This window comes from Olea europaea, chromosome 10 (genome assembly GCF_002742605.1).
Source record: "Olea europaea var. sylvestris chromosome 10, O_europaea_v1, whole genome shotgun sequence".
NCBI lineage: Eukaryota > Viridiplantae > Streptophyta > Magnoliopsida > Lamiales > Oleaceae > Olea > Olea europaea.
The window spans coordinates 16,572,850-16,644,938 of record NC_036246.1 but is presented as its reverse complement, the minus strand read 5'-3'; the positions used below and the strand labels follow the sequence as shown (position 1 = coordinate 16,644,938).

The window sequence follows — 72,089 nt, the reverse complement described above, 5'->3', positions numbered from 1 at the left end:
CTAAAAATGTTGATGGGAATAAAAAGTAATGGTACAAATGATGAATCAAATTCTCCAATCAAGTGAGATAAGTGGGGAACAATGGGAAGTCAATTCATTCAATGATTCTAATCGAGTGGGGTTTGAGGCTAAAATTATAAAGGTAACAACAACACAAAGAATTAAATGATACACTTTAAAATGAACGTAGTATAAACCAACAATAAATAGAGAACAAGGACTCCCTGTTGTCTAGTTGTCTGAGTTGCTAACGTGTGGATCCCAGGTCGGCTTGTGTCCTATCCTTCGTGTTTGATGTCTTTAGTCCATAAATAATAGTCCAACTAAAAAAAAAACTTAACTAATAGTCCAAATAAAATAACTGGATGTCGGCATCACATTACCTCCTAGGAAAAAGCTAATAGGTTGCAAATGGGTATACAATATCAAACTCCACTCCAACAGCTCAACGTAACGTTATAAAGCCATATTAGTTGCAAAATGATATAACCAAGTTGAAAGCCTAGACTATCAAAAGAGCTTTGTCCCTGTTGCAAAACTTGTGACAGTTCGTCTTCTTCTTGTAGTGGCTTCCACTCGAAAGTGGCATCTTTACCAACTTGATGTCAATAATGCCTTCTTACATGGTGATCTTGATGAAGATGTTTACATTTCATTACCTCCTGGTTTCGGGAGACACGAGTTTGCAAACTCTATAAATTGTCGTGTGGCCTCAAGCAAGCTTCGTGTCAATAGTTTAATTAACTTTGTACTACTCTTAAGCAAGCTAATATAAGCCATCCAAAGCTATCCAAAGCTGATTATTCATTATTCGTCTAATCCTAGAATGGTAAGTTCATTACTATTCTCATTTATGTAGATGATGTCATAATAGTAGGAAACAATCTACAAGATGTTGAAGATACTAAGTCATTCTTGAAGAATCTATTCAAAATGAAGGATCTAGGACATTTGAAGTATTTTCTAGGTATAGAGTTTGCACGATTCAACAAAGGCATTGTCGTTTCACAATGACAATATGCTCTCGAAATTCTTGAAGGGGGTGGATATCTTGGTGCAAAATCGACTTTTTTTCCCATGCAAGAAAATATATACAACTTATCTCTCAGTAAGTTTGAAGGAGACTACATTTGAGATCCATCTTCCTACTAAAGACTTGTTGGTCAATTAATTAATTCGAATATCAAACAGCTCGACTTGGCATATTCAGTACGTGTTTTAAGTCAATTTAAGGACAAGCCACGAGTATCGCATTTAGAAGTAGCTCATCGTGTCTTACAATATGTGAAGCGTATACCAGGACAAGGAATTTTCTTCTCACAAAAAGTTCAACCCAACTGAATGCATTTTGTGATGTATATTGGGCTGGGTGTCTTGACACTCGATGGTCAGCTGCTGGGTATTGCATACTTCTTGCCGTTCATAAATTTCTCGAAAAAATAAGAAGCAGACAATAATATTACAAGCTAAGTATCGATCTATGGCTGCAACATGATGTGTACTTAACTAGTTGAGAACAATTTTACCAGACTTGGGTATCGAATATTCACATCCTATCAATCTACATTGTGACAACCAGGAAGGGCTCCATTATTGCCTCAAACCCAGTCTACCATGAACAAACAAAGCATATAGAAATTGATTGTCACCTCGTATGAGAAAAAGTCCAAGAATGAATGATCAAGATAACTCATTTACGCACATTAGATTAACTAGCAGACATTTTTACAAGTTCTTCACAATTCTCAACTCTTTTAAGCAAGTTAGGAATTATCAACACACATTCCAAACTTAAGGAAGAGTGCTAAGGAATATCGAATTTCATCAGTTTCATAGCTTCTGGGATATCTTTCTTTGGACGATCATCAATTGCCACTGATTTTGTTGACCTCCAAAATGTGCCAACAAATGTCACTCCTAAATAACGTGCACGTGGACAGGTTCCACAAGATTGTGATCGGAAGCTCAGTTGAAAACTCAGTTACTAGCTAAATATACTCGAGAATATAAACGAAATGTGTATGATTGAAGGTGCATTTAGAAAAGAGAATATAGAAAGAGCAAATATTCATAGAGAGGAAAACACAATACCCCATTTTTATGTATGAAAATCCATCCCATCCAAATGTTGCAAAGACAGCTTATTGTGATCAGGCCGATGTTGGATCAAATCCACGTGGCCTCATCCGCTAGACCTGGGTGTCACATCATCCTGGTTTACATTAATTACATTGACAAACACATTTGGTAAGTGGTTAGCCGCCCTACACTCCTAGACTGACATTCCCGATATCTACTTAATGAGAACATCACATCAATCATTCCTAAAGATACACTTATCAAACCTACTCTAAAGAGCCGCGAACCTCGGGTGTGAAGGTTTTCGACAGAAGGGAGAAAAACACTTTAGCTAAATGACGAAAGCACTTAAGTAGTAAGACCTTGGTCAATATTTCTTTCTTTATTCTTGAACAAATGCCACGTATGTCTACACGACGCTTCCACTTGGCCTATTGAAAGCTTCAGATGTGGTCAGTACTCCCGATGTCCCAATTATATAAGCTTGTTTCGTTTTTCACACGGATTAAGAAATCTTCTTTAATGTTATTGAAAAATTAATTTTTGCCAAATTTTTTTCTAATTTACCCCTATTTAATTTTCAGCATATAGTAGTAAATTATTGTTGGAATTAGTAAATAATTTGAATGATTTAATTTGAAGAAGAAGAAATAGAGTTGTTTTATGTTTCCAAGAAGTGAGAAATGTGTGTATTTGGATGATATCAAGAAATTAGCATATTAAATGGGGAAAATTGAATAAGGGTATATTGGTAAAGGAACAAAACAAAATATTCTAAATTAGAAATAGGCCTGTATATTTGGGATGAGAAAAATGAAACTCAACCTATATATTTGAGACGGAGGGAGTAACATATTTGTTTCTTGATTTGTCTACATTTACATTGGAATGTAAATAGGTATTTATAGTATATATACTCAGGATCTAAATGATTCATTGTGCTATAACATACTTCCTTGATGTCAATGGACAGAATACACACAGAAATTCATTTTCACTTTCACTGTACGTTGAAATCAGGGGCGGAGCCATTGGCCATAAAAATTGGAAAACTTGCACTTTGGGGAGGAAAATTGGAAAAAATGTTTGTCTTAATAAAAATTTTTTTTCAAAAATGAACCATCCACGCCACCACCTGTATCTCACCTGTACCAACAAGTGTGGTGTTCATGGGGTTTTCAGAAAATAAATCATCCATGTAAAATTGAGAAACATGTTGCCACAAATTAAAGGAACATGTAGATAAAACAAGAAACTCTGATTCCAAATAATAAAATGAATCGTACATCCATTATGATAAGACTTGTATATATGTATCTTAACAGTTAGTACATAATAAGTGCGTCAAAAGAGTAGATGCAAAAGCTCAATGATGTGAAATATTTACAGGACTATGAATTTGATGTTTTAAGAAAAACAAATAAACCACGTCACACAAGTTTTAGACATGCCAAGACCAGTTCTGCAGCAAGGACGACCACAGGTTCAACGTTCAAGCATTCATCCATCTTAAGTTGCATCAGAAAAGCTTTGATATAACTTGACAGGAAGTCCAGAATGCCGCAGAGGCAGCCCTTAAAATGGCTGGGTTTTGGTAAATCCTGCCCCATGCACAACAATAATCAGTGAGAATGGAACCTTGTAGTAGATGGTAATATACTCTACACTATATTGCAAAGAACAATCGACAAGATTTGGATATCTTTTCCTTTCCTAACATGTTCAGTAGTGTACACACTAGCATATCAAAAATGTCATAAATCATGCAAAGAAACCATGGTTTGAATGGATAGTAACTAGAAGTTTCAGGAGAAATACCAAATTGAGATGGTTTATACTAGAATATTTCATAAACTCCATCAAAAATCAGCATTTCATTCAATTTGATTTTACATTCTCATTATATATTAGCATCTGCAAGAAATATATCAGAGAATGTTCAAATGCAATTTATTGTCCATCATAATTTATCACCTAGAAGAAATTATAATAAATAATGTGCTTCAAAAGGAGGCACGGAGCCAGGAATTGGATCCTGTGGGGGCGGGAAGTCTTAACTAAAGAATTGTCCCTTTTTTCCCCAAAATGTAATAACATAATAATAGTAAAAATGTTAAGTTCTCTAGGATTTTCATACTTTGCTGTTCTTCGTCCACTAACTCTAGAAAATTTATTTATTTTAAAATTTAAGCACAAAAATGAAATTTTATATATGTTCACATTATGTAATCATGTATATGTAAACCTATTGGTATATTGGTATTAAAAAGAAAATATATTGGTGGATCTAAAAGTGACCACCTATCTCCTCACTAATCAACTCTTGCGCAGTTAATTTAAATTTTGGGAGACTCATACCTCAAAAATTAGCTATTGAAATTGGAGAGCCCAAATTTATATAAACCACACACTGAAAGCCCATAGTTTCAATGTAGGATTCAAGTCCCATACATAGCAATAGGAGTTATGGATCTTCCAAAATATATATCTATGGTATCAGAGCAAGCACCACGTCTCCCGGTTACAATGCTGTAGATGATAATGCCGGCATAGCAACATTCGTCCAAGACTAGTCACGTGCTAGTGCAAAGCCACTTCGTGGGCACCAAAATCATGGAACGTGGTAGATTATCATGGTTCCTATTGCAAGGTATGAGATTTGAATCCCACATCGTAAGTATGAGCATTTGATGTGTAATTTATACAAACTTGAACTCTCGAACTTTAATAGCTAACTATTGAGATATGACTCTTTCAGAATCTATGTCAGTTGCCCTCTCTGCCCTACCATAGACATACAACCTATGTATATATCACCGCAACCTCACTCTTCCTATACTCTTTGCAGAGAGAGAGAAGAGAGAGAGACTTTGTGCTGAATTTTTCTATTGGTTATTTTGTACTGTCTTTTATTTAATTTGTTTTAACGACAAAAAGTTTCCAAAATCCAGTTGGGGACACAGTCTACACTGGACCTCCCTCTACCATGACTAGATATGCTACTGATAAAGACGAAATTATTGTAAAGCACTCCATGTTTCTTAATTCCAAGGCAAAAACATCAAATTTAATGAATAATTCCCCCAGATATTGCTTTATGCATTTCTGAGTATCAAAGAGGCAATATTTCAGGCTTATATCGAGTAATTAAGCTCAAGAATTAAAACTAGTGGCACCAGTAGTTTAGTGATGAATGTTCAAGTGCTTCATAAAACAAGCTTCTATTTAGCTTTCTTTCTTTCTTTTTCTTATGATTTTATCATTTCAGCTGCATTTTGAAAATGAAAATACAACCTTTCAACTACTACAGATCAATTCGACCTACAGTGTAATCACTAGTAGTAGGAGAAAATTTGGCTTCGTAAAACCTCAACACACCCCATCAAATCAGTACCAAAAAATTCTGCATGATAGAACTCAAATAAGAACCAACTGGAGAAACACATGCTACTTATTTAAGATAGCCCACTTGATGAAGGTTCAACAATAGAATCAGTAAGAACTCCACCTTAATAATTGATGGTAGTAGACTCTTGGGACAAATTCGTTACACAGTCATAGACGATGCTACATCGTACTCTGACATACTACAATTTGGACTCCATAGAAGCTTCAAGAAACCCTCATTGAATGTATTGACAAAAGTTTCTTTACAAATGGTTGTTTGACTCATTTCAGCATTTCATTTAATTTGATATTACATTCTCATTATATTTTAGCATCTGTGTGAAACACATCTGAGAAAGTTCAGATGCAACATGATGTCCATCATATATTATGACCTAGCAGAAACCATGATTCTGAAGTCCAGAAGGAAGCACTAGGAATGCTACAGATATAGAACAAATTACTGTAATGTGCTTCCATGATTTTTCACATGTCCAGAAGCTAAACAACAAAGCCATTAAATAATTACTCCAAGAGATAGCTTGAAGAATTTATCGGCCAAAAAGGCAAAATTATGTAGAAAATATAAGCCAAAATCAAAACTAAGCTAAAGCCATGTGCATTCACATGCTTCGTTAACCAACTTCTATCTACTGTCATTTCTTTCTTTATTTCTTCATAGGATCATAGTAACTACCATTTCTGATGCTTTTAGACGACACAGCTTTTCAACTACTTGGCTAAACAAGTTCTACCCAATAGCGTGATATGGTATGATCACTCTAATAATAGGAGAAAATTTGGTTCCCTAAAACGTCAACACGCACCACCAATCATTATGGTAGAATTCAACATGATATTATAACCACCCACCAAAAGGAATAAACAAGAGAAGCACATGCTATTTAAGAAAGCTCACCCAATAGCAGTAGCTCCCCAGGATGCTACATTATAAACAACTTTGCTTCCTTCCCATGCCTTCCGAAGCTTTCCCTTCTTTTTTACGGAGAATGTCTTGCTCAGAGCTGAAAAAAATATACATAATGTTATACACCCATCTGTTGAAAAGAACAAACGACGATACAGCTAGTTCAGAGAGAAATCATATTAATTTTTTATTTGATCTCCAAATTTTGTGTACAAGTTGTTCGAATGTAACGGAAAAAGAGGAAAAACAATTTAACTCACCTTCCTGAAGCTGATTTGGAGTGATATCCTGCAAAATATAAGAAAAATTACATTTCAGGGCCAAATGAAAAAAGAAATGTAAAGAATTTTACTTAAATATTTAAACAAGTAATTACCTTTTTTCCATTATTTGTATATCATTAGTTTGCTTATCACATAAGATATGAAAAAAATTAGATGACAGTAAGTAAACATAGTCCCATCTCATTCTTAACCATATCTGAAAAAATGTATAATCTGAGTCACACATCCAAGAAATAAGGCCACTCTACACTCTGAAAGTATAGATTAGCCGATAGCTGAGAAAATTGTATTCGATTCACAAACTGCTTTTATTGAATTTGCAAGCACAAGTACAAATAAGATCCGGAATTATTAATGCGTGAGCAAACCAATATCTTTGCAGCAGAGGTAATAGCTGAGCAGAAACGAAAGCTACATTTATGAATCTCAGATTATATAACAAAAAAGAATTCAAAGAAAATAGTTATAGAAAAAAGAATTGAACCAAAATTTTCTTGCAAAGATTCTATCGAGCACACTTACTGAGAAAATTAGGTGATGCAACAGATACTATTTTTTGGAAGCTCAATTTACTCATTCAGTTATAAATGTTACCAAATCATCCTTTCAAGCACTCGTCTCAAATTCAAGCAACTATCTTATTGACAACAAAAATGTCCCCATTCTAATTCATGAAAAAAATGAACTATTCAAACACTCCATTTCGGTGTTTGCATCACACTTCAATTCAAAATACAACTAAGCATTGTTCGCAAATTTTCAATTACTAATTTTCTCCCCATCCCTAAAATACTCTTCAATTTCAGTTCTTAAATGTCATACCAATTAACTGTGGAATAGAAAGAGTAGTACTTTATTTTACAGGTATAGCCCGTATCTCAATCATTAGTATTTTCAGTATTTTTACATTCCATTTGGGATTGATGAATTTGATTGAATAAAAGTTGGCTTCTATAGCCCCCCCCCCCCCCCCCCCCCCCCCTTTTCTCTTTTTTTCAATTTATTTTGTATATTCTCTAAATAGTATAAAAACGAAATCCAAGTTCACTGATTTCAACAGTCTCACACTAGCATTTATTTGAATACTGGACATGAAACCTACTAAAACTCAAAACAAGATTTCGATGTAATTGTCGCAATTGAATTATGAAAATATCATGAAGAATTGATTCTTGCACAATTGAATCATGGAAATATCATGACGAATTGATTCTAAGACAAGCAACAAGGAGAAACAGTCTCACCTTAGCTTGTTTAAGGGACAGCAGATATCCAGCCATGAAGGATGCTATACCCTCCAATATATCTTCTTGCCTAACTAAAACATATTCTTCTCTGTCCACCTCAACATTTCCACCTTCCCAAAGATCATTTTCACTTATCACGTCCCAGGAACTAATTTCCTCTGCATTATGGAGCATTGCAGAAATAATTACTACTTCTAACCTCGTAGCTTTTCCAAAGGAAGAATACTTTTAAATTAAAGCCAAAATCATATTTGATATTATATCTTCATCATATAAGATATTCAAATTTATAACTCAACTTGAAAAAAGAAAAAGAAAAAAACAATATTGATAACTGAGAAAGTTCCCAGATATATCTCAATTCTATAAGTTTTGAGAGAATTATCGACTTATAAAAAGTAGCACATTAGTGTTTGATCCCACTAGCAGTCCGTGAATCCGTACCTGCCATGGTGTGTGGAAGCAATGTCTGGGCATTCTCTAGTTTCTCAAGGAAATCATCACATTCAATTCTTGATTTCAGGAGATCGGAAAACTGAATACACAAAAGAAATGCAATCATTTAGTAAGTTGGGAGATTATCCATTTTCTAAAAATGAAAAGAAAACAAAAAGTATGTGCTCTTTATTTTCCATTTTTTTTCATTATGGACTTAGCATACCAGGAATTGGATGCTAAATCTCATCAATCTCTATAATACTCGATTCGTAAACCCTATACTCTACACTTGCTACCCAACTATTCACAACTATTAGTACTGTGTTCTCTTCCAATCCATCCGTATTCCATCTACCTTGGAACAGAATTAATAAATTATAAGGTTGAGGACCAAGTTTCCATTCACCAACAAACGAACCCACTAGCAAAAACACAGCATGTTTGTTTCCCCTCATACCAAAGAACATTTATTTGATACCATTAATTTCCAGTTAAAAGTATGGACTTCCGGAAATCTGTTTCATGTAGCTTGGCAAGGAAATTTTTAATCATGGCTACAGGACTATTAAGCCATTCTTGAAATTGGGGCAAACTAATTTTCCTGGTCACCTGCTTCAAAAAAATCAACGCATACTCTTTCAGACAAGCAAATAGCTAAAAAGCAACAAAGAAAAATTACTCTCAAGTCCAATATAATTGAATACTCACGGTATTCGACTACAGCAAATGACCGAAATTCAAACAAGTTCATTAGTTCCCAAAAAACTAGACAAAAAATAAATAAAACAAAGGCTGACCTCAGCGGCCTCGGTATCACAGCACGTCGCCGATGAGCTATCGCCGGAGACCTCGGTACCAGCAAGGTCATCATCGCAGTCTGAGGTGAGCTGCTGGAGGGCCATCTGGCATTGCTCGAGCACCGCCTCCAGGGTTTTCCTCTGGACCCGTACTCGATCCTTTCCCAAATTCTTTCGGGTCGGATTCTCAGCCTTCACCACCACCGCGTCCATGGTCCTAGCAAAGTTGAAAATACGCAGACGTCTCCATACAGTAAATTTAAGGTTGGTATATAAGAAAATTTGATGACTTTTGGGGTCGTTGAAATTACAGCGGGCGTCGTTTCTTTACAAGTTGGGTTACGTGACGGAATTTGCCGAATGCCGCCGTGTGTTCAATTATTGTACGGGTTTTTCAATTATTTCACGGTTTTTCGGGAGAATATATACTTTTTAAAATTCGTATGAACAAAGACTTCTTAAAGAAATTCATTAGTCATTGATTATTCAAAAAACGTCAAATATTTTTCTGTTTTCAACATTATTATTATTCTCATTTCCTATTCCACTCTATTCTTTTGGGTCGTTATCCTATTTTATAATGAAAAATGATCAATTTGTAATTTAAAAAAAAATTGTAAAAATATTACTCTCCACTTTTTCATCTGTATCTCATATTTTCCAACGAAAAAAGATGACTTTAGAGAATTATTGCTTAATTTCGTGTAAATTGATTTTACATCTATTTTCTGCAATTATATTTCGAGCGACAAATTTTTGTTGCTTTTGTTATAATATCATTATTCAGATGCTAGGTTAAATATATTTGTGCTGGGATGCCAAATATTTTATTTCACCGTTTAAATTCGAAGACTACTTATTTAGTTGATTTGTGTTATTGATTGGTACTCCATCCTTATGGATTATATGAATGCTTGATCACTATATAGACAATAAGTTACTTATTTTATTTTCGCGAGGTTTGAAATAGGTTTAGAATATACATAAGCCTCAACAAATGTTAAGAATTGTAAAACCCCAAATTGCATTGATTTGAAATCGGAGGTGTTACTGATATCATTTTATATATTATATTTGATGCAAAAAGATTTAGTTGGAAATTTAAACCTTAATTTATTCGAAATTTCATAATTGAATTAAATCCATTCAAAAACATAAAATCGTGAAATTTAGAACATTAAATAGAAAATTAATTACAATGTAACATGCCTTGGATTCAACGGAGTTGGACAGATACTCTTTCATTTAACCCTCCAACATTCCAGCATCCAAAAAACATTATTAAAGTCAAGAAAGGAATCACAACCTCAGTATGGCTAACGCCATCTACCTCCCCTAGGGGAGCGATGCTTCTTACCTTTCTTATGCTTACTCCCTGATCCATTCTTTTTCTTTTAAAGTGAATCTTTAACTTTTGTCGCCAACATGTTAGACTGAGGGATAGAAGTATCACTATCATCTTCACCTAGAATGGCAAGTGAAATTGGAGTAACTTCCCTTTCTCTAGTTTCAAAAGTCTCATTAGGCACATTCGACTCCACCAGCTGCAAATCAAGATCAGATGACTTATCAATTTCACCATGAGCTACCTTGACAACAACCAGATGCTGATCAAGTTCGCTATGCAATGGTTGCAAATCAACCTTTCCTTGGACCTCCTTACTGATCAAGTTCGCTATGCAATGGTTGCAAATCAACCTTTCCTTGGACCTCCTTAGAATTATCATCCAAAGTATGGATGCCATCTTCTTGGATAAGCATAGCAACACTAAGATCAACGCTACCTGTAGACTTTCTCTAATGTGAGACATGGGTCCATTCGTCTTCGATAGGTGGTTTCTCATAAGCTACACCACTCTGACCAGCCTTATCCTTAGCAATCCTAACCTTGGTAAGCTTATCCTTACTCTCACTAGGCTTAGTATGAGAAAAGCAATTGTGGCCAAATACCCTACATTCCGAACATTTAATGGGGACCCATTCAAACTTAGCACGAATAGTTATCCAATCCCCATTAGCACAATGGAAATCAAAATCCTCCACTAACTCCTCCAAAGCATTAATCTCAACACAAACACGTGCAAAGCCGAGACGTTTACGTGTAAGAGTGATTGTATCTGCCTGTAGACGATGTCCCACTGCATTAGCTACATGACTCAATCCCTCCGTTGTCCAGTACTCAAAAGGAATATTATAAAGCTTCACACAAACAAGAATGCAATGTAGATTCTCCTTGGCCAAAGTCATATTAGGTTTCCAACGCTTCAGAATAAGTGGCCTATTAGCCATATGCCAAGGTGTTCCTTCAAGAACCAAAAGAGCTTGACCGAGAAAATCAAATTTGAAAACGTAGAACCCAACATCTGACAATGGAACCTCCTTAAGGCTAAACCTATCCCACAATTTATGAGCAATGAAATTCACAATAGGAAAAGCTAATTTCTTGCCAACAAAGGGGAGAGAAAAAAAATCAACGCATACTCTTTCAGACAAGCAAATAGCTAAAAAGCAACAAAGAAAAATTACTCTCAAGTCCAATATAATTGAATACTCACGGTATTCGACTACAGCAAATGACCGAAATTCAAACAAGTTCATTAGTTCCCAAAAAACTAGACAAAAAATAAATAAAACAAAGGCTGACCTCAGCGGCCTCGGTATCACAGCACGTCGCCGATGAGCTATCGCCGGAGACCTCGGTACCAGCAAGGTCATCATCGCAGTCTGAGGTGAGCTGCTGGAGGGCCATCTGGCATTGCTCGAGCACCGCCTCCAGGGTTTTCCTCTGGACCCGTACTCGATCCTTTCCCAAATTCTTTCGGGTCGGATTCTCAGCCTTCACCACCACCGCGTCCATGGTCCTAGCAAAGTTGAAAATACGCAGACGTCTCCATACAGTAAATTTAAGGTTGGTATATAAGAAAATTTGATGACTTTTGGGGTCGTTGAAATTACAGCGGGCGTCGTTTCTTTACAAGTTGGGTTACGTGACGGAATTTGCCGAATGCCGCCGTGTGTTCAATTATTGTACGGGTTTTTCAATTATTTCACGGTTTTTCGGGAGAATATATACTTTTTAAAATTCGTATGAACAAAGACTTCTTAAAGAAATTCATTAGTCATTGATTATTCAAAAAACGTCAAATATTTTTCTGTTTTCAACATTATTATTATTCTCATTTCCTATTCCACTCTATTCTTTTGGGTCGTTATCCTATTTTATAATGAAAAATGATCAATTTGTAATTTAAAAAAAAATTGTAAAAATATTACTCTCCACTTTTTCATCTGTATCTCATATTTTCCAACGAAAAAAGATGACTTTAGAGAATTATTGCTTAATTTCGTGTAAATTGATTTTACATCTATTTTCTGCAATTATATTTCGAGCGACAAATTTTTGTTGCTTTTGTTATAATATCATTATTCAGATGCTAGGTTAAATATATTTGTGCTGGGATGCCAAATATTTTATTTCACCGTTTAAATTCGAAGACTACTTATTTAGTTGATTTGTGTTATTGATTGGTACTCCATCCTTATGGATTATATGAATGCTTGATCACTATATAGACAATAAGTTACTTATTTTATTTTCGCGAGGTTTGAAATAGGTTTAGAATATACATAAGCCTCAATAAATGTTAAGAATTGTAAAACCCCAAATTGCATTGATTTGAAATCGGAGGTGTTACTGATATCATTTTATATATTATATTTGATGCAAAAAGATTTAGTTGGAAATTTAAACCTTAATTTATTCGAAATTTCATAATTGAATTAAATCCATTCAAAAACATAAAATCGTGAAATTTAGAACATTAAATAGAAAATTAATTACAATGTAACATGCCTTGGATTCAACGGAGTTGGACAGATACTCTTTCATTTAACCCTCCAACATTCCAGCATCCAAAAAACATTATTAAAGTCAAGAAAGGAATCACAACCTCAGTATGGCTAACGCCATCTACCTCCCCTAGGGGAGCGATGCTTCTTACCTTTCTTATGCTTACTCCCTGATCCATTCTTTTTCTTTTAAAGTGAATCTTTAACTTTTGTCGCCAACATGTTAGACTGAGGGATAGAAGTATCACTATCATCTTCACCTAGAATGGCAAGTGAAATTGGAGTAACTTCCCTTTCTCTAGTTTCAAAAGTCTCATTAGGCACATTCGACTCCACCAGCTGCAAATCAAGATCAGATGACTTATCAATTTCACCATGAGCTACCTTGACAACAACCAGATGCTGATCAAGTTCGCTATGCAATGGTTGCAAATCAACCTTTCCTTGGACCTCCTTAGAATTATCATCCAAAGTATGGATGCCATCTTCTTGGATAAGCATAGCAACACTAAGATCAACGCTACCTGTAGACTTTCTCTAATGTGAGACATGGGTCCATTCGTCTTCGATAGGTGGTTTCTCATAAGCTACACCACTCTGACCAGCCTTATCCTTAGCAATCCTAACCTTGGCAAGCTTATCCTTACTCTCATTAGGCTTAGTATGAGAAGAGCAATTGTGGCCAAATACCCTACATTCCGAACATTTAATGGGGACCCATTCAAACTTAGCACAAATAGTTATCCAATCCCCATTAGCACAACAGAAATCAAAATCCTCCACTAACTCCTCCAAAGCATTAATCTCAACACAAACACGTGCAAAGCCGAGACGTTTACGTGTAAGAGTGATTGTATCTGCCTGTAGACGATGTCCCACTGCATTAGCTACATGACTCAATCCCTCCGTTGTCCAGTACTCAAAAGGAATATTATAAAGCTTCACACAAACAAGAATGCAATGTAGATTCTCCTTGGCCAAAGTCATATTAGGTTTCCAACGCTTCAGAATAAGTGGCCTATTAGCCATATGCCAAGGTGTTCCTTCAAGAACCAAAAGAGCTTGACCGAGAAAATCAAATTTGAAAACGTAGAACCCAACATCTGACAATGGAACCTCCTTAAGGCTAAACCTATCCCACAATTTATGAGCAATGAAATTCACAATAGGAAAAGCTAATTTCTTGCCAACAAAGGGGAGAGAATTTCAAAACATTATCTCAATCCTTTAAAATTTCATTGTAATAAAAATATTAAAACGTCATCTCAATCATTTTAAAATTTCAATGTAATTTAAAAGAGATAAAGTCAAAACATTACCTCAACATCTTTAAAATTTCAAATAAGTAGAAAATATGAATTTTGAAAAGAAAGATAATCAAAATATTATCTAAACCATCTTTAAGATAATAGAAGGATATTACATTTATTTAAATTTCAACAACTTGGACTTAACATGTACGAAAATTAATTAATAAATGGACTGGACTATCATTCTACCTTATGGACTTTAATGTATTGACAAAATCAAGATATTAATCGATTCTATTCTTTTAAATAGGCCAAAGATAGATTAATAAAAATAGGCCCTCTATTTTTTTTTTAAATGGGAAAAATTTTGGGTCTTACAATCTCATTCCCTTAAAATAATTTCGTTCTCGAAATTATCTTATCTAGGTTAAGAGTCTTGGCTACATGTAGGACTGTCAATGGATTGAAATTCTATCCGAATTCAATGTAATGAATAGGAGATGAATTTGAAGTCTCAATCCAATAATTCGATCAAGATTCGAATCTAATGATCCATTAACTAAATGAAGTAAATATAGATATAGTGACCCGGTCCAATTTATTATAATCATATAATATATTTTATATATTTACCGTATAAATTGTTTCACATAATTTTTTTCATTTTGAAATTTGTATTGTATGTCAAACCTATGGTTATTATGGTTATTTCCTTATATTGCAATAAAAACAAAATATGTGTAAAATATTTTGATCAAATTATCGGATCGAATATTTGACAACATAGCAAATCAGATATAGATTTAAGAATCACATATTTATTGGATTATCGGATCAGATCCATGAATTATTGTTGTTGGATCGGATATATCGGATCTGATACATCCATATCCGATCAATTTATAGCCTTAGGTACATGGTCCTGATCTCCTCTACCTTTTTCCAAGTCAACTCTTCAACACCATGATTTTTCCATTGAATTTAACCAAGGCAACTTCTTTATTCCTCAAAGCATGCATTTTTCTTTCAAGTATTTTTGTAGGAGCCTTTTCATAAGACAGTCCCTTTGAACATCCAGCAACTAATTGTTTACTACATGCTCAAGATCATGCACATACTTTTTCAGCACCGAAACATGGAATATGTTGTACACTACTCCCAAATCAGGTGGGAATTCTAAAGGATATGCCATATTTCCATCTTTTTCTAAGTTTGAAAAGGACGTAAAATGGAGGTTTCAACTTTGATATTCTTTTATGATCTGCATAGCCTTTCTATCTATCATGAGCTGGCTTTGTTCTACATCTAATTTTATTAACTACTTGTATGGTTCGTGCAATAAATTCTTGTCCCATAACCTTATTTTCTCTAACTTCATCCCAGTGAACTGGGAATCTACACGTTAAAAAGAGCTTCATAAAGAGCCATGCTAATAATACTTGAAGCTATTATTGTATGTAAGCTCTACCAAAGGTAGGTGTAATTCCCAACTACGGCCTAAATCTAAGGCACATGTCCATAGCAGATTGTCCGCCTAATTGAGGATGATAAGCAATACTAAAATTTAGATTCGTTCCCATAGCCTCTCGTAGGCTTTTCTAAAATCTAGAAGTAAATCTTAAGTAATGCTATTTAGCCCCATTGGAGTTACAATCCCAGTTTAGGTAGCGCTGATATGATATTAATTGATAAGTAGAATTAAATAATCCATTTAATATCACCTTTCATTTAACTTATCATCTAGTATCACCTAGATTGGAGTTGCAACCTCATTAGGGCTACGTAGCATTACTCGTAAATCTTAGTTCTCGATCTAAGATGATGGAGACTAAAACTCCATGCAACCTAACAATTTCTCTAACTTACAAAAGTGCAAATTGTTCCATACTAAAGTTCATTCTTACTGGAAGAAAATATGCTGACTTTGTTAACCTGACCACAAATACCCATATAGAATTGTGACCGTTTGCTGATTTCAGGAACCCAATTACAAAATCATAGCTACTAGTTACCATTCCACTTAGGAATTTTCAATGTATTTAATAGTCTAGATGGGCTCTAATATTTCGCTTTGACTTGTTAGCTGATCATGCACTTATGTACAAAAAGTCCAATACACTATTTCATATTTCTCCACCAGAAAGTATTTTGAAGGTCTCAATACATTTTTGAGTCATCTAACCTGATCATGCACTTATTCACGTTGGCACAATCGAGAAATTTAGGAGTTCGAAACACGTATTCATATTTATTTCAAAAATTTGTTTGATCTAACTAGGTAAGATACATATGCAAGTTGTACATTTCTTTATGCTTTCATGATGTGAACCCGCGTAGTAGCAGAGACTACGAAACCCACAAAAGATTGTCGAACCCAAGAAAGCCAAAATTAATCCCGGGTTGTTGACTTGAACCAAGAACAATGAATCAAGCAACCTCGCAATACAAAGATGTGAAGGACCTCTTAATTACACAATTCATAATGCGCACTCGGTGTTGAACGTCACAAGATTATTCTTGATAAATTTGAATTTTGCTCTAAAGAAGAAAAAGGATTGAAAGCAAGAAAATTGTCTCTTTTTTATTTATCTCAAAATAATGTCAAAGTTGTTACAATGAATATGAAGAAATCTATTTATACGAACCCTAAAAATAGTGTTTAAGGCGGAATATAATTTTAAAGATTACAAAAATATCAATTGGAATGAAATTCTAAAGTAACTAAGAAGTTTCCAAAATTGAAAAATTAGCGTCAAAATTTGCTACCACGCGGTCGCATGGTTTTTCCTTGTGTGGCCACATAGAGCACCTCAACTCTGCTTCTTGACTTACAGAAAGCCACCATACGACCGCATGGTGAATTATACTGTGTGGTCACACAATTCACCGACCACACAGTATAATTCACCGATTTTGGCTCCAACTTCATCCACTTGTAGTGAGTTGATCCAATTGTTTCTGGCCTTCGATCCCTATGTTCACGAAATATTTTCTTTTGATTAAAATCACCGCAAGTGCACGGTTCGTTAACAAATAATAAAGTGAATTTTTAGAGTCCGAATATTGTCCCATAAAGATTGAGTAGTTTAATTTTACTTATCGCAGCCTTAATCGAAACTAAATTACTCAATGTAAATGTTTACCTAAATAAACCCTAATTTTAGAAAGAAAATCCTAAATTGGAATGCAAACCCTAGTTTATGCAATTTTTACGATTGAAATAAGATTAATATGCAAGACACGATTTTTAACAACCTAGAATGCAAAACAACTGTTGAAAATGCAAATTTGTAGTATTCAATGTAAATTAAGCGTACTATGATCACAATTTCTCATGCAACGATCACCTTAAACCCTAATTTTATAATGTGACAACACGATTGAGTTGTTGACGAATCAATGCTACCAAATCTACCCAATACTCTCTCTCGAGATGCATTGAACCATTTTTACATACTACCAACCTATATTTCTATGACAAGTGCATATATAAAAATGCATGTAATTTTGTAAGCACTTATAGATTCACATAGGGTATAGCAGTATATTTCTATCCTCTATTAGACCCTACGATTATTTATATAGTGTCGAACTTATTCTACTTCTCTCGAATGCAAGAACAAGTCACCCAAACTCACACAATTACGGGCCCTTAATTGCGAAAAACAATAATTGCATAAAAATCATTCAAACAATCAAAACTTGTTTTGAGGTCAAATTGTAAAATTAGAAATTTAAAGATCTCATCACATGGTACATCGATCTCCTAGTACATGTAAATCTAACCTAAAATGGAAATAATATCGAAATACATCAAATATTGAAGAGGAAGCATCACCGGGTTATGAATTCTTGATAAACCTTCTTGATCTTTGTGTAATTCTTTGTTAATTCCGCTCAAAATCCTCTCCAAGATGTGGTTTCTTGCCTCCCAATGCGTTCTCCTCGTTTTTGGACGTCTCTAGGGCTTTAAAAAACTTTCAAGATTTGTTTCCATAAGAGTTTTAATCAGAAAAGGAAACAAGAAAATTTTCGCTACGATTGGCCTTGGCTATCGTTCAAGGAAAATTTCTTCCATATGTTGCATTTTAGCCCTCGAAGTCAATTTTTTATTCTTTCAAGCCCTTTCTCTTGCATTTTCAACCCTTTTACTTTCAATTGCATCCAATTGAATTCGCAACATCTTTAATATTCATTTTGTGTCTGAATTAACTATTGAAATGTTGCAACTTATTTCTCATACTTTGGATTTCTTCCTTTTTGATCCTTTTTCTTTTCTTTTATCTTGAATTCTATCACATTCATCAATATAGTCCTACAAAATATAATTACATAGAATTAAGCCATAATTCAAACGCTTTGATCAACAATTATTCGTGTTTTGTAACTAAATAAGTGTGTAAAAAACACACTTATCACCGTACATGGAACTTGCCTCATTTCTCGCCACGATCAAAATCTCATCAATTGTTGATTGAACTAATAGCCTCATCGCTTGATTTACCCGCTTTGCCCTCGATCGCGTCATCGATCCACCTTAAAAATCAATGGGTCTCGTCCTGGGCTAGTCTTCGTTGGGCTTTGCTTTTGGATTATATCATCCCTTCCTCTGTAAAAGGATTCGTCATCGAATCTGAACCTACATCAACGAGAGACATTAAAAGTTGTAGAAAATCCGAAGTGTCCCATGAATCCTCCGCTATGTGCTTTCCTTACTAACAACTCTCGTATTGAACAATTTGGATCACACAATTTATTTTCCCGAAACAAATAACCCTCATGCGTAAAGAACTTATTGATAGCCCCTTTACTACATGATTTGTAAACATCAGAAAAATCTAGATCATCCTCATACATGTTCTTAATGTGTTCAAAACAAAACAATTTAGAACTTAGTGAAGTTAGTAGCACATACCTCCGAGATAATGCATTTGCCACTATATTTTCTTTACTTTGTTTGTACCGAATAATGTAGTAAAATGTCTCTATAAACTCCATCCACCTTGCATGCCTTTTGTTTTGTTTCCCTTGACCTCGCAAGCGCTTCAGCGATTCATGGTCAGTGTGTATCACGAACTCCTTAGGCCACAAGTAATGCTGTCACGTCCCCAAAGCTCGAACAAGTGAGTACAATTCCTTATCATGTGTAGGGTAATTGAGAGTAGCCTCATTCAGATTTTCATTGAAATATGCTATAGGCCTCTTATCTTGCATCAAACTACTCCAATCCCTATTCTTAATACATCACACTCAAACTCGAACATTTTATCAAAGTTGGGAAGTGTTAAAACATGTGCTTTACACAAATCTATTCTTAATGGTATTAAATGCACGCTTCTGTTCTTCTCCCCAATGAAATCCTACACATTTTTAAACTATCTCAGCGAGTGGTATAGTGATTGTGCTAAATTCCTTCACAAATCGCCTGTAAAAACTAGCCAAGCCGTGGAAACTTCTTATTTCAGTTATGCTTTTAGGTGTTTGTCAATTTTTAATAGTCTTTAGTTTTTCTTCATCTACTTATGCCCCATTAGCACTAACCGCAAATCCTAGGAAGATAACATTTCCTATGCAAAATGTACATTTCTTGAAATTAGCATAAAGTTGTTCCTTCCTTAAAACTACAAGCACCCTCCTTAAGTATTCCACATGCTCATCAATTTTCTTGTTATAGACTAATATATCATCAAGGTAAACCACAACAAGTTTTCCTAAAAAGGCACGCAAAACATGATTCATCAACCGCATGAAAGTGCTTGGTGCATTCGTGATCCAAATGACATTAATAATCATTCATACAAACCATATTTAGTTTTAAATGCAGTTTTCCACTAACCACCTTCTCTTATTCGAATTTGATGGTAACCACTCTTAAAATCAATTTTACTAAATATGCACAGATCATGTAATTCATCTAGCATATCATCTAACCTAGGGATAGGAAAACCATACTTTACAGTTATGTTGTTTATAGCTCTACAATCCACGCACATTCTCTAGGTTCCAAATTTCTTTAGCACAATTAGCAATGGAAGGCACATGGACTCATGCTCTCCCTTGTGTAGCCCTTGTTCATTAGTTCCTACACTTGCCTCTGAAACTCATTTGTCTCCTCTGGATTACTTCGATAAGCTGGTTAGTTTGAAATGACAGCTCTAGGTATGAAGTTAATTTGGTGCTCAATGCCTTGAATAGATGGCAATCCACTTTGCACGTCCTCCGAAAACACATCTTCAAATTCCTACAATAAAGATTTAGCCAAACTAGGGGGACTGGGTTAGACTCCTCAAGATTGGGGAGTGATTCTTTATAGATCAGCAAAATCATCTCTATTTTCTCGATTACCGCTCTTCTCAGCTCACTCTCGTTTGCAAAAAAGTTCGCTCTAGCCTTCTCTCTACTCTTGGAAGACTTTTTTTTTTTGTGCTCTTGTGGCTCTACTCTTTTTTCTCTCTACTAGCCACCTCACTATTTTTTCTCTTGTTTGCCACCTCACATTTTTCTCTCTTACTCATCGTCTCATTGTATTCTCTCTTTTTCTCTTTTTCTCTTACTCTCTCACTCTCCTCTTTTCTTCATTTTTCAGTTTGATTTGGTCTTCATACACTTGTGTCGTTATTAATGGCACAAGGGTAATGGACCTCCCATCTTTGACAAAGCTATAGCGATTTTTATACCCTTCATGAATGACCTTCCTATCATATTGTCATGATCTCCCTAATAAAAGATATCCTGCATGCATAGGTACTACATCAAACATTACTTCATCATGATAACTACCGATTGAAAAATTTATTAGTACCCTTCTATTCACCTTAATTTCTCCACATTCATGTAACTATTGCAGCCTATAAGGTCTAGGGTGTTTTAATAAAGTTAACCCAATTTCTTTACAAGAGTTGTGCTAGCTACATTCGTGCAACTTCCACCATCAATAATCATACTACATACATTATTATTAATGTGACCAACAGCTCTCCAACAACAAACTCCACTTTTCCCCATCACTAATCTTCTCCAACGCCGGCATATCATCATAATCACTTTCACTCGACTCACCACCTCTCCATTGCCTCGTAACACCATCGCCCTTTTGTTTGGGCATTGAGAAGCGATGTACCCCGACCCCAAACACCTAAAAGACTTAATATCTCGAATCCTTGACAGTTGTGACTCCATTTTGGGTACGGTCTTGCTAGCACTTTTTTCTTTTCCCCTTGGCAATTCAGTCCTTCCTTTAGAAATAGCCCCGTCTTCCACTTCGGTTTCCAAGTTGAGTTAGAAGCCGAAGAGTCCAATGATTACCTAGCTGTCCCTTTTCATTTCAAGTGCTTCTCCACCTTCATGGCCATATATAGCATATCCTCTAACTCTACATAATGCTGCAACTCTACCGTATTAGCAATATCCCTATTCAACCCACTCAGAAACTGAGCCATAGTGGCTTTTCGATCCTCTTCCACACTTGCCCTAATCATTAATATCTCCTTTTCTTTATGGTAGTCCTCCACACTCCTCGATCCTTGATACAAACTTTGTAATTTCTGATGGAGATTCCTATAGTAGTGACTAGGCACGAATTGCTTCCTCATAATAGCTTTCAACTCATCCTAAGTATTGATAGGTCGTTCTTGGTTCTTACGCCGTGATATAACCACTTGATCCCACCAAGTTATGGCTATCTTCACCTTTTTCTCCTCCGAATAGTTATGGCATTCAAAGATTAGCTCCAACTTTTTTCCCACTCTAAATAAGCCTTCGGATCACTTCTTCCCTTAAACGGTGAAATTGACATCTTAATATTACTCATGTTCCCATCCATTTCGTAGTTAGCGTTATTCTTACCTCTCCTTTCAAGTCTAGCTCCTTTATTTCACATTTGCCCTATTTCAATCCCAGTTAAGCATTGTCATCCAACTCACTGTCGTATTCATACTCATCATGCACTTCCATCCTAGGCTCCCGTCTAACCTGTCTCCTTGCATTGGGTACTCCAGCTCGTTGTCCCTTGCCAAGATTGATGACCGATGTATCAATCCTATCCAACCTATCACCCATATCTGCTAACAATCTCTCAAACCACCGCATCATATCGTCAGACGTGTAGATGTTGTTGTCATTTTTGCTTGAATTGAAATTCTCATTGTCAGACATCCTAGTTCTATGATTTTTTTCGTCTGCTTCACCGATATTTCACTCATGTATCACTCAGTATGGCTTTTACCCTCTAACTTTCATCCAAGTGCTTCAAAGAACAAATTGAACTCAATCAAGAATTAGTCTCGTAGACCCAAACCGGATGTGATCAAGAAATGTGACATTAAAAATGACTCAACAATTTGAATGAAATTTTCGAATGGAAAACTAAAGGAATTCAATAGTGACTAGACAATCTTGGTTGGACTGAAAAGAAATAAATTTTACTAAAAAAATTGAATTTGTAAATTGTTGGTGGTAAATCGAACAATAAAAATAATTTTTTTTCCTGTTGAAATCTCTCTCTCTCTCTCTCTCTCGTAATTTTTGGATTTTTTTTCAACTTTTTTTTGGAAGAAAATGTGACTACAATACCAGCAAATCAAATGAAAGTTGATTTGTTTGGTGCTATATTAGCCCAAAAACAACCTTTGAAAATTTGATGAAAAATCTATGAATTAAAGACTCAAAATAATGAAGAACATAAGAACACGGAAAACTAGGAAAACAAAATAAAAGACTCAACAATGAAAATTAAAAGATATAACCTCAATTAATATGGAACCCAAGCTCTTATACGAACTGATGTGAACCCACGCAGTAACTGAGACTATGAAACCCACAAAAAATTTTCAAACCCAAGAAAGCCAAAATTAATCTCGATTTGTGGACTTGAACAAATAACAATGAATCAAACAACTCTGCAATACAAAGATGTGAAGGACCTCTTGATTACATGATTCGAAATTCATACCCGGCATTCAACGCCACAAGATTACTCTTGAAATGTTCGAACTTTGCTCTAAAGAATAACAAGGTTGAAAGCAAGAAAATTGCCTTTCTTTTATTTCTCTCGAAATAATGTCAAAATTGTTATAATGAATATGAAGAATTCTATTTATACTAACCCTAAATATAGTGTATAAGATGGAATATAATTTTAAAGACTACAAAAATATCAATTGGAATGAAATTCTAAAGTAACTAGGAAGTTTCCAAAATTGAAAAATCCGCGTCAAAACTTTCAACCATGCGGTCGCATGGTTCTTCCTTGTGCGGCCGCATGGATCACCTCAGCTCTACCTCTTGACTCACAGTAAGCCACCATGGGACCATATGGTGAATTACACTGTGCGGTTGCACAGTTTACAAGTTTTGGCTCCAACTTCGTCCACTTGTATTGAACTTGCCTCATTTCTCGTCACAATCAATGTCTCATCAATTGTTGATTGAACTAATAGCCTCATCGCTTGATTTACCCGTTTTTCCCTCGATAGTGTCATCGATCCACCTTCAAAAATCAAAAGGTCTCGTCCCGGGCTAGTCTTCATTGGGTTCGGCTCTTGGATCACATCATTTTATATATTTCAATGATATATGCATAAATTGCTAGGGACTTTCGGGTTCGATCTAACAAAATGTGAACTCTTTGGGTTCAAAATGTAATGAAATGTGAAATCCTTCAAAATTTCGAAATGACTACGTGCTGGGTGTCTCTCTTGATCATCAATATACTTCATATGGAAAGTGGTATGAAGTGTCTATTTTGTTATGTATGGAACTGCACGTATCTTATTATATATTTTTTAATACCCACTTTTACAATAATTTACAAGTTTGTTCAAGCCGATTGGAATTGTGGTGGGATGGTGATGCGGGCTGTCAATAGGATTTAAAGAAATAACAAGTATTGTGTTTTTCTAGCTTTCAGTTTATTTTATATAGTTTAAATTTTGCTCAAGGACGTGTTTAATTAATAGTTAGTTGGTTATACTTATTTCGAAAGGTACAATTTTCTTGTTTAGGGTTAAATTTATGGATATCATATATATTTTTACAAAGAAATAAAATTTCTTTTTATCGTTTCCACATTTACGTAAGCTAAATTGAATTTTAGTAACACTCTATAAGAGCACAAGTCTACTTTTATATAGACAAAAAAAATAAAAATAAATAAAATTAAAAAAATCACTGTTCATGATAATAGAACTCGGCACTATTCACGTGAACAGTGCGCAGTGCTATTCACACTTAAAGGCGTTGCATCATTGTTCACTTTTTAAAAGAAATTTAATAATAGATTTTCTTTTTCAAGGGTTTCACATTAAATGTTTGATGTAAATATTAAATAGATTTAAATAATAATAATATTAAATTAATTTCAAAATATTTTTTATATGACAATAATTTCTTATTTTAAATTGTTAGGGTTCATTTATCATGTTTTAAATTTTACATGTCATAAAGATTTGAATATTTAGCTCTAGCCTTCTGGTGATATTTTAAAATTTACCAATTAGAAAATTCATGTTTTAGGAGGTCTAAAGCTCCACTTAGTGATTGAGTTTTTATCATTTGTGCATTCACAAAATCGAAGGGCATTGTCGACAAGATCTAAACTATGTAAGGAGAGATGGATACTTAAGTAATCTACTCGTGACCCCCTCCTCACTTCAAAACAATTTGGTCGCGTGTTATTAAAATCAACATGACTAAAAAACAATATTCTGAACCATTCCATTTTTTTTTTTTTGAAATAATCAATTTTTAAAACCTTTTATTTGATAGGATTTATTTAGAAAATTTCTAATCAAAAAATAAAGTATTTTCATAAGCATTCAGAGTTTGAAGATAATGTAAAATTTTTATAGACTTAAATATGTAATCCTTGGTACTTGACACTCACTATTCGGCCACTTTCCGATTAATCCAAGGTATGAAACCAAATGTTACTCTATTAGCATGATTACGAGTCATCTAGCTTCATGTTATGAAATGTGTAAGTATGTTTACCTCGTATAATTTATATTAGTTAAATTTTTCTTTTTTTTTTTTATGAAAATTGTTTATGCAAGCATAGAAGAAAATAAATTGTCACTAAAAGATTAAGCATAATTAAAGTTATATGATAAGTGTATAAAAGTGTATTTTATACACTTATTCGGTATTTTAAATAGCGATATTTGATGGTTTTTTCGACAAATTATATCCTAAATTTTTGTATTTTATGTTTAAAGGTGAAATTTTATGAAGGAAAAAGGATTTGAAAGAAAGAAGCAAAAGTGGGCAAAATTGGAGAAAATGGTTAAATTGTATGAGATCCAAAGTTTGAGGACTACGGTGTAAATATTCAAAAGTTGTGTCGAACCTCCAGATGAAGATCCGAGAGCATTATGAGTCAATTGGATGAAGAAAGATGTCAAATGGATCAAATTTAGGCAAAGTATGATCACAAATCAATTTCCAACCGAAAAGTTATGCTCCGGAATTTCAGGCTCACATTGAGACCCCTTTTTTGACATAGCAAACAATCAAATTGGAGAATGATGTTTAAAGAAAAGTTGTAGCCCTTTGAGTTAGCTTTCCAACGCATCTGAATTGCTTCAATTGGACATCGGAAGAGAAAGTTATGATAAAAAAAAACTGAACGAGGTGCTACCAGTCAGGAAAATGGCGCTGTGATGCCACTTCAGGGCGCCGAGAAGTCCAAAGAGTTGGCACCATGAGGCCAACCTATTGGGCGAGGCACCGCATCCCAGACGCGTTAGGGTGCAAATCTGACCCATTTTTGTGTCCATATGAAAACCCTAGTCTTCTAACACGGCAAGAGACCTATAAATATGAAAATCCTCAAACTTTAAGGGATTCCACACCTTAAGAGGTAAGAAATATATCTTGGGAGAAAATGGGAGAAATTCAAAGGGGAGAAAACAACAACAAATTCATTGTGTGTAGCATCAATTGGAAGAGGAAGGAATTCTTAGTACAAGATCTACTTTTTCTTCTACACATTTAATTCTAAATCCGGTAATGTACTCTAAGCCAATTTGTTATTTCTCTTCTTTCATTATGCGTAGCTAAATTCTTGGTTAGGACAAACAATGTAACATATTTGAGACCTTTATTTCTTTTATTTGAGATTCTTGTTCGTTATGATTAAATGTGTGGGTTTTAATCATGTTCTTAATACTTTGAATTTTCTGGCCAATTATTCAATGATTTTATGAACAATAATTGCGTAGATATGCGGATTCTTGTTTAGACCAAATATTAAAATTGGGTAAATTAATATAACGTGTAGAGATGCCTATATTAATTGCTGTAGTCCTATATGAATTCTTAGAACTATTATTTCGTTTAAATAATGTTGATTCGCATAGAGATATGGAATTGAATTATTTAAATAGGCTCAATGAGAACTCGATAGGGATAAATTGAATACCGTAGAAGAATTCGATCGAACACTACTTTAGATTTTATGAATTTTGATATTAGAAGTAAAGGTGGCCAATAGGTGAAGTTATTCTGCCCTAATATCCATTTATTATTTGAATTCTCACTCATTTTCTGTTGCACTCACGAACTTTTAAATAGTTAGAATAAAAATCACTTTTAATCATTGTTCTCGTTTATTTTCGTCAAAAAGAAGATAGAAATAATAAATTGAGTATTAAAGTATAGTTCCCGTGGGAACGATAATCTGGACTCAAAAGATCCACTTTACTACTTGTTACGATCCGTCCACTTGCGGGATAAAATTGACAACATTATTCTTGTCACACATGATTTAGACTTGGCAAACAACTAGGATGACTATGAATAGCTTAACACGCCTATAGTGAGGCCAAATTACTATCAAGAACTACATAAATTATGAAGTAAGATGGGAGCGAACATTGTTGAGCATGTTTTAGATTTCCTATTTAAGTGGGAGCAAGCAAGATCTTTCGAATAGAATGAGGAGACAATCACCATATACAATTGGATTTTATAAACTACTTAGGCAATCTCAAATAAATTAGAGGTTAACCTAACTTCTCATCAAGTTACCGAGTTCTAAGGACAGAAAAAATGGAATGGGTCCAACGAAGAGAAAATAGATAGGTAGAACAAGAAAAATAACATTGGATTAAGTTTTGGACAAGTCTTTTCGCCCTATCTAAAATGCAACAAAACACATAGGGGCGAACATTGGTTCACGGGTAATGTGTGCTATCGATGCGGTTAGGTAGGTCATCTAGCAAAAAACTACAAAAAAGCAATCTCGAAGAAAAATAATGAGCAAGAAAAGGAAAAAAAACACTAGAGTTTTTGCTTCAACTCGGTAATGGGCAACAAAGGATCCAACTGTTGGTAATTTCGATGACGAAATTCTTTTTAATGAGAGAAAATTGTAAAGCCCCGAAATTTTATAGAATAGAATTTTTTGTCTAGATTTTTTAATTTTGAAAGTTGAGAGACTAAAATGAAATAGTATTAATTTTAATTTTATTGGGCCCAAATAAATAAATTTTGATAGATCAAAGATAAGTATATTGATATTAGGTTTGTTGTGTACTTCACATTAAATGATACACCATAGACTTAAGAATAAGTTAATTCAGATAAATAGGTCTTAGATATTGAAGTTCAAAGAAGTTATCTTTATTTAGTAATTAATTGATGTTGATTTATGATTTTAGCTTTAGGATAGCAATGATTTTATGTGTAGGATACAGGTAATCCTATTTTTAATAATTGTTAATTATTAATTATGAACCGCTTTAATTTTGTGTATGTGTTAACCATATATTTGGTATATTCCAAGAGTTTAGTATTATTATCCAATTAAATTAGGAACCATAAATTTTACGTTAATTCCTTTTCCCTAACCTTCCACGTGTGATGTTTTACTAGAAAGCCATTATTGTAAATATAATCCAAGCAATAGTTTTTCCATTCTTTAAATTCATATACAGACATACTGGCTTTCACATTTCCATGAAACCAATTTCAAATTTGTCCACGTGTTGTCCTATTTAACATATAAAAATAGAATGGGATAAATATGATTTGTAAGTCAGTCATGACCCTAATACTGAGACCCTAAGAATCATAAGATACATAAAGTGCAAATGGTTCATTTCCTTGTGCTTTTATATATTGCCACTGGATTTTCGGGCTCAACCTAATGAAATGTAAACTTTTTAGGTTCAAAATAAAATGAAATGTGAAATCCTTCGAGAATTTGAAATGACTACGTGATGGGTGTCTCGCTTATCACCGATATACTCTATATGAAAAGTGATATGAAGTATTTATTTTATTGTTATATAATTATATATGAAAATTGATCGTATCTCATTGAATATTTTTAAATACTCACTCTTATAATAATTTACAGGTTAGTTCGGGTCAGCAAAATAGTGAAGTTTAGTTAGGCTCTAGGATTGGGGGCTGCTTAATATTTATTTTAGGCTTGCAATAGAGTAGGGTTTGTTGTTGATATAATTAACCGTTAGAATTATTATTACTGGGATCATGGCAACCAACATTTCAGATTATTTTGGTTAGCGTTTCACAGGTAAAAATTATTTTGCCTGGGAATTCCAATTTCTATTATTTGTTATGGGAAAATAATTATGGGATCTTGTTGATGGAGTGACCCAACTCCCACTAAAGACACCAAATTGGCTCAATGAATAGTGAAAGATACTAGAGTTATGGCATGAATTTTAGGATCTGTTTATTCGATTATCATCCTAAATCTGAGGCCATATAAACTGCTAAAGAGATGTGGAATTATTTGAAAAAGGTTTACAATCATGACTACAAAGCTAGACGATTTCAGTTGAAATATGAAATTGCTTATTACGCGAAGGGTAATCTCACCATCTTGGATTACTTTTCTAGGTTTCAAAATTTTTGGTGTGAATTTGTTGATATTGTTTATGATAAGGTACTAGCTGAATCTCTAGTTGCTGTTTAGGTTGTTTATGAATAAAGCAAAAGAGATAAGTCTTTGATGAAGTTACGATCGAAATTTGAGGCAACTAACTCCAATTGAATGAATAGTGGTCAGCCTCCTCTGGATGTATGCTTTGGGAATTTACTTCGTGAAAAGCAACATCTCACAACACAAGTGACTTTGCAGCAAATCATCTGACTTATTACTGTCACTTATGCAGCACACCAAAAAAGCAGAAGACATGCAAAAGGTCCAATGCTTCAACTACGAAGACTATGGACAAATTGCTACTCATTGAGCTAAGAAGTCCTGCAATTACTACAAGAGGCGGGGACCTATTATCAAAGATTGACTCATTCAACTTCAGAATCGTCGGGCTAATGCATATCAGGTTACTGTCAGCTCATCGAATCCTGAGGTATCCTCTGCTGTTGCGCGATTTGTTCTTATTCCTGAAATGATGCAACAAATGATTGTGTCAACTTTATCTGCTTTGGGACTTCAAGGTAAAAATAATATTTCATATCAATCGTGACAAGTTGATTTTGGTGCCTCATATTATATGACCAATTCCTCAGATGGTCTTTGTGATATTTGTCCATATCAAGGTTCATCTCATATTCAAATTGCTAATGGGAGTCATTTAGCTATTGATGCTATTAGTAACCTTAATTCTACTTATTGGAATGCTTTTATATCTCCTAATTTGTCTACAAGTCTTATTTCAGTTAGTCATTTAGTTGATAACAATTGTAATGTCCATTTCACTCATGGTGGTTATCTTGTGCGAGATCAAGTATTAAGGAAAATACTCGCGAAGGGGCCTAAAGTTCGAAGATTATTTTCATTACATTTTTCTATTTCTAGTCGCTTATCTTTAGCTTGCATGACTATTAGCAATAAAAGTGAAGTTTGACATTAATGTTTGGACCATCCGAACTTTATTATTTTGTCTTATTCGTGGAATTTTGGTCTGTTGGGCTATAAAAATAATTTTTTCTTAAATCTATACTTTGATTGTTCTACATGCAAATTAGGAAAGAGCAAGTCTTCATTTTCCTTCTCATGGTAATCATGCCAACAAGAGCTTTGATATTGTATATAGTGATGTCTGGGACATCATGCTTGCTGTTTCTCATGCCAGTATAAATACTTTTTGACTTTTATTTGAATATATTCGATGTACATAGGTTTATTTCCTACATTTTAAATTTGGGATACTTTCAATTTTAAAGACTTGTGACATATATTGAGACTCAATTTTCTGCTCATATTGAAATTTTGTGATTTGATTCTGGTGGAGAATACATGTCTCGCGAGTTTTATGATTTCTTACACTATGGGATTATATCTCAACGATCTTTCCGTTATACACCTCAACAAAATAGGATGAAAAAATAGAAAAATTGTCACCTCTTAGATGTTTTTTAACATTATTGGTTGATTCATCTATCCTGTCAAAATTCTACGTTAAAGCATAATCTACTGCAGTTTACTTAATCAATAAACTGCCTTCTCAAGTTTTATACTTTGAGGTTCCATATTATCTTCATAATCAGTGTCCTACTCATCATGATTTGCATACCTTTAGGTGCATTTAATTTGTTCATTTGCACTTTGATGAACGACACAAACTTTTCGTTCAATCAGTTCAATGTGCTTTTATGGGTTATAGTGTTTCGCACGAAGGCTATATTTGCTATAATCCATGTTGTAAATGATTTTATATTTCTTGTAATGATATTTTCGATAGCCTCCATTTCTTTCCTACTCATGTTGAGTTTTTGTCTAAAATTAGTATTCTTCATGATTTTGATAATTTGACTTTTCCTGAGCGGTTCAAACCGAGATTTGTGTATGAAAGACATCAGCCACTTACGTACCTTCCAGAGATAGACTCAACATCTGAGCTTGTTCAGCTTTTGCTTCTACAACCTGAGCTTGAGTTGGTATCTGAGAATAACATGCCCATTAACTCAAGTCCTCAATGCTCAACTTGAGTTTTTCGACGTCCTGATAGGTATGATTTACTCATTCATCACTTGCTACTACATGGACATCTATTCCTATGCCTACAAGTTATCCCGAGGCTGTTAGATATGAATATTGCAGAAGGCTATAGATGAAGAACTTTGGGCACTTTAGAAGAATCACACTTGAGACATTGTTCATGGCCCCCATTAAATGTGAAGGTTATTGGTTATAAGTAGGTTTATTTGATCTGATGGGACTCTGGATCGTTATAAGGCTCACCTGGTGGCTCTCGAGAATAGACTTGTAATGGATCATGAGGAAACATTTGCTCCAATAATTAAGATGACTACGGTGTATGTGATCTTTTCTATTGCTACCTCTCAAGGGTGGCCACTTCATGAGGTGGATGTCAAAATGCATTTCCTCATGATCATCTTAAGGAGAATATTTACATTACGCCTCCTCTGGGCGTCATTTTCTCTCCTTCACAAGTATGCAAATTGAAGTGGTCTCTTTATGGCTTGAAACAAGCTCACCATGTGTTGGTTTGAGAAATTTCGATCTATTTTGCTTCAACCTTTTTTTTATCCAAGTCAGTATGTCTCCTCTATATATATATATATATATATATATATATATATATATATATAGTGTGTGTGTGTAGGGTGGAGGAATGATCTAATGGGTACATAACAATTGATTGATGAATATATTAATGACAGGTTACATGAATTTAATAATTCACCAATTAATTTATGTGTTATGTTACCGGTGCTTAATATAAGCTAAGTACCGATGTCCATTATATATATATATATATATCTTGGTAGAAAGAAAAGTAATTTAAATCCTATATTTTATTAATAATAAAATAAAAGAAACTATCATTTCAATACAGTACGGTTACTGGGAATTTGAAAATGATTATCATAATTTAATAAATTAAACATAATTAAATTCCTTAATTATGATAATAATTGATTTAATTAATCCATAAACTCTTAAAAATACGTTTGGAATTAAATAATGTAACCTAAAAGCCATTTCATTGGAATCAAATAACGAAACCGAAAAGTTGTTTGATTGGAATTGAAAAATGAAACCGAAAAATGATCGAGTGAATTGTCCAAATGGTCACTGAGCTTTGCAAAAAGTTTCTAAAGGGTCACTGAATTTTAAAAATCACCTAAATGGTCATTGAACTTTGTAAAAGATTTTTACGGGGTCACTTACTTTAAAAATCACCTAAGTGGTCACTAAATTTTGCAAAAGGTTTCCCAAGAGTCACTGAATTCGGTGATCCCTGGGAAACCTTTTGTAAAGTTCAGTGATCTCGTGAAATTTTTTTGCAAAGTTCAATGATCATTTAGATGATTTTTAAAGTTCAGTGACCCCGTATAAACTATTTGCAAAGTTCAGTGAACATTTAGGTGATTTTTAAAGTTAAATGACCCTTTCGAAACTTTTAACAAAGTTCATTGACCATTTGGGCAATTCACTCAAAATGATAAGTTGGAGTTACAGTATTCGTGTATATTATATATATGTATATAGTTAAATTGGAATTTTCTTTTAGAATATAAACTTCATTTTCTACGTTGATATATGCACACACTGTTGGGAATTATTATCTTTACTATTATTCTACAAACACATTTTCAGAATTTCTTTTTCTTTTTTTTGGTATCAAATTAAGGTAAAAATACTTTGTGCAAGTAGTAAATTCTTATTTTCTTGATATTTTTATAGATTTTGGCATGTAATACTCTAAGACCTTCGTGTTGATTTCTATGTTAAATCCTAAGAGATGGACTGTTAGGTCGAATATGTAAATCCTACAGGATATAAGAATTCTTAAATTTTCTTTTAAAACATAAACTTCATTTCCTACGTTGATATGCACACACTGTTGGAAATAATTCTCTTTACTATTATTCTACAAACATATTTTCAGATTTTTTTGGTATCAAATTGAGGTAAAAATACTTTGTGCAAGTGGTAAATTTTTATTTTCTTGATATTTTTATAGACTTTGGCATGTAATACTCTAGCACCTTCGTGTTGATTTCTACGTTAAATCCTAAGAGATGGACCGTTAGGTCGAATATGTAAATCCTACGAGATATAGAAATTTTTTAAAAATTTCTTGAGCTATTGGATATCGTTGCCAGTTTTCTCTAAAATTAAGAAATGTCGATATGTTATATCATTTTATACTTATATGTTGTTAATAAGAATATGCACGTATTTTTACCGAGTATTTTCAAAATATTTACTCTTACAATAATTTTTTACATTAGAACGGATCGTTTGGACACATGACAGATTTGATCGAGTGATGCTTATGTGATCGTCAAGTAAAATTTCTAAAAATGATAATTTACAAAAAAAAAAAAAAATTATTATTTGAAGAACATCTTTATGTTAACTTTTAAGCAAGTTATTTAATATATCTTTTTGTGTTCAAACATTTGACGTTATATGTTAGATTTAAATTAATGTGTTGAAATTGTAGTATTTCAAAACTTTTATTGGATATGAAAAGTTCGCTTAAATTTTAGTTTATCATTATTAACTTACTGATTAAATCTATAAAAAAATTTAAAAACAAAATTGATTTTCCGCTTAAATTAGATAAAGAAGATTTTTTGTCACACTTCAAGTCTATTTTTGTAAAACAAAAATGAAATAGATTTTGGGACGTTACAATCTTCTTTCTAATTCACTATTTTCCTCAATTGGTCGACAGTCTCAATTACTTGACAATCGTTCGATCAAACATATCATTTGCCATCCAACAACTTAGCTAATTCATATAAGTTCCACGACATCTGCATCTTAATACATGTCGCATAATTTGATATCTTCGAGATACTTCTCACCTTTGATTATTTTTTCGTATTGGGTCTCCTCTACATGTTGTATATAGTAAGTGCCTGATACCCGTCATTCTATTATGAGCTGGTCTATGATTCTTGGTGACTCTGATCTCCTGGAAGAGCAAAAAGCAAGCTTGTATGTTGAAATCATCGACTGAAATCAAATATCGTGCCATGTTTGCTGTCTACTCTGAGATTGACTAGCTTTGTAGGCTGCTAGCAAAACTTGACTTCTCTCCGTCTGATCCCACTCCTCTTCACGTGGACAACATAAGTGCTATTCATACAACTGTTAATCTAGTTTATCATGGGCATATGAACCATATCAAAGTAGACTATAGTTATATTCGAGAGGCTGTTGACTCTTAAGCTCTCTCTCTTCCTCATATCTCTACTAGCATTCAGATTGCCGACATCTTCATCGAAGCCATGAGTAGACTCTATTAGCCTATATTAATGCCACTGATTTACAGCTAGAAATATAATATATTAGCTGCTGTTCTCTCTTTATTTAGTAGGTTCTTAATTTATTTCATACATGTATAGATACCATATATGACCGACTGTAATTAGACAACCAATATCAATTTATATGAACTCACTCTCACAATGAGAGGCGTCCATTCAATCACAATATCATTGCAATTGACAAAACAAGGGTTGACATGTTACATCCAATGACAAAGGTTAACAGACTTATAGCTTGTTTGAGCTCTATTATTTAGAAAAAAATGCATTCTTCTACAGTATTTTAACATCATTTCAATTACACATTCTTTAATAAAATAATATTATACGTAAATCAAAAAAAATTCCTTATTTTTAACCACACATTTCCCATCAATACACTATTCAAAAATTCATTTTTTTCTAAAACATGGGGCTCAAACAAGGGCTTAGTAAAATTGAAAGTAAATTTAAGTTCAATGATTTGGTTATGATAAACTATAGTAGGGCGACTTAATTGAGATTTCATTCAAAGTTAAATGAAAAAAAATGCATTTAATCTATAAAGTCTGTTGCCTCGCAATTTCAGTGATCTCACCTAGTAATGGTAGGATTTAAACTGCAAAGTAATTACTAAAATTTAACATGAAAGTTAATAACAGTAACACTTGAATGATTGAATCCATCCATATCAACTTTCACCAGTAATCAAATCAACAAAATTCAGTTTCAACATCAACAAATTTTAACTTACAAGAGCAGAACAACTTTGTACACACCTTAATATCCCGGAAATTCAGAAAACCCACAATACAATTACAACAATTACAGGATCGATTTGGTCTTCACCATGAACTGCATCAGTATCACACGCTCAAAATCTATGTACAAGAAGAGATTAAGCACGAAATGAGTGTTCACTCAAGAAAACATAAACAAAGTAATCCACTTGAAATTTTATAATTTTACAGATAATTTTCATAAATAACAGACTATAATGTGTAATTTATCTTCACAATTAGTTTTTCCCCTTTTTTATTATTATTATTTTTTAACTCGATAAAATTTTCACCAGTTCGTCACATTCTGCATTTATGAGGGGGTGGAGCACTAGAGGATATTAATAACTAAGAAAACATGCACTTAAGGGTATAATACTATAATTGTTTACGAATGGCTCTGCCTTGATGAAGACATTCTCTATTACCATTAGTAAGCTTCATTCCACTCCATCGAATGAGAAGCATGGCACTCCATTCCCTGCAGTGTTAGCTTCTCCAGTCTTTTATTAGGATATGACAATGATTATTATTGACATCAGCATCCCGTATAGTACAGTGTTTCAAGATGCATCAACTTCAAAATTTTATGATGCCCACTCCAAACCATAAAACATGTTGACCTAGCAGCCTATAATTCTGCTTCAAATAATCTAGAAAATCCTGCTTGGTATGTAGTACTAGACAAAACTGAACAGTATAAACAAGATTTTAGCTTCTTTTTCTTGACACTATCCACCAAACATGCCATAAATTTATATCCATAGTCTCTTTTCCAACTTCTATCACCAGTACAATTGCAACAGAAATGTGACTCAAGCTGGCATCTGTCTTGATTTTCGCCCAACCAAGTGGAAAATGTTGTGGATAGACAATCAACTTGTGGAGAAGTAAGAAAAACTGTAATTACAAGGTATGTGCAAACTCAAGACCTTCCAAAACTATACCCAACAATTCACCTTAAATTAACACAGTGCATGCCACATGAGCAAACTTACACAGATATCTGCACTTAGTTTTAATCATCTAGGTCTCCACCTGAAGGTTATTAGCCCTAGTTCAACAGACCTCCACGATGGTTTCTACAAATTTTAGTTCTAGATTTAACACTCATACCAAGAAAAATGTGTTCTTCACTAACATGAAAGGAAGTATAAAAAGGAATAGGGAAAATTAGAATATAAGAGAAAAAAAGAAGAAGATTTTAGGCCACGCGTCCTAGCCCAAATAGCTGTTCCAACTATACAGAGTTCTACTTGGAATGAGTTTTGTAAGTCCATTCTGTTTCCCATATTTCATTACGAACATGAAGAAAGAATAATCACCACTACTCATTATCACCACATTTTCGTCACCCCTATCTCGTGTTAATTGCACACATATATGATATAACAGTGAACATGAACTACTAGAAAAATATGTTAACCCATCAACTGCCAATATCAACCCATTCTTCATGAAAAGTCAAACTATATGCAAAGATCAATAATTAAACCAGAAAATCCATGTTAATGATACTATAGAAACCTGCAAAAAAAGGAACTTAATCAACCCAACTTGGACCGCTAAATCTGTCAATCAATTTGAAGCACATTGAGAGAATATATTAACATCAACACATTTCAGCGATAGGATAGAAGAGTTGCTGAGTTGGGTTGTGTTATGGGTCGGGTTGTGGGCCTAGAACTAAGGGAGGAGTGACTGATAACAAAATTGGGTTAGTCTATAGGGTTAGGCAAGAGTTGGGAGGCAAGCAAACTGGGGAAAGGACGGGGATTGTTTTGCAAAAGCTAGATAAAGTGATGGCTGGCCATGATGGGTCAGGGTGTTCAGCAGTGGATTGGTATTTTTGAATCTTGAGCCTGGAAGGGTTGCGGGCATTTCAGCTAAGCTGGCATAACGGGCAGTAGAGCCAGGTAAGGGATTGTTGTTGGGGCATTGGATCATCCATCGAAAGACGAACCTTCTCACTCCTCTGAAAAGAAAGCTAAAAAGGCCTTTCCAGGCACTACCAACTACCAATCATAGCCTTAAAGAGAAATAAACCGAGGTGCAAGGGAATAAGGAATTTAAATCCCTCATATTTGTGCCAACTTCCTTTCATAGTACCCTACCATGATACCGGTATACCATTATAGCTTATTAAGAAAAATTAGGATATGCAGATGCTATACACACACACACACACACACACACACATTGTGTGTGAGTGAGTGAGTGTGTAGTATTTTAATAAGTTAAATCATAAAATTCAGTATAATTTCATTGTCATTATGAAAAAATAACATTAAAAGAGAAGCCTAACAATAATAATAAAATAAAGGGCTAAAGAATTGTATCTTAAACTTTGTTCAACATCATCACCACTAGCTTCTTACACTCCAAATCTGGCTCATCTAATTATAGAATATTATTTGCAATCAGCCCAACACATGCAAGAGTATCAAATAGGTCTACGACAATGTCTCACATTTTGGATTCTCCTTTTAAATAAAGATTTAATTTTATAGATAAAAGAAGCCAATAGCTATGAATGAAAGCCAATTCTTCAGCTCTTGTAGAGCCACTTTATTCCTTATCATTGAGTATACAAAAGAGTAGGTATCAATAATAAATATTAATTAAAAAAGCTTTGTTATTTATTGCAAATATATATTATTTATTTTCAATAAGTTATTGATAATAACAATACATATTTATTAAGTAAAAAAATGTTATCTATTTACATGTCATAATGTATACGTAACTAAAATTTAAAAACTATAAAAATCATTAAAAAATTAAAAACACGTATCCGGTACATGTTAGAATGTGTCCAAGTGTATGAAGCAAGTTACAGTACTAAATTACAATTATGTGACTACCAAGAATACTAAATCGCCCAAATCCTTCGAAAATAAAAAAAATTATGCAGCTAAACTAGCATTGAGAGAAAGTGATAAGATGCGTACTCAAAATGGCTTCTCAAGAGCTTCTCTTAATAATCACAACTGGGCATTGTGCATGGTTTGAACAATAGTTGCTAACACTTCCCAAAAACATCCTGTTTAAAAAAGTATGGTCAAATAATATTTTTTGCAAAAAACATATTGATAATATGATCTGCTATAATTTAATTACTAATGACATCTCAATAGAAGGATTTGGTAGGATCAAAATTAGAATTGACAACCATAAGACTGCATTCATTAAATCAAATTACCATCTGTTTTTTCGAGAGGGATGAGGCACAGGTAGTTCTAATATCATAATTTGGAGAAAAATGGACAACATCATGTTTGTTTCGGTGTTAAAGAAAAAAACTAAGAAAAGAAAATTCGTATATTTAATTATGTCTGTAGCATATAAGCATAACTTGTAAGTGAACAGCCAAGGCAAAGACAGAAAAAGAGAGATTATGATTTTACTTCAGTGTAGAAAGAAAAACATATGTGAAGATAGATATGTAATTGATTTACGATACAGGCATACAGGTAGGATCCTAATTAACTAATTAAGCCGCTGTTTGACCCCCATTACGTGGAAAAATTAATGGGTGGAATAGTATTTTTTTGAAAAATGAGTGGTTAAAAAAGAATGAAAAGTTTTCGATTTACGTGTAATATTATTTTATGAAAGATTGTATGGTTGAAAATAGGAGAGAGAAAAATGAAATGTAATGTAATTTAATGTAATGGGGCTCAAACAGGGGCTAAGAATTTTGTCAACGTTGAAAATTTTGTTAACAATTTTAAAAGATTAAGCAGTTTTCATGTTAGTGTCAAGCCAAGCTGAACATGCAAAACAAAGTACAATATCAAGATCAGAACAAACCACTGTTACCAGTTTATTCAATAAAACTTTTCTTTTTATTATTTTAATTCTCAAATATTCTAATTAAGCTTGCAAGAAAAGTTGGTGAACTTCAAACGCTAAGATTATCTTCAAAAAGAGCTTAAACATCCACTTCAACAAACCCAAATATAGAAAACAAGAACAAAACTCTGGTAATTTATTCTAAATTATGCATCAAATCGATAAAAATATTTGAAATGTTTATGTAATTTGTGAATGAATTTTTACAGCAAGAGAGACACTTGAAAACTGAGGTTCACTGTAATTTTTTATTAAGCTCATTCACACAATTCGAACCTGCTGTCAGAAATTTAGAAGCATAAACTACTCAGAAACTCACACAACAAACATGCCATCTCATGACCAGAAGAACTCAAAAATAAGGTAGGTAGCATCTTTGAGCCACACAGAGGATTATCAGGAATTGCTGCCTTGTTACAATTTCTTGTCCTATAAATCCTTTGTCGCAAATACGATAATATACAGTAGTATATACCACCAAAGAGACAGTAACCGCAAGACTAATTATATAGCAAGATACACAAACATTTTAATTTGTTGTGTATATTACAGGGCAATCCAAGGAAACCCATGTTGATCCTTAGGGCTGCAACAATATTAAAAGTAAAGGTCCACAACAAATGTTTAAAACTGAATTTTAAAAACTGGGGGCCAAACAGGGGCAAAATGTACCCCATAACTGTCCTATCAAATCTAAACACAGAATACTCAAAAAAAAAAAAAAAAAAAAAAAAAAAAAAGGGGGAAAAAAAAGGAAAAAAAGAAAAAAAAAAAAAAAAAAAAAAAAAAAAAAAAAAAAAAAAAAAAAAAAAAAAATGTGGTACATAAAGGCATCAAAGATGAGAATCAAACTTCTGGTAGTGAACAAAAAATTATAAAAACATTGTACTGGTAATTGAATACCACCCTAACTGCCTAAAAACAATTTATATTATATTAGCAGTGAATTTCTCTTTTAGCAGTCAGCCTTGAGATAACAACAACATATGATGTCATAAATTGAGCCCACTTCAAATGTGCTAATCCAATAATGGGTAAGATTGACATCTGTGGATTAGGCCAATCAGACCAATTTCAAATGTAGCAATCCAGATACCACATCAACAATGCAAAACGTAATATTTTATATATAGCTACACTTCATGTTCCCAAAGTACTGTAATTGATTCATTCTCCAGCAAAATGTGTAAGATTGCAATTGGTGGACTAGAACAACCAAACCAGCTACAAATGTAGCTAACCAGTACCATATCAACCACACAAAAGGATACAGTTTATAAGTTATTACAGTTCACTGCATACCATGAAATATTGTAATTGATTTATTACTTAAGTAGTTTCTAATTTATGGGAAAGTTCATACAAAATTCTACTTATGCCACAGTGGATTACTTTAAAATTTCCTCAACAACGCACATAGTATATTATTCTTTTCATAAGTTCGCAAGTGACCGGTATTTAAATATGAAATTACTTTTAATGAATAGACTTTTACCTTTTAAGGGGACCAAAAGCACGGAACCCCATCACTAGTAAATCAGCATTCAACTGATCTACAGCTTCACAAATCTTTTCCTTTGGATCCCCAACGAGTACTTGTGTTTTTGTTTTAACCTGATTACAAAAGCATCAAAATCCCTCGTCAAAAATAGCAAAATATTATTATAAAAGATTCACAATATCATGACAAAAAAACAGCATAGCACTTTCTCTTGAAAAGTACGAAATTAAGCACTTCAATTCCACACAAAAACGCACACAAACAGAGAAAAACAATTAAGAACCCCAACATTTTTATTAGAGCAAATTTGAAGAGCATGATCCAAAATAGCCTGTGTAATCCGTTTCTGGTGAGCCTCAATTGCCGCAGTGAATGCAGGCACCTCTAGATCACCTGTTGACAACAATTCCAATAACTAACCAAAATCCAAAAATACACCAATAATACCAAAAAATAAAACACCCTTAACTGGGACCCCCAAAAGGGATTGCGCCGGGATTAAGGCCAGCTGCTATAGTCGGCGGGGATTGAACATGGAGAATAACAAACGAACTCTCAGAAGACCCGAGTTTCAGGTTCTCGAGAGCCCATTTCAAGGCGTTCATGCTCACTTCGCTTCCATCTACGGCCACGATCACGCAATCCAATTTTCCACTCATGGTATCAAGAATCGAATATCGCAATTGATGGTTGCACTGGATCAAATCGCAAATCTAGTCGACTCTATTATTGTCCAAGGGTTATAGTAAGGGCGTCCCATATGTTTGTTTTTTAAACATTGTTGTCAGTTTACGGATGGGCAAGTGTACTAATAAAGAAGTGGTGACACTTCGGTTCCTGTGACAAACCCTGTTTGCATAGCATAACACATCAATAAAAATGTTGGCTCCTAATATTTAAAATTTTAATAATAAGAATAGTATTTTTTTAAAAGAACATATAGTCCATGTTTGTTTTCCATTTTTTCTTTATCAAAATAAAAAAATATGACCGTTATTCATCACGTTTAGTCATCAAATTTGAATTTTTATCTCTTGTGTGAGACCTATAACGACTATATTTTTCATTCTCATTGTTACATTAAGGTGTGCCAATCGAAGCATAGTTATCTTTAACATTATTTTGGAAAAATTGTAGCAACGGTTCCTAACCTTTCATTTTTTTGTAGACTTTACCTTAACTTTCATTTTGTGCCACCTACAGCCCCGAACCTTTCAAAAAATATTCACTTGAGGTTAAATGGATAGAAAATCGTCCATTTGACCGTTATTTGATAAAGAAAAATGAACTTTGACCTATTTTAACCAAATTGAAGGGGTAAAATAGTAACTTTATAACTTCAAAAATAATATAATTTAAAAATTAAATTTAAAACCCAAAAAATAAAAAAATGGAAAAAGAAAATAAAACTCATCTTTTTCTTCATCCCACTCCAAACCCCACACCAATCTCTACTCCACCCAAATTGAAACCAGAAGAATCATCGGCCTATTGCCACCATCCCCACCGTCATCAATCTCAAACAACACCAAAAATAATACCACGCAAAAGAAACCAAAAAATATACACAAATTTTAACAACCATAGTGCCTGAACCGCATAATCAAGCCAATCAGTTCATTTGCACCACACCTAGCAAGAATATATTTAGATTCAATGCCCGAATCTTCAGCAAGTGCAGCTCGCAAACTACAACTTTCATGGTTAGGATAAGTACAAGGAATCTCATGGACCCCAAAGATTCTAAAACCTACAAGAAATTGAGCTATTGTTAGAAAAATATTCGCATATAAAATTGAAACCTACACGAGATATAGCCCTTGTTCGAGCCCTATTTTTTTCATCAAAATACATTCTTCAACAGTAATTTGATATCATTTCAACCACACATTTTTCAATAGAATAATATTACATGCAAACTCATAACTTTTCATTACTTTTTAACCACACATTCTCCATCATAACACTATTTCAAAATTCATTTTTCTAGAAAAATGTGGCTCAAACAACCCCATAATTTCATATCTAACATATGAACTTGTAATATTTGCTATTATCAATAAAAGAAGACTTTTTTTTTTTTTTTTTTTTGATAACCCAGGTATCCCAGCTTAGCCGGACTAAATCCTGGACCTCTAGCCCCCGGCCCCTCAGTGACTAGTGGAGGTAAATCGCAGGTTGTGCCCTTGTTGGTTCCCAGGTTCCCACATGGCTTTTACTCCTTCCCCAAAGGGACCCTCCTCCATGGTTATTACATCACCAAGCTGCTCCAACCCTTCCTCTGGTTATTACATCACTTGGCTGCTCCAACCAGGAATCGAACTCCCCACACTTGGTTCCAGAGCCCCCCAATGTGATTGTTCTGCCAACTTGGATGTGCCCTGGGGGGCATCAATAAAAGAAGACTTTATTCCATGGGGGGGATGGACCATATGATTTTTCATTCACATCGAGTTTTACGATATCTTCAGGTTTCGTTTGGGTGATATTATTTGTGGTGCTGTTTGAGATTGACGGTAGTGGTGGCGGCGGTTCTAATGGTGGCAACAGGCTGGTGATTTTTTTAGTTTCAATTTGGTTGGGGGTTGAGGTAAGTGTTGGAATGGGGTGAAGAAGAAGATGAGTTTTATTTTCTTTTGTTTTTTTTTTAAATTTTGGTTTTTAAATTATTTTATGTTTAAAATAGTAAAGTTACCATTTTACCTCACTCAATTTGGTCAAAATAGGTCAAAGTTCATTTTTCTTGGTCAACTAACGGTCACAATTTCCATTCATTTGGATCTCAGGTGCATATTTTTAAAAGTTTTAGGACTGTGGGTGGTACAATATGAAGATTAGGGTAAAGTCTGCAAAAATGAAAGGTTAGGGACCGTTGCTGCAATTTCTTCTATTATTCTATTGGAGAATGTGTGATTAAGACAGAGAAAAGTAAATTTGAATTTTCATGGAGCCAAATGGGGCTCAAACTTATTCCTATCAAAATTCTATATTTTAAAACTTTAAAAAAACTACTATTTATCCACACTACATTTCAACTTTATTATCATCCAATGTTCGGAAAAGCATCAGACCTGACTAGACGAGGATTTAAAATTTCAAACTTTACAAGCCTAGGTGAGGACCATACGTAATAAAAAGGTTTCTTATTTTAATATTATTTTAAATTTTTTATCATTTTAAAAATTATTTAATAATTAAAATAATATATAACGAACAACTAAAATTATAAAATACTATATTTACTTAATAATTCCTACAATTAATCAATTATATAATTTTTAAGTTTTTGAAATATAAAAACTAAACTATTTTTCAAAATTTTAATTTTCAACTAAACAAGTTCTACTTGATTTTTTTTTTTTTAAATTTGTTTTCATTTTTTACTTTTGTGCAGATAAAGTCATTTAAAAACTTGAAACTAAAGTTAAATAAAAGGTTCTTAAAAAAGGAAAAATAAAAATAAAAAATACCACTAGGCACTCAACGCAAATGCATGGCATTTGGTTCAAGCTTTGAGCGCTAGGCGTCACATAGGAGAGCTTTTTCGAACAATGCTCTTATCATATTCATTTATTTAAATAATATATGTTAACCCTTGAGGTTCAATCCGCGAACCTTGCTATCTATTAAGTGAAGTGTAAGGCAGCACACAAGGTGAACAAAGAAACCAAAGACTATCATATTCATTTATAATACTATATGTCAAACCTCGTGGTTCGGGTTGGCTACAAGTCGTCAATAAGAGGCACGTGGGCAAGTGATAGCCAATAAGTTAGAAGATAGCAATAAGGAGCCGCATCTAACATTATCTGAAAATAACCAAACTACCCCAACGCTTGAAATGAAATTTATAAATACCCCTTATTTGAAAAAGAAAACATGCAATTCAAATATCTCTCTTAAATAGTTATTTTACTTCTTATTTCTATTTGAGAATCCAAATTAAGAGTTTAGAAAGTGAAAATTGTAGCTAAACGAGTGGGATTTCCTGTTCTGATTTGTATCATGGACAAATTGCGTGCCGTTTGAAAGTGCCAAAACAATGCAGGAAATGACGGAAAGTCTAAAAGTGCTAACTGTAGATAATGCGCGCATTGCAAGCAAAAGCTGAAAACTCGAGAGGAAGTTGGCAAGGTAATCTAGGAATAAATGAAGGAAAGCAATGCAGCAATATGTAGATTTCAAAATTATCGTCAAGGAGTTCAGAGAGCTAAGAGTCAGGGGCGGAGCCCCATTAGGTCCAGTGCGGGCTGAACTTTTGGGCTCCAATAGGCCCAAATTGATTTTTTGTTTTTGGTAAAGCCTGGATCAATGAAAAAGGCCCAATTGCCTGCTGACGGCTGCCCGCACTGAACTTTTGGGCTCCAATAGGCCCAAATTAATTTTTTGTTTTTGGTAAAGCCTGGATCAATGAAAAAGGCCCAATTGCCTACAGCCCATCAGCCCATGCTCGTTTACTGACCCGACCCGAACCCGGTTTCGTTCAAATAAAAAACACCCAATTTTGTTCAAATCAAAACCAAACCCTTGGTTGACTTGAGCTTGAATCGTCTCTCTCTCGACCGGTCGACCTATTGCCTGCTTCTCGCAATCTCGCCAGTTGGCGTCGCCACTCCAGCTCGTAGTTGTAGTCGCCGACTTCTAGATTGTAGTTCCAGTCCACCGCCAGCTGCCGCGACACCACCTGCCAGCCCAAGCTGCCCAACGAAAGAAGAAGTGTCATACTGAATCACTGATTCACTGGAGAGTGGAGATTGGAGAAGCCCGAAGCGGCCGGAGCCCAGAAGAACGAAGAAGGTGATTTCGATTTAATTTTCAATTTCAACCTCCAAATTCTTGTAGCAAAATTGCACACTATATGAAAAACACATATACCCAAATCGTGCCTGCCGTTCTGTGATATCCAATTGGGAATTTTCAGTGAGACAAAAAGGATTTTTGGACTATTTCTTGTTATAATATATACATGTGTTGTGTATTAGTGTATAATGGGATGATGACATTCTTGCTTAGTTGCTTAAGCTCCGTTTTAGAGAAAGAAAGTGATTGATATGTTCTCTAAACTTGAATTAGGGCGTCCAAACTTGTCAACACTCCTATAGATATTAGATACATTTGTCTAAGAGGTAATGGAATCAGATTATCATTCAAGAAAGCTAATGGATTTCGAGAAAATTGTGTGTCATCGTTAATCAATCATTTATATCAGAATTGCATGATTAGCATCTATCATTAATCTATCTTTCTTTTTGCTGCAATTTATTGTAGTTTCTTTGAAGGAAGGCATGTTTAACAATGTCAATGTATATTGCAGATTAGGCACATATATTATCTGGGCTTGACAAGTCATCCAGAACATCACATTGCAAAGAAGCAAATGAATGGTTTTGGTGGTGTGGTTAGTTTTGAGGTTAGTGTTAAATTACTGAACTGAATTCCAATATATATTTCTGTTTTGACAATTTCTCTGAAACTTTAACATTTTGAATTTTGATTAGGTTGACGGAGATCTATTGAGAACTGCAAAATTTGTTGATGCACTGAAGATTCCATATATAGCTCCATCCTTTGGAGGCTGTGAAAGCATTGTTGATCAACCAGCGATCTAGGTGATTAATATTTTTGCATTTTGAAATGTGATAAGCGAGTAGGGTACTTTTCTAAAATGTTCCACATGGCCCAGATATTTCATAACACGTTTCATTAGAAAGAAATGGACACAACATTGACTACTTATCCAGCATTTTGTTAGAGGATGACCCGAGCTGTCTTGTTTAGAACAGCAAAAAGGAGAATTTTGGATACTATATGTATTTCTAGACACATTTAATAAATGCAATCCTTGTACACTTTGTTCCACTAAAAAATCAGTCACTTGCATGATCTTTTCTATAAAGCAATATTAATGAAATGTCGCATCTAAGATGTTGTAATATTGTTTTATTTTTTTATCATCATTAAATCTATGACCAAAACTTCGAAGTTTGGCGTCAAAAAATAATGCCCGCACTGAACATAAATCCTAGCTCCGCCCCTGCTAAGAGTTATGATGATACATCATATAGTGCTCTTCCAACGAAAAAGTATGAAGATCGTCCAACTAGATCATATGAAATGGGTGATGATAAATGCATACCATTTTTCTAAGGAAACCAAGGAGATGCCAATCCTGGATAATTTTATTCGTCCTGTAATGTATAAATACAACAAGAAAGGAGATCATTTGTATCATCTCTTCGAATACATAAACAAATGAAACTCAAAAAGCCAGTTCCTAACTAAAATGCCTAGAATTCTATGTAACTCTGGATGGATTGGCAAAAAAGTTGTACAAAAAATTGCTGCTAGGATCAATTAGAAGCTGACCACAATTGAAGCAAGGCTCTTTTGGAGCATTCGCTTGAAGAAGACAGGGACACGCTCCAACCACACGATTAAATGACATGCAACAAGGAGAATGAGAGTTTCTAAAGGGCTATTTTTCATGGTTCAGTGTTGAATTGATAGCTTGCGAGACTATATCAGATGAAAAAGCCAGAGGTACCTTATCGAACGGTCTGGTGATAGAGACATCGTTCTAGCGGGATGTTTGCAACCAAAATCCTACTTCTATTATCAGTTGATGAAATTGATCTAAGGTGAAATCCAAACAGAAGATTTTATCGCCAACCAAAGAATGGAAAAGCTCAAAGGTAAAAACCTAAGTACATTCTTTTAAATTGCTAAAAAAGCAATATTTGCTTTTTGTAGATCCCAGAGATAGGATCCCCTGCTATATCATCAACCCTTGCACTGTCACGGGTGAAGAGCACCCTTTCCCTAGGAGTCTTAAGATGAAATTCTGCAAGATTCATCATTCTAGAGATCATAGTATAGAAGAATGTTACAAAGTATTGTCGATGATTATGCTGTGAAGTCAACTGGGAGCTTCTTAGGGGATGATCGAAGAAGAAAGTTCCAATCAAGGAATGTGGTCGTGGGAATAGACCAAGGTAGATCGAGCTGGAGCAAGCACCAATAAATGCTTCCAAATTTTTACCCTTGATCAAGGAGATAAGTACCATAATTGGATGCCCTTGTATTAAAAGGGATACAGTGAATGAAAAAATGAGCGATATCACGCCACGCCACTAGAAACCCATACAGAAGGTATTCTGGATTTGAGGTAATCCTAAACATGTTTCTCTTCCAATTACTTTCGATAGTAATGATGAATATGGAGTCATATATCCCCATTATGATGCAATGGTAGTTCGGGATACAATAGCTCGACGGCCTTAATCGTATGATGACAGATAATGGCAATTTTGTTAATAATCTGTTAGAGAGTACTTTTGACCAAATTTAGGTTGACCACCATTGGATACCAATGAAGAACCTATATATGGCTTCACTGGGGACAGTTTATCCCGATGGGAAAAATTACATTAACATTTGCGTTCGGTGAAGAGCCAATTATGTTTTGAGGACACTGTTTCGCGCGGGTTAGTCGCTAACAATTAAAAAGGATCAGACGATTGTGTAAGGGACAAACCTCTTGAGACAAAGTCCCAAAAAGAGGTGTTCTTTTATTGGAGATGACTTTACAATTGGAAATTAAAAACAACGTGCCTCCAAGGGGCACAAGCACACGAGTTACTAAAAGAAAAGTATTTAAGTCTAAGCTAAGGAAATGAAAATTACATGTTCTCTGTTCGAGAGTTTTTGATTCGGTCCTTTGCTCTATGTTTTTTTCTCCCTTTTATACTTCACAGACGATCTCTTTGTGATCAACCGCCTAAAAACCGCTTGATCGTCCTATAACTGCCCACTGTCCTCATAATGGCCAACTTGTCATGAAAACTGCATTTTTTAACTGCTACCATTACTCTTCGTCGTTCAACCGCTTTCGATTGAATTCCTTGAATCGTGGAACGTGATAGGGCTGCTTTAATAACTGCTTTGATAACGGCACGTCTTGATAACCACAACGCTTTATATTTGTTAAGACCTTGGGCGATTTGAAGGTTTGGGCGAGAATAGAGTAACAGCTCTGGGCGATTATATGGCACTCCATTCGCTCAGATTCTGGACGACTTGCAAACTTGGGCGATAGCGTTACTGCGTTCTTGGGCCTCCTTATTTGGGCCTTCATCTTGATTTGTTCGATTGGGCTTTGTTCTTTGGGCTATCTGATTTGGGGATCCTTCAATTGGGCTTCACTCCTTGGGTCGTTTGATTTGGGCTGAATTTTTATGTGTCTACAATTACCCCCCAATATGGCAGAATTAATAATTATTAAATTTTGATATATTCACTTTGTGTTTCCAGCAATACAATCATTGTTTTCTTCTATAACTTGAAAAGGTGCCTCGTTTTGCAAACCCTTATAACCCCCAAACACGCCATTTCATTGCACCACTAAATCACGCCTCAAATTTTTCGCGTCTCTCTCAAGATTTACTGTTCATCCTTTGCTTTCCTGCTACGTAACCCTGAAAAACTTCGTTCCATCTCAAATGGCTACTTCACAATCTCAAGCTGGCGACTCCTTTAGTTTCGATGACTTTTAGAAACTCCTGAGTCGTCCATACATAACTCCGAGTTTTCTCGCGCCCGCCGACGTTGAATGTAATGAGTTCTACTTGGGTCCTTTCTTCAACAATGCAGAGGCAATTGAACAGGCGGCGGTGGGTCAGCTGTTTCTTTGCGCTCAAGGCCCTCCATTTTTGAACTCTCTACCGCTGGGGCCACTTCGCGAAAGAGGTATTCGCACTTGGCCTAAATCTGATGTAGCTTTCCGTAGGTGGCATGCTCGCCTTGTGGGTCATGGTCCTACTAAGGCACTTTTTGATAGCGCTAGGATTTCTGATTTGTTAGAAATCTCTATTCGCCCTCCTACTTTTGATTCAGCACTCTTTTCGATTGCTTTGAGTTTTTGGTCTCCTGAGTATAACACCTTTATTTTCCCTCTTGGCCCCATGTCTATTACCTTAAGGGATGTTGGGGCCCTGGTGAATCTACTACCTTTGGGCAATACCATTTTTCCTAGTATCTTAGTTTCTGGTGGCGCCCCAAAGTTTGGTAAAAACTACACCGATTCTTATTCAAGCCTGCAAACCCTTCACAATCATTCGAGCGCTGAGCCTTCCCATACTGAGCGAGTGGCCTTCCTTCTAGTTTAGCTTTGTAAATATGTTTTGTGTGTGCCAAGCATAAAGCCCTCCCTGAGTTATTTACCTATAGCGCACGAATTGGGGCGTGGCAGGCCTTTGAAAATATGTTCTTTGTTTTTGGCTGCCCTTTATAGAGGCATGGCCTCTCTTGAAGCTCAATTGAAGAATGGTGCATCTCCCACTGGCAGTGGACCTCTTTGGTTCACTTAACTGTGGTTGAGATCCTATTTTCCATTGCTTGGTGCTCCATCAATCTCTCGCTCCTCTGCTAGCTGTTATGGGCTAGCCATGGAGCCCTTAGCTCCTGTAAATATGTCCAGAAGGGACATTTTTTCATTCTTTTATTCTTTGGATTCAATCTCTTCCTTTTTTCCTTTTCCTCCTTTTTTGACTCCAAACTATGTACATCCCCCTTCCACTATAGATAGCGCGAGCATCTCCCTGCTCATTTGGATCCGGTTTTTAACCGGGTGGGAGCTATTTCATAATATTCTAACTGGGACCAATGCCAAGGCGGGTGTAGAAATTTATGCTCCCCAATTTTTTGCTCGTCAGCTTGGTTTCGGCGAAACTTGGCCTGTTCCTCCTTGCTATTCAAGGAATTTAGTTGACCGTTTTTATACCATTAATAAGGTGGAGGCAGAGGCTATAAATGCTCGTAATCTTCTTTTAACCAGCCATTTTTCATTAGCCCCCTTCAATTCTAGCCACGCCATTCACCTTCTTTTTGAATAGCTCTGGCCGTCAGTAAAGCACAGATTATTTGCGACTGATGCCAATCGTGCCTTTCATTCATTAGACCAACCGAGCATTTCTTCCCCTCCTCCTGTTTTAGTCACTCCCTTGTCCATTCGGAGTCCTTCTCCTTCTCGTTGCACTAAACAGTCTGCTCGTCCATCTTCTTCTCTCCTTGCCAAGCCTACTACGGCTAAGAGTGCCCCAAGCCGCAAACGGCCAGCCTCAGCATCTCCCATTCTGGAGGATGATGATAATGATGATGCCCCTCTTATCGTCAGGAGGAAGGTAATTAAATTGCTTTACTCACAAATATACTTTTCCACACTTGAAACTTTTCTGTGTGCTGATGATCTTTTGGACTTCTCCGAAAAGCTCAGCCTCTCCTTCAAAGGAGTTGGCATCGACAGCTCCTGCTCCATCATCCTCTGCTGAGGCTACTTCATCCAAACCGGTTGATGAGGGGGCTACGCTTAAAGAGACATCTTCAGTCCCGGAGTCCTCATCACAACCCATGGATGAGCCACCTGCTTACCAGGGCGTCAACCCCCAAACATTGAAGTAGAAGGTAATTCAGTCTTTTGATGTCTTACCTTTGCTTGTGTTGTTGGTTTCTGATTTCTTGCTCTTAAGTTTTGCAGATACCCCTATGAGTCCGCCCGTTGTGGCAACATCTTCTCGCTCAGACAAGGGGAAGTCCTCACGAATGGAGGAGTTGTTGGTGGCAAGCTTGGCTGAGGGCATGCTATCTTCTACGATTGTTGATGAGGTAGTCTTTGCTTCACTTCTATTTCTATCTTGTTCGTTGTAGTGAGGATCTTTAATATTGGCAATTTTCTTTGTAGGATGCTGACAAAATTGTGCGTTCTATCCAAGACTTGTTCGCTTCCTGGGGGCAAGTCCAGACGTCTCGCCCTGCTCCATCTGATCATCCTACTGCTTCTTCAGAGGAAGATTTGAAGTTCCTCAAGGAGTCGATACTTGAGTACGTATCCTTCATGGATATGGATATTGGAAAGGCTAGTGCTGCCAGACACAAGGATAAACTTGAGCACTTGAGTGCGAAGTTGGAGCAAGCACTGACGCTTCCGTCGCTCAATCTTTCTGCCGATTTTAAAGCGACGTTGAAGGTTATCCACTTCGAGGTCCTTTCTTTGCTGGCCAAGAATGCTGAACTAAAGGCCAAACGTACTCAATATCTTCGAGCCGTAGCTGAGAAAGAGTCTTTGCGTATGGAGATTAATAAGGCTGGGGACGAGTTGAAAGAAATCTCTTCCGAAGTCATGATTGAAGACTCTTTGATGGTTAATTTGGCTGCTCAGATGAAGGAACTTCAAGCCAAAATGGACGGCTGCAGGGCGAGAATGGCTGCTAAAAAGCGCAACGCCTCCCAGGGAATTGAGGAACTAAGTCCTTGGTCGAGCAGTACAAGAAGTTAGAAGTTGATGATGATGTCGCGGCTGAATTGAACATCACTTCCTCTCGGCAGAACGAGGATTGGGAAAAACTTAGGGAACGAATTCGTTCAGTATGGGGTGGACTGTAATTAAGACATATGATGTCTTTTTTCTTTTGTAATTTGATTTTTCCTTTTGTAACTTTGTTCATCATTAATGAACATTAACTTCTTGTGCATTTATTTGACGTTTGTTTTTTAGTCGTCAATTCTTTAAGCATTTAACTGCTTTGTGCTAAAAATCTTGTCCATTTTCTTTTGATATTTCCACCACTTTTCCCAAGACTTTGGGCTATTAAATTCCATTTACTAGACAGAAATGTGGCTATTCGTATTCCGTCTCTTCATCTCCACCCCCCTATAAATGCTTCGCATTTTCCATCTTCATCTTCATCTTCATTTTCTTTTTCAAAACTAATTTGCTGCCATTGCTTGGCATTCTGACAATCAATCCGATCCAAAATGGACTGTTTAGTCCGCCCATTTTATTATTTATCTTGATGTCACCTTTGCTGTGGGAGGGATAGGAAATATTTTCTGGCCAGCAGCGAAGTTTTTACCATCGAAATTCTTCCCATCGTCTCTTTGTCCTTTACAAGGAGTCGATGATAGAAGGCAATTTTTGGGATGCTTGCGGGCCACCTTACTTGCTGAGAGTGCTTCTCAGCTTGCTTGCTGAGAGTGCTTCTCAGCCTCTTTGCTCGCCATTGCAGCGATGCATTTAGGAAGGTGGTGAGGCCAGTCCACCCTCTTACTCGGCGATCCCACCATTGCAGCGATGCATTTAGGAAGGCGGCGTGAGGCTTACTCAGCGATCAACCGGGAGATTAACTTACTTTTAATTGTATTTCGTAGAGCATCATTATTTGTATTTTTGCATTCTTGTAATGAACGTTTGATAATAAAGGACTTCACTTGAACGTATTTCGCTCTGACCTTGTTATCCTTTAATCGTTCAACATATTTGATTATGATTTTATGTGTTCACATTTCCATAAAGAAGGAACATATTTTTTCAAATATTTACCGTTAATGAATCTCACGTGCTTGATGCCATCTAAATCTTCCAAGTGATACGCTCCATTGGGCAACACACTGTTTATTTTGTATGGTCCTTTCCAATTGGGCGACCACTTCCCGTACTTTGGATCCTTGCTATCCAAAGGGAGTATCGTCTCCCAAACTAGTTCACTCAGGCTGAACGACTTGACTATGACTTTTTTATAATAAAACTTAGTCATTCTTTGTTTTTGAACTTGCAACCTATCTAAGACGTCCAACTTTAATTCGTCTAACCCCAATAAATTTTGAACTAGTGATTCGGCATACTCATCATCATTCAACTTATGTTGTAAGCACACTCTGATCGATTGCACGTTGATTTCCATAGGCAAAACGGCCTCCTGTCCATAAACAAGTTGGAAAGGATTAACCTTGGTACTTGACCGAGGTGATGTCCTATAAGCCCACAAGGCCTTGTTCAGACATTCGTGCCAATTTCTGGCATTTTCATCTATCATCTTTCTGATGATATTTTTTAGAATCTTATTAGAAGATTCCGCTTGTTTGTTGGATTGAGCATAATATGGTGTGGAGTTTACTAATTTAACCCCAAACTCGCTCAAAAATTTGTTCACTTGATCCATATTCAAAGATGTTCCGTGATCTACCATTAACGTTTGTGGAATTCCAAACCTATAGATAATGTGATCACGGATAAACTCTATAACATTTTTCTGGGTGATCTCTTTCAAAGGTACCCTTCTACCCATTTGGTAAAATAGTTGGTTGCAACTATAACAAAAGTATGTTGCTTGGACGATGGGGGATAAATCTTCCCTATCAGGTCTATCGCCCAACCCTTAAACGGCCAAGGTTTAATAATAGGTGCCATTTCTCGTGCTGGCGCCCTTTGTATTGGACCATGCTTTTGGCATGCTAAACAACTCTTTGCATACTGAACGCATAGTTCTCCCATCTTTGGCCAAAAATATCCACTCTTAATAATTAACCATCTCATCCTTAGGCCAGCTTAATGAGCTCCACATATCCCTTCGTGCACCTCAGCCATGATCGTCTTGGCTTCTTGCAAACTTACACACTTTAGTAATATACCATCGGAGCATTTCTTAAACAACTCTTCATCTATTAGTGTATAGTTCAGCAAACACAGCTTCTTTTTCCTACTAATCCCTCCATTAGGTTCTTTAAGGAACCCTTTAATCTCTGTTCTCCAATCCATTGCATCTCCATCTTGTATGCAGTGAAGTTCAATCTTTCTCGCCCTTCTTTGAGTCATGGGCAATATGATTCCATACTCACAAGTAGACTTCCAATTCAAAACCTTTGATTACCCTGAGGCCATTTGGGCTAACTCATTTGCCACGTCATTATATATCCTATTAACACATTGGAGTTCTACTTGATCGAATTCTTCTAATAATTCTTGGGCGATCTCATATTGACTTATAATGGAATCACTTTGACATTTAAAATCACCGATCAATTGATGGATCAACAATTGAGAATTGCCCCTAACAATCACACTTCTTACTCCCATATCTATCATTAGTTCTAGGCCTACAATTAAGGCTTCATATTCGGCCTGATTGTTGGTGCACATTCTGTCTAAAGTGAATGCGAACTTGTAGCAAATCCCTAAAGGATTAATCAATGCTACTCCTACTCCTGCACCTTTAGAAGGTTTTGATCCATCGAAATACAACACCCAAGGTTTTAACTTAAACGAATTGATTTCTAGTTCGATTTCTTCAAGCATGTCAAGGCATGGATGATCGGCTAGAAAGTTAGCCAAAGCCTGATTTTTGACTGCCTTTTGAGGTATATATTGTATTTCGAATTCTAATAAAGCTAGTATGCAAAGGCCTACCCTTTGGTGTAAAATAGGGCGCGAGAACATATACTTAACTAAATTTACTTTAGAAATTAAATAAACGGTTATGGACCGTAAATAAGCCCTTAATTTTGTACATGTGAAATACAATGCAAGACATAATTTTTCTATAGCAGAGTAATTACATTTACATTTCGTTAACCGTCTACTTAAGTAGTAAATTGCCCTTTCTTCACCAAATTGGCCTTCCTGTGCGACCATTCCAGCTATTGATTCTTTTTCAGTCGATACATACACTTTTATTGGCCGTCCTTGGATTGGTGACACCAACACTGGTGGATTTGATAGATATGTCTTCAGGCTTTCAAAAGCCTTTTGATGTTTTCTTCTCAAACGAATTCGTCCTGATTTTTCAGCTTTAAGAGCGGCGAAAAGACTTTAGTTCGCCCTGCACAGTTAGAAATAAAGCGTCTTAAAAAGTTTACTTGGCCTAGAAACCTTTGCAATTCTTTTTTGTTGTTAGGTGGTTTGGCTTTATTTTTATCAAGTTCAATCCCTCTCTTGTATACTAAGAAACCAAGAAAATTCCCTGCATTCACACCGAATGCACATTTCAAGGGATTCAACTTTAGCTTATATTGCTTCATTCGCTCAAACGAACATCTTAACTGTTCGAAATGGTCCTCTTCTTTAATGGACTTGACTACTATGTCGTCTACATACACCTCAACAAACTTGCTTATCATATCATGAAAGATTAAATTTATTGCCCTTTGATAAGTTGCCCCTGCATTTTTTAGGCTGAAAGGCATAACCACCCATTCAAAACATCCTAGAGACCCAGGGCATCTAAAGGCAGTTTTGTGTATGTCTTCTTCAACTATATAAATTTGATTGTATCCTAAATACCCATCCATGAAAGAATACATGACATGTCCGGCAGTTGAATCTACTAAAGAATCCACCGTGGGCATTGGATACTCATCTTTGGGTGTGGCTATGTTTAAATTCCTAAAGTCTATACACACCCTTAGTTTACCATTCTTTTTTAGTATTGGCACGACATTGGACAACCATTCGACATATCTGGCTGTTCTAATGAAACCTGCTTTCAATAATCGCTCTATCTCTTTCTTGATTTCAGGGAGTACATTGGGAGCAAAACGTCTAGGAGGCTGGCTATGAGATTTAAAGTTAAGCTTAGTTGGTAACCTATGTTCCACCAAGTCTCTATCTAAACCAGGCATTTGTTCATATTCCCAAGCAAAACAATCTTTGTACTCTTTTAGCAAAGCGATTAATTTGTTACTAACCTCTTGGTCGAGCATTTGGCTGATGAACGTTGGCCGATCTTCTCCTTCATTGCCAATATTTACTTTGATCAGAGGGTCTTGTGCTTGAGCATATCCAGGTTTGGGGATCCGCATTACTTCGTCGTCCAGTTCCCTTGTAAGTACTTCCTCTTCTAAACAGTCCACCTTGTTGACTTCTCGGCCAATGCTTTGCTCTAACTCGAATACTGCCAACTTATCCTTCAGCGCTTTTAGGGTTGTCTCTTCTTTCGCCTTGTCATTGCATTCCTTATTGAAAGCCATCATTCTGGCTTTGAAGGCCTGAATGTCGGCCATTTGCTTTTGTAACTTAAAGTCCATTCAAGACTCCTTAATTATTCTTTTGCCAATTACTGGCTCTTCCAGGGCCACTATATTTGGCCTCATCTGTTTGAACATTTTAGTGAGTGCGTCCACTGAGAATGGTTCTTCGCTTTGCGCGACAACCTAAGTTTCTTCCCCATCTTGTACTACCCTGACAGGTCCATAGTTTCCTTCGTACATGAACTTTTCCACCGAGTTTGCTTCTACGACAAAAGGCCTATGATCGGCCTGTACCACCTCTGCTTCGCCTTTGTTATTCCAAAAGATCAGGCATTGATGGAGCGATGAGGGTATACAGCAACTTTCGTGTATCCAATCTCTTCCTAGTAGCACGTTGTAACTAGTAGGACCATCTATTATAAAGAAGACAGTGGTCCTAGTAGTCGTCCCTATAGTTATGTCCAATGGCATAACTCCCTTAGCTGAAGTTGCTCCTCCATTGAAGCTAGTGAGGATGACTTCTGTAGAAATCATGTTACCCTCCGTCTTTGCGAACTTCCTCATCATCCTAGATGGAATGGTGTTTATAGCTGCTCCATTGTCGACAAGCACTTTTGCCACTGGGACGCCGTTAACTAGAGCTTAACATATAATGGCCTCAAGTGTTTAGTCAATTTCATGGCTGGCCGTTTAAAAATAACCTTTTCGGCAGCCTCTATTTCTACTTCCTGCTTGTTTTCTGTCGAATTATCCCCCTGTGATAAGTCGACGTGCAGTATATCATGCTGATCCCCTGTCTCCTGAACTTCCTTCCTACTTCTTTCTAATGCTTCCTCATCAGTTACCCAACCTGTGGGAGGGGGCATTATTCTTGGAGGTGACCCATACTTTTCAGAGCGAGGCACTCTCTTCTTCCTTTTGGGTGTCCCGTACAGTATGTAGAAGTCGAAAAGACGTCCAGATGGTTCCCCCAACAAGTCTACTTCGCGAACTCCCTCTCGATGTAGTTGCTTTAACAGAGTATTGCGCGATACTCCTCTCTTTCTTCTTTTTGCTTCTAGGTCGATTTCTTCTTCAATGTCTGTCATCCCGTCATCCTCTTCATCGTTGTAGGCCTCTCTAGAAGTCTGGCCTTCTTCACATACCAGCACGCAAGCTTCTCCTTCGTTGTCCTCCCTCTCTTCTTCTTTTTCTTTATTCTTGAATTCATTGGCCAGTAAGTAATTATTGGCCACGACAGGAGGCAACGTACTGAATTGGATAGTGAGGGGCTAATCTGGATCTTCTTCATCCCTTCTGTCTTGCTCAAACCTTGATCTCCCAGAAGAAGTTTCTGGCAGTTCCTTCATTGATTCATCTGTACCGATCTCTTCATTATTTTTGAGGACATTTTGATTGGCTACTTTGAGTAGTTTAGGCGCTTTAGGATGTGGTATTCCCTGTTGCTGCCTCATCATCCGTCCGTAGTTTCGTTGGAAACGCCTTTGTTGGGTCTTAGTCATCTCATCGAAGGGTATTGCCCTTCCTGCATTGTACTGGAATGAATGCCATACATTTGGCCGGCGAGGTTGCGGCCTGAATGTTCTTCCATTATCTGCTGGCCTGAACTGCCTCTCAAAAGGCGGTCCTCTATAGAATGATGTACCTCGCCCTCTACCAGGTTGAGTGTTTGGGAAGAAGGTAGGGCGATGAGGATGCTGCCATGTCCCTGATTTCTCCGTATTTCCATTCACTTCTCTTTTACACCTTGCACACAGGATGTCTTCATCCTTTTTTGGTTCTTTCCCCTTGATTCGTTCAAAGACGCTGGGATGTGGTCTAGGATCCTCTTCTCTATCATCTACGACCAACTTGAATTTTGGCAACTTGTTTTTGAATCCAGATGTCACCATGTTTACTCCAAGTGGCTGTGGGAAAGGATTTTCATCCACTGCCATCTTCTTCTTATTATCGAACATAATTCGTCCTGATTCAATGGCATCCTGCAATACATGGCGGAAAACCAAACAATTGTTAGTCAAATGTGACCATGCATTATGCCACTTACAATATTTTTTACCCTTAATTTGTTCAGGGTTTGGTAATTTGTGCTTATCGCTCAACTTTATCTGCTTATCCCTATATAATTTATCAAATATAAGGTCAGCTTTGGTCACGTCGAATGAGAACGTTCTAGCCTTTATGTTTCCATCTTTTATGGGCTCATCTTTGTCCGATGGTCTAGGCTTGGCCATTATGGGACAAGTATATGTATCCCCTTTGACCAATTCGGCCAAACACATTTCGGCCTGGTCGTATGACTCGTCACTGATGGTATGAACATCAAAATTTGGGTCTTTGTAATAAGTCCCTTTACTAGAATTTTTCATCTGTTCTTCCTCTCTTATCAGTCGTTCATATCTAATCACATTCGCACTCAACTGAAAAAGGTCGGGAAATTTCTTGTCTTGGAATTTCTTCTTTAAATCAAAGCTCAAGCAACCCTGAGCGATTTTGATAAATTCTTTTTCGAGCAGAGGTACAAAGCACTTGTTTCTTGCTGTCTTGAACCTTTGGAGAAAACTTTCTGCCCATTCGTTTGGCATTTGACGTAGATTCGCTAAATCAGCCAAAGTAACTTCAGACTCAGTTTTATAAACTGAGCGTGAAACAACTGTTCCAATTGTTTCTATGTTTGAACAGAGTTCGCTGGCAAGTTGATGAACCAGGAGAAAGCTACTCCTGTTAACGAACTAGGGAAAAGCCTCATTTTATGGTAATCGGTTACATCACCACTTTGCAATGTGAATCGCCCTATGTGTTCTAGAGTAGACACCTCTCCTAAACCGGTAAACAGTGAGAATTCTGGCACTTTGTACCCTCTAGGCCATGGATATGCTTGGTCTACCCAATCAGGATATGGCTTTGTGTACGTCGGCCTAATGACGAGACGCACCCCAAAAGCCATTTGATCCTGTACGATTTCCATAATCTGGTTCCTCAACATGACGTTGGGGCCATATGGAATTCCTATAGGTTGGTTAATCGGTTGATTTGCATGAGGCCTGATGTTTGGTCCTTGATTGGCAACAAAATTACCATGATTAGGGCCATTACCATTAGCCTGAACATCTATTCCCTCATTAACACGTGGAATATTCTGTCCATTGTTCAGGACATTATCTCTTATGTTTGGATTACCCCCCAAGTTAGGCATACTACTACCATTGTTCTGATTTGGCACTGTAGTACCCCCTTGGTTTGAAGTAGAGGGACTAGAAAGCGGTTCTACCCCTTGATTCGGATTTAGGACTGAGGGATTATGTCCCACAATTGTCCTAATTTGAAAGTGACTTGTAAGAGGTATAGCCGGTTGACATATTTGGCCTACTAACTTATTCATTGTTTCGCTCAACGTGTTTAGTTGTTTGGCCATGTTGTCATAGTGTACATTCTCATTTTGTGTAAATCTTTCCATATTATGAATACTTCGAAGATTTACCTGTTCAACGACGTCTTGTGTGAGTTCTCCAAGTAATGCACGCATAGTTCGAGGACTCAACTCCGTCATTGGTTCGTAACAACTGTTACTGCTCTGATTCTGTCCATCTGTTCGTGGAGAGGCATGCTGCTCCTCATATCGCTCGATCACAGACTGGATTCCTCCCTGACTTGCTGCTTCCTTATCGATCTTTGAGGCATATTGTTTCACCTTTTGTACTTTCAACACCTAATACCACTGTCCCACTGGGCGTGCCAAATTGTTTCGCGCGGGTTAGTCGCTAACAATTAAAAAGGATCAGACGATTGTGTAAGGGACAAACCTCTTGAGACAAAATTCCAAAAAGGGGTATTCTTTTATTGGCGATGACTTTACAATTGGCAATTAAAAACAACGTGCCTCCAAGGGGCGCAAGCACATGTGTTACTGAAAGAAAAGTGTTTAAGTCTAAGCTAAGGAAATGAAAATTACATGTTCTTTGTTCGAGAGTTTTTTATTCGGTCCTTTGCTCTACGTTTTTTTCTCCCTTTTATACTTCACAGACGATCTCTTTGTGATCAACCGCCTAAAAACCGCTTGATCATCCTATAACTGCCCACTTTTCTCATAATGGCCAACTTGTCATGAAAAATTGCCTTTTTTAACTGTTGCCATTACTTTTCGTCGTTCAACCGCTTTCGATTGAATTCCTTGAATCGTGAAACATGATAGGGCTTCTTTAATAACTGCTTAAATAACGGCACGTCTTGATAACCACAACGCTTTATATTTGTTAAGACCTTGGGCGATTTGAAGGTTTGGGCGAGAATAGAGTAACAGCTCTGGGCGACTGTATGGCACTCCATTCGCTCAGATTCTGGGGGACTTGCAAACTTGGGCGATGGCGTTACCGCGTTCTTGGGCCTCCTTATTTGGGCCTTCATCTTGATTTGTTCGATTGGACTTTGTTCTTTGGGCTATCTGAATTGGGGATCCTCCAATTGGACTTCACTCCTTGGACTATTCGATTTGGGCTGAATTTTTATGTGTCAACAGACACATGAACTTCTTTGTCATAGATAGCAAATCTACTTACAATGGGATCTTGGGAAGACACACTTTGAAGCATGAAAGTGGTAACATCTATCCAACACCTATGTCTGAAATTTGAAACTCCACAAGGAATAGCATGTATAAAAGGAAACCAATTAAGTTGTCGTACAAGAACGTTATTTAGCGCTCTACAAAATATAGCCCCAAAATCCTTAGAGGGTAATACCATATTCATGGTTGAACAGAACAAATCACATCTTAAAAAATCCTTTTCTAAGAAAGTAAGTATTTGATGCTACGAATGATAGGTTGAGAGACCTACCCACCAGTAAAGATAACTTCGCAAGTAATAAGTGAAGCATCGATTTTGAAACATAGACCAACACAAAACCTAATATAAGGTTCAAAGAAATAAAAGAGGGCGAGCTTCAGTCTACCCAAGAAAATTCAAAGGTGAAGTATATCGCACTAAAAAAATTTCAACTGAAGATCGGGACTAATTTTCACTTTGAAGAAAATTGTTGTCAAAGGACGAGGCCACATCTAGACAAAGTTAAATGTTAGGACATACTGTAATAATGCACAAAGTACTTATATTAGGGGAGATTATAACAATCTGCATTCTTTTTTTGTTCTTGTCGAAATAAAAAATCATCACAAGAACGATAAATATTGGTATTGGTACAAATTCATTATAAGTACATCTACACGAAGCATAAGTAAATCATGAGCAAGTAATACAACAAGAGCCCAAAAAGATGGCTCAATGAATCAAGTTGTACGACAAAACAACGATATTTCGGTAGTAAATTGACAAAATGACATTGTTATACAAATAAAAATGAAATGTCATAAATAAATAAAAATGAAAAAATGAGGCAAAAATCGAACAATCTGTCAAAGTTGAGAAAATGTGGAGATTCCAAAAGTGGGATCATCTTAGCCAAGTGGTGTAATACACTCCAAGGGCATACTCGCCTCGATAGAGGATGAGCCCCAATCAAGAGAAATAGCTACACAATCGGCAAGCTAGGCAGGTTCAACAAAAGTAGACAGGTGGTCAGAGGCCCCGGTGGCTAATGAAGGATCTTCGTTGAAAGAGATGTCCTTGGTATTCTCTTTGTAAGCCTCTAGAAAACCCAAGTCCTACATAGGATGGAAGTTCCTAACAATGATAAGAACCTTGTTCTCCCCATCCTAGATGGCCTCCTCCAAAAGTTTCTACTCATTAGCCTTGACTTCGGAAAGGCCATTGCAATAGCAAATTTCGTTTTAGTATTCTCCAGTTGATTGAGAACAAAGGCTTTCTCACACCTCGCGTTATCCTGCTCTTTGGGGATAGCAAACTTGTCAGCCTTAACTGACTCTTAACTAACTGAAGCTCATCTTTGAAGTGTAGAAGCTTAGCATCACTTCTGGTGATGTAAGCAGCATGGCTTTTTCTAACCTGCTCTGAGTCCTGACTAACTCTGGTAACATCGACTGCTATAAAAGCATTCCTTCACAGCTAGAAACTCAAAGCCTTTGCTCATCTCATTGTACTTTCTCTTCTCTTTCTCAACTTCTCCCAGCTTCTTTTGGAGAGCTTTACATTTTTTTTTTCCAAAAGTTAGCACTTTCTCCAATTAATCAGTCTGCAAAACACAAATCTCGTATTCGACTTGTTGATTGTAATAAAGGACAACTCTCAAAAGATGGACATCGATTAAATTATCCCTTGGCCTGGGGTTATATTCTCTACTAACTTCTCCCAAGGGGGAATTAAATTATAGAAAAGTAAATCTAGCTGCCCTGAGATAAAGATGGTAATCATCAATAAAGCTTTGGGGTCAGCTCATCATTGAGGCTGGCAGAAAATATGCCTTGGTATTTGCAAGATGTTCAGACCGTCTGGTGTTTTCCTTTTTCCTTTCGTGGGGTCCGTTGCTAAATTTGGCAAAGAGTGGAACTAGATTCCATGGGCAAGGACCCAAATACTTCCAAACCCCCAGCCTTTGAAGGTAGAGGTCACTTAGTCATACCGATATAAATAGAATTAACACTTTCCATGGACATGAAGGTTAGTGGACGTTACAAGGGATAAAATCCCTTGTTATTGTAAACAAGGAACACACTTTTTTTCTGCAGATGGTACTAGAAATAAGAGATTGATAAAGAAATGGGGACTAAACTTCCCATATTCGGCAAAAATTCATGAAATGCTACATAGCTACAAGATAAAGGGTTCAAGACTATTTGTAGTATAATAAGACTTCAAAGTCATTCTTCCCAATAAAATTAATGAGGCCATAAAACTGCTCGTTAATTATAACTTAGGGTCCTTTGAAACATGCTTACGAGATTAGCTCTTCAAATCCGCATACTTCAGTTCGTACTTCAATCTAAAGTCGGAACTAGCACTCAACTCATACTATCCCGGTGTAACCTTAAAAGTTATAATTAATACTTATGAATAGTAAACACAACTCCAAGACTTTGAACTTCTTCAAAAAGAAGTAATATCATCAACCAGTTTATCCCCAAGTCAACAATTTTCAACCATCGGACAATAAAAAGTCTATTTTGCAAAAACAAATAAAAAAAGGGAGAAGTGTGAGATAAATATCACCACATACCTAACGAAAAAAGTGAAAAGATAGACCAAAAAAGCTAAATTATAGGTAAGCAAAGATATTGTCATAAAGTAAAAAATAAGCGTAGGAAGCATAAAAGACGATGGTAAGGAGAATGGTATGTCTATAAGTTCAGGTAAAAGGTTTGAACCATCGATCGAACCAACAAGATATCTAAGCCATTTAAAACCTTCTCGCAATTATGGCCACTAAATACTAGCAAGTGCCTAACAAAGATTCAAAATTGCATGGGCAAAATGAATTTTAAATGCTTACAGTGCATTACCCTATAAATATGCAAACAAGACACCTTGGCGTATGTTAAAAACTGTAACAATCATAGCATATCCCCTAAAAAAATAGCTCACATCACCCACTACTAAGAAAGAAATTGGTACGAACTAGAGGTTCACTGCGCTATTAAAAATAACAAGTCCTAAATTTAATGTTAATATTAAAATTGGACTTGGGGACTGTTTCGCGTGAATAGTCGCTAACAATTAAAAAGAAATCAGACGATTGTGTAAGGAACAAACCTCTTGAGACGAAGTCCCAAAAAGGGGTGTTTTATTGGCTATGATTTACAATTGAAAATAAATAGAATGCCTTTAATGGGCGCAAGCACACGAGTACTAAAAGAAGCGTTTAAGTTTAAACTAAGAAATCGAAATTACGTATTCTCTGTTTGAGAGTGTTTGATTCGGGGATCTTTTTCTCTACGTCTTCTCTTCCTTTTATATTCCTTTGATGATTTTTTCGTAACAAACCACTTGGAAACTGCTTGATTGCTGTATAACTACCCACTTTCTTTATGGTGGCTAACTTGTCGTGGAACTGCCGTCCCTAACTGTTGCCATTACTCTTTGTCGTTCAACCGCCTTCAACTGGGCTCCTTGAATCGTGGAATGTGATAAGATCACTCAATAATTGCTTCAATAAATGCTATTCTGGATAACCATAATGTTTTATGCTTGCTGAGATCCTGGGCGATTCGAAGGTTTGGGCGAGAACGGGGTCATTGCTCTGGGCGACCGTAAGGTATTCTAATCGTTTAGATTCTAGGCATCTTGCAAGCTCGGACGATAATGTTATCGTGTTCGTGGGTTCCATCGCATTCATCAATAATCCTGTTTGGACCTTTATCCTGGATTCCCCAATTTGGCTTCACTCTTTGGGCTATTTGATTTGGGCTGCATTTTTAGTGTATCAACAATTACCCCCCAATATGGCAGAATTAATACTAATTATTAATCTTTGCCATATTCGCTTTGTATTTTTCAGCAATATTTGAAATTCCCAAGAATTTCAATCATTATATCCTTCTACAGTTTGAAAAGGTGCAACGTTACAAACCCTTATAAACCAAAAGGACACGCCATTTCATCATACCACTAAACCATGTCTCTATATTTCGCGTTTCTTCCTCGCTATTTTACTGCTCGTCTTCTTGCTTCTCTGCTACGTTTCTTAGGCAAATCTTATCAAAACTGTATTTTGTTTCCAATGGCGACTTCACAAACTCAATCTGATGATTCTTTTAGTTTTGAAGATTTCCAGAAAATCCTTACTAGGCCATATGTAAATCCAAACTTCCTCACACAAGCTAGTGTTGACCTCAATGAATTCTATTTGGGTCCATCGTTCAATAATGCCAAAGCCATCGGACAAGTGACGGTGGGCCAGCTGTTCCCTTGCACTCAAGGTCTTCCATTCCTAAACTCTCTGCCATTGAGGCCGATTCGCGAAGAAGGTATTCGCACTTGGCCTAAAGCTGATGTTATTTTTCGTAGATGACATACACGTCTTGTGAGTCATGGCCCCACCAAGGCGACTTTTGATCGTGCTAGGATTTCAGATTTATTAGAAATTTCTCTTCAACCCCCGATTTTTGACCCAGTGCTTTTTCCTATTGCTTTGAGTTTTTGGTCTTCTGATTATAACACCTTCATTTTCCCTCTTGGTCCTATGTCTATTACTTTAAGGGATGTTGGAGCCTTAGTAAATCTTCCGCCTTTGGGCAATACCATCTTTCCCGGTATCTTGATTTCCACTGTTGCCTCGGAATTTGACAAGGAACTTACTGAGTCCTATTCAAGCCTGCAAGGCTTTTATAATCACTCAAATGCTGAACCTTCCCATGCTGAGTATGTGGCCTTTCTTTAGATTTGACTCTGTAAATATATTCTTTACGTGCCAAGTATGAAACCTTCTATGCGCTATTTACCCATAGCGCATGAATTGGCGCGTGGTAGGCCTTTGAACTTATGTTCCTTCTTTTTAGCCGCCCTTTATAGAGGTATGGCTTCCTTTTAGTTTCAACTGAAGAATGGTGCATCTCCCACTGGTAGTGGCCCCCTTTGGTTCACTCAACTGTGGTTTAGAGCATATTTTCCACCACTTGGTGCTCCATCCATTTCCCTTCATTCTGCTAGCTGCTATGGGCTAGTCATTGATCCACTAACCCCTGTAAATATGTCCAGTAGGGACTTTTTTTCATTCTTTTATACCTTAAATTCGATTCCTTCTTTCTTTCTTTTTCCTGCTCACTTGACTCCAGATTATGTGCAACCTTCATCCACCCTAGACAGTCCGAGTGCCTCTCTGCTTGTTTGGGTTCAGTTTTTGATTGGGAGGAAATTGTTCCACGATATCTTAACTAGAACTAATGCCAAAGTTGGGGTTAAGATATATGCTCCCCAATTTTTTGCTCGCCAACTTGGTTTTGGCCAAACTTGGCCTGTTCCTCCTTATTATTCCAAAAAATTGACAGACCGCTTTCACACTATTAATAAGGTAGAGCCACAAGCTATAGATGCTCACAACATTCTTTTGACGAGCAAATTTTCATTAGCCCCTTTCAATTCTAGCTGTACTGTCCATCCTTTTTTTGAACAGCTTTGGCCATCAGTAAAACACCGATTGTTTGCAGCTGATACTAATCGTGCCTTCCATTTACTGGACCAGCCAGACACTCCCTCTACTTCCCCTATTTTGGTCACCCCTGTGTCCATTAGGAATCCTTCTTCCCCTGCTCGTGCTAAACATTCTATCCATCCATCTGCTTCTCTACCTGCTAAGGCTACTGCAGCTAAAAGTATCTTAAGCCGCAAACAGCCAGTTTCAGCATCTCCCACTTTGTAGGATGATGATGATGATGATGATGATGACGCTCCTCTCATCCTTAGGAGAAAGGTAATTGTATTTTTTTATTCCCAAACATACTTTTCTATGTACTAATGGTTTACCTAAATTTCTCAGAAAAGTTCATCCTCTCCTTCAAAGGCCTTGGTTCTGGCAGCTCCTGCTCCATCATCTTCTACTGAAGCTGTTTCGTCCAAATCAGCTGATGAAGGGATTATGCTTAAAGAGAAACATTTAGTCCCAGAACCTTTATCACAACCAGTAGAAGGGTCACCTTCTTCCCAGGGCGCTGACTCCCCAAACGTCGAACCAGAAGGTAATACATATTTTGATGTTTTACCTTCGCTTGCGCTACTAGTTTCTGATTCGTTGCTTCTTAAATTATGCAGAGGCTCCTATGGGCCTGCCCGTTGTGGTAGAGTCTTCTCGCCCAGATAAGGGGAAGTCCGCACAGGTGGTGGAGCCAACTAGTGATATGCCTGAACTTCCCAAGATTGCTGATGAGGTAACCTTTTGCTTCATTTTCATTTTTGCTTCGTTTATTGCAGTGAAAGTCTTCAATGTTGTCATATTTCTTTGCAGAATGCTGATGACATTGTGTATTCTATCCAGGACTTGTTTACTTCCTGGGGGCAAGTCAAGACGTCTCGTCCTACTTCAACTAGTCATCCTTCTGCTTCTTCTGAGGAAAATATGAAGTTTTTCAAGCAGTCGGTATTTGAGTACGTGTCTTTCATGGACATGGATATTGGCTAGGCAAGTGCTACTAAACATAAGGATAAGCTTGAGCTGTTGAGTGCGAAATTGGCGCAAGTACTTACACTTCCGTCGCTCAATGTTTATGCTGACTTTAAAGCGATGTTGAGGTTGTTCACTCTGATATCCTCTCTTTGCTAGCAAAAAATGTTGAACTGAAGGTCAGGAGTACTCAATATCTTCATGCTACATCTGAAAGAGAGTCTTTACTTTTAGAGATTAACAAAGCCAAGGATGAATTAAAAGAAATCTCTTCCGACGTTATGATCGAAAACTCTCTGATGACAAGTTTGGTTGCAGAGATGAAGGAGCTTCAAGCAAAAATGGACGACTGTAGGGCGAGAATGGCTGCTAAAAAGCGTAATGCTTCCCAAGGAATTGAACGAACCAAGTCTTTGGTTGAGCAGTACAAAAAGCTGGAAGTTGATGACGATTTTGTAGCTGAATTAAATGTCGCTTCTTCTCAGCAGAGCGAGGATTGGGGGAGACTTAGGGAGAGAATTCGTTCGGCCTGGGGTGAATTGTAATTTAGACATCCAATGCCTTAACTTTCCTTTTGTAACTTCGTACTAACTGCCATTGCTTCTTTTGAATGTAACAACAGTTATCGTCATTAATGAACGACTAATTTGTCTACTTGCGTATTAATTGACGTTGTCCTTAATCGTCAAACTCTTAAGCATTTAATTGCTTTATGCTAAAATTCATGTACATTCTTCCTTGGTATTTCCGTCTCTTTTCCCAAGACTTTGGGCCATTTGATTTTAGTTATTAGGCACGAATGTGGCCCTTCACATTCTGTCTTTTCACCTTCACGCCTCTATAAATGTGTGTGTATTTCATACTTCTCATTTTCATTTTCATTCTTTTCTTCAAAAATTAATTTGCTGCCATCGTTTGGTATCTCAACAATTGATCCAAAATTTTCGTCTTCCATAGAAATGGATCGTTTGATTCGCCCATTTTGCTATCTGTTTTGATGTCACCTTTGGTATGGAAAATATAGAAAATATTCTTTGGCCAGCAAAGTTCTTCCCATCGTCTCCATGCTCTTTATAAGGAGTTCAATGATGGAAGGCAATTTTTGAGGATGCCTTTCAAGCCACTTTGCTTGCTGAGAGTGCTTCTCAGTTTCCTTGCCCATTATTGCAACAATGCGATTAGGCAGGCGATTTGAGGGTGCTTTTCATCATTTTTGCTTGTTGAGAGTGCTTCTCGACCTCTCTGTCTGCCCTTGTAGCAGTGCGATCAGGACGGCGACCAAGGCCGATTCACCCTCTTGAAGTGATCGATCGAGAAATTAGTTTGCTCTCAATTGTAGCTTATAGAGCATTTAGTATTTTGTATCTCACAATTTGTAATGTATATTTGATAATAAAGGTATTTATTTGAACGTATTTCATTCTGGCCCTATTTATCTACGATCGTTCAATGCAATTTGATTACGCTTTTATTTGTTCATTCTCCCATAAGGAAGGAATATATTTTTTTAAATATTTTCCATTAATGAACCTCATGTGCTTGGTGCCATATAAATCTTCTAAATGGTAAGCTCCATTAGGCAACAAACTATTTACTTTATATGCCCCTTCCCAATTGGGTGACCACTTACCATACTTTGGATCCTTACTATCCAAAGGGAGTATTGTTTTCCAAACCAATTTGCCCAGGCTAAATGACTTGGCTATAACTTTTTTATTGTAAAACTTAGCCATCCTTCATTTTTGAACTTGCAATCTATCCAAGACGTCCAACTTTAATCCGTCCAACTCCAATAAGTTTTGAACTAGTGATTCGGTATACTCACCATCACTTGACTTATGTTGCAAACACATTCTAATTGATCGTACATTGATTTCCATAGGCAAAATGACCTCCTGTCCATAAGTAAATTGGAAAGGAGTAACCTTGGTACTTGACCGAGGCGACATCCTCTAAGCCTTTAAAGCTTTGTTCAGACATTCGTGCCAATTTCTGGCATTTTCATCTATCATTTTTTTATGATATTTTTTAGGATCTTATTAGAAGATCCTGCTCGTCCGTTAGATTGAGCGTAATATGGTGTGGACTTCACTAATTTAACTCCAAACTCGCTCAAGAATTTATTCACTTGATCTCCATTTAAAGAAGTTATGTGATCTACCATTAAAGTTTGTGGAATCCCAAATCTACAAATAATATGATCATGGATAAATTCTATGACACTCTTTTGGGTGATCTCCTTTAAAGGTATCGCTTCTACCCACTTAGTGAAAAAATCAGTTGCAACTATAACAAAGGTATGTTGCTTGGACGATGGGGGATAAATCTTCCCTATCAGGCCCATCGCCCAACCCTTGAATGGCCAGGGTTTGATAATGGGTGCTATCTCTCTTGCTGGCGCCCTTTGTATTGGACCATGCTTTTGGCATGCTAGACAACTCTTTGCATATTGAACACATGATTCTCCCATCTTGGGCCAAAAATATCTATTTCTAATAATTAACTATCTTATATTTTGGCCAGCTTGATGAGCTCCACATATCCCTTCATACACTTCAGTCATGATTGTTCTGGCTTCTTGGAAACTTACATATTTTAGTAATATACCATCAGAGTGTTTCTTAAACAACTCTTCATCTATCAATGTATAGTTTAGCAAACGCAACTTCATTTTTCTACTACCTCCTTTATTAGGTTCTTTAAGGAACCTTTTAATCTCTGTCCTCCAATGCATTGCATCTTCAACTTGTATGCAATGAATTTCAATCCTTCTCTCCCTTCTTTGGACTACGGGCAATACTACTCCATATTCATAAGTAGATTTCCAATTTAAAGCTTTTGAATACCCTGAGACCATGTAGGCCGACTCATTTGCTTTGTCATTATATATCCTATTAACACATTGAAGCTCTACTTGATCGAATTCTTCCAACAATTCTTGAGCGATTTCTTATTGACTTATAATAGAATCACTTTGGCACTTAAAATCACTGGTTAATTGGTGAATTATCAATTGAGAATCATCTATAACGATCACATTCTTTACCTTCATATCTATCATTAATTCTAAGCATACGATTAAGGCTTCATATTCGGCTTGATTGTTGGTGCACATCCTATCCAAAGTGTATGTGAACTTATAACAAATCCCTAAATGATTTATCATGCTACTCCTATTCCTGCACCTTTAGAGGTTTTTGATCCATCGAAATATAAAATCCAAGGTTTTAATTCGAATGAACTGATTTCTAATTCAATTTCCTCAGGTATGTCAAGGCATGGATGATCCGCTAGAAAGTTAGTCCAAGCTTAATTTTTGATTGCCTTTTGGTGTATGTATTGTATTTCGAATTTTGATAATGCTAACGTCCAAAGGCCTACCCTTTGGTATAAAATAGGGCGAGTGAACATATACTTAACCAAATTTACTCTAAAAATCAAATAAACAGTTACGGGCTGTAAATAAGCCCTTAATTTTGTACACGTGAAATACAATGCAAGCCATAATTTTTCAATGGCAGAGTAATTACATTCACATCTTGTTAACCGTCTACTCAAGTAGTAAATCGCACTTTCTTCACCAAATTGGTCTTCTTGCGTGACCATTCCAGCTATTGATTCTTATTCAGTCGATATATACACTTTCATTGGTCGTCCTTGGATTGGTGACACCAACACTGGCGGACTTGATAAATATGTCTTTAGACTTTCAAAAGCCTATTGATGCTTTTCTTTCCAGACGAATTCATCCTAATTTTTTAGCTTTAAAAGTGGCGAAAAAGTTTTAGTTTGCCCTGCACAGTTAGAAATAAAGCGTCTTAAAAAATTTACTTGGCCTAGGAACCTTTGCGATTCTTTTTTATTCTAGGTGGTTTAGCTTCTAAAATGGCCTTCGCTTTATTTTTATCAAGTTCAATCCCCCTTTTGTGTACCAAGAAACCAAGGAAGTTTCCTGCATTAATGCCAAATGCACATTTCAAGGGATTCAATTTTAGTTTATATTGCTTCATTCGCTCAAATGAACATCTCAATTGTTCAAAATGGTCCTCTTCTTTAATGAATTTGACAACTATATCATCTACATACACCTCAACAAACTTGCCTATCATATCATGAAAAATCAAGTTCATTGCCCTTTGATAAGTCGCTCTTGCATTTTTCAGGCCGAAAGGCATAACTACCCATTCAAAACATCCTAGGGATCCAGGGCACCTAAAGGCAGTTTTGTGTATATCTTCCTCAACTATATAAATTTGATTGTATCCTGAATACCCATCCATGAAGGAATATATTACGTGTTCGGCAGTCGAGTCTACTAAAGAATCTACCATAGGCATAGAATATTCATCTTTGGGTGTGGCTATGTTTAGGTTCTTAAAGTTTACGCACACTCTTAATTTACCATTCTTTTTTAGTACTGGCACGATATTGGACAACCACTCTACATATTCGGCTGTTCTAATAAAGTCTGCTTTTAATAATCGCTCTATTTCTTTCTTAATCTCAGGAAGTACATTAGGAGCAAAACGCCTAGGGGGTTGCTTATAAGGTTTAAAATTTGGCTTGGTTGACAATCTATGTTCTACCAAATCTCTATTTAAGCCACACATATGTTCATATTCCCAAGCAAAACAATCCTTATATTCTTTTAATAAAGCGATTAATTTATCACT

The 72,089-nt window shown here is 36.1% G+C and overlaps 2 protein-coding genes across 4 annotated transcripts; both read right to left on the bottom strand.

The window, feature by feature from the left end:
• Positions 1 to 3,345: 3,345 nt before the first annotated feature.
• Positions 3,346 to 12,192, bottom strand: LOC111401386. 2 transcript variants are annotated; one of them, XM_023029097.1, is made up of 6 exons: positions 11,805 to 12,192; positions 8,370 to 8,460; positions 7,923 to 8,083; positions 6,655 to 6,682; positions 6,386 to 6,491; positions 3,346 to 3,680 (listed from the first exon to the last, which is right to left on the bottom strand). In XM_023029097.1, exons 1-6 carry the CDS (start codon positions 12,015 to 12,017, stop codon positions 3,599 to 3,601), a joined length of 681 nt encoding a protein of 226 aa, XP_022884865.1. In that variant the 5' UTR covers positions 12,018 to 12,192; the 3' UTR covers positions 3,346 to 3,598. The 2 variants fall into 2 exon arrangements, with proteins under 2 accessions (XP_022884865.1, XP_022884863.1); XM_023029095.1 differs by lacking the exon at positions 11,805 to 12,192 and adding an exon at positions 9,161 to 9,545.
• A 22,948-nt stretch (positions 12,193 to 35,140) lies between these two features.
• Positions 35,141 to 41,407, bottom strand: LOC111401385 (universal stress protein A-like protein). Of its 2 annotated transcripts, none has more exons than XM_023029093.1 (5): positions 41,087 to 41,407; positions 40,901 to 41,010; positions 40,612 to 40,730; positions 38,213 to 38,304; positions 35,141 to 35,363 (listed from the first exon to the last, which is right to left on the bottom strand). In XM_023029093.1, the coding sequence occupies exons 1-4, from the start codon at positions 41,274 to 41,276 to the stop codon at positions 38,226 to 38,228; spliced, it is 498 nt and encodes a 165-aa protein (XP_022884861.1). In that variant the 5' UTR covers positions 41,277 to 41,407; the 3' UTR covers positions 35,141 to 35,363; positions 38,213 to 38,225. The 2 variants fall into 2 exon arrangements, with proteins under 2 accessions (XP_022884861.1, XP_022884862.1); XM_023029094.1 differs by having other exon boundaries at positions 40,907 to 41,010; positions 41,087 to 41,406.
• Positions 41,408 to 72,089: the final 30,682 nt, after the last annotated feature.

Bases quoted from the DNA above. Each gene is read 5' to 3' on its own strand.
- LOC111401386 (XM_023029097.1), bottom strand. From the start codon at position 12,017: ATGGACGCGGTGGTGGTGAAGGCTGAGAATCCGACCCGAAAGAATTTG. The intron at 6,683-7,922 runs GTGAGACTGTTT...TATATTTTGCAG, and splicing joins TGTCCCTTAAACAAGCTAAG to GATATCACTCCAAATCAGCT. The intron at 3,681-6,385 runs GTGAGCTTTCTT...TGCATGGGGCAG, and splicing joins TGGGGAGCTACTGCTATTGG to GATTTACCAAAACCCAGCCA.
- LOC111401385 (XM_023029093.1), bottom strand. From the start codon at position 41,276: ATGAGTGGAAAATTGGATTGCGTGATCGTGGCCGTAGATGGAAGCGAA. The intron at 41,011-41,086 runs GTTAAGGGTGTT...TGTTGTCAACAG, and splicing joins AATCCCTTTTGGGGGTCCCA to GTGATCTAGAGGTGCCTGCA. The intron at 38,305-40,611 runs GTAAAAGTCTAT...TTTTTTAAACAG, and splicing joins GCTTTTGGTCCCCTTAAAAG to GATGTTTTTGGGAAGTGTTA.